The sequence below is a fragment of the Pseudomyrmex gracilis genome, unplaced genomic scaffold (genome assembly GCF_002006095.1).
Source record: "Pseudomyrmex gracilis isolate BER0280 unplaced genomic scaffold, ASM200609v1 scaffold_105, whole genome shotgun sequence".
NCBI classification, from domain to species: Eukaryota; Metazoa; Arthropoda; class Insecta; order Hymenoptera; family Formicidae; genus Pseudomyrmex; species Pseudomyrmex gracilis.
Window position 1 is genome coordinate 191039 of NW_018020689.1, and position 69578 is coordinate 260616.

At 41.6% G+C, this 69578-nt stretch overlaps 8 protein-coding genes across 13 annotated transcripts in view; 4 read left to right on the forward strand and 4 right to left on the reverse strand.

Moving 5' to 3' along the window:
• Positions 1 to 10721: 10721 nt before the first annotated feature.
• On the forward strand, positions 10722 to 15623 carry LOC109856033. The gene is made up of 2 exons (XM_020430851.1): positions 10722 to 10792; positions 15348 to 15623. The coding sequence occupies exons 1-2, from the start codon at positions 10748 to 10750 to the stop codon at positions 15621 to 15623; spliced, it is 321 nt and encodes a 106-aa protein (XP_020286440.1). The 5' UTR covers positions 10722 to 10747.
• Positions 15624 to 17015: 1392 nt separating this feature from the next.
• LOC109856011 (U3 small nucleolar RNA-associated protein 4 homolog) lies at positions 17016 to 21026 on the reverse strand. 2 transcript variants are annotated; one of them, XM_020430800.1, is made up of 5 exons: positions 20944 to 21026; positions 19626 to 19749; positions 17961 to 19503; positions 17249 to 17551; positions 17016 to 17169 (listed from the first exon to the last, which is right to left on the reverse strand). In XM_020430800.1, exons 2-5 carry the CDS (start codon positions 19727 to 19729, stop codon positions 17053 to 17055), a joined length of 2067 nt encoding a protein of 688 aa, XP_020286389.1. In that variant the 5' UTR covers positions 19730 to 19749; positions 20944 to 21026; the 3' UTR covers positions 17016 to 17052. The 2 variants fall into 2 exon arrangements, with proteins under 2 accessions (XP_020286389.1, XP_020286390.1); XM_020430801.1 differs by lacking the exon at positions 20944 to 21026 and adding an exon at positions 19815 to 19830.
• Positions 20981 to 25151, forward strand: LOC109856012 (protein lifeguard 1-like). 3 transcript variants are annotated; one of them, XM_020430802.1, is made up of 6 exons: positions 20981 to 21179; positions 23048 to 23110; positions 23683 to 23787; positions 23883 to 24072; positions 24163 to 24433; positions 24565 to 25151. In XM_020430802.1, exons 2-6 carry the CDS (start codon positions 23062 to 23064, stop codon positions 24922 to 24924), a joined length of 975 nt encoding a protein of 324 aa, XP_020286391.1. In that variant the 5' UTR covers positions 20981 to 21179; positions 23048 to 23061; the 3' UTR covers positions 24925 to 25151. The 3 variants fall into 3 exon arrangements, with proteins under 3 accessions (XP_020286391.1, XP_020286393.1, XP_020286394.1); XM_020430804.1 differs by lacking the exon at positions 20981 to 21179 and adding an exon at positions 21199 to 21659; XM_020430805.1 differs by lacking the exon at positions 20981 to 21179 and adding an exon at positions 21714 to 22030.
• Positions 25152 to 25831: 680 nt separating this feature from the next.
• On the reverse strand, positions 25832 to 28300 carry LOC109856025 (ras-related protein Rab-10). The gene is made up of 5 exons (XM_020430833.1): positions 28038 to 28300; positions 27333 to 27393; positions 27116 to 27254; positions 26945 to 27034; positions 25832 to 26824 (listed from the first exon to the last, which is right to left on the reverse strand). The coding sequence occupies exons 1-5, from the start codon at positions 28162 to 28164 to the stop codon at positions 26639 to 26641; spliced, it is 603 nt and encodes a 200-aa protein (XP_020286422.1). The 5' UTR covers positions 28165 to 28300; the 3' UTR covers positions 25832 to 26638.
• Positions 28301 to 30248: 1948 nt separating this feature from the next.
• Positions 30249 to 33313, forward strand: LOC109856024 (uridine-cytidine kinase-like 1). Its single transcript, XM_020430832.1, has 10 exons — positions 30249 to 30486; positions 30610 to 30740; positions 30999 to 31169; positions 31319 to 31425; positions 31543 to 31713; positions 31781 to 31852; positions 31940 to 32191; positions 32272 to 32481; positions 32605 to 32790; positions 32869 to 33313. Exons 1-10 carry the CDS (start codon positions 30431 to 30433, stop codon positions 33178 to 33180), a joined length of 1668 nt encoding a protein of 555 aa, XP_020286421.1. The 5' UTR covers positions 30249 to 30430; the 3' UTR covers positions 33181 to 33313.
• Positions 33274 to 37308, reverse strand: LOC109856023. The gene is made up of 12 exons (XM_020430830.1): positions 36952 to 37308; positions 36570 to 36647; positions 36371 to 36465; positions 36185 to 36259; positions 35938 to 36084; positions 35594 to 35669; positions 35325 to 35512; positions 35035 to 35179; positions 34652 to 34867; positions 34215 to 34333; positions 33885 to 34023; positions 33274 to 33754 (listed from the first exon to the last, which is right to left on the reverse strand). Exons 1-12 carry the CDS (start codon positions 37270 to 37272, stop codon positions 33437 to 33439), a joined length of 1917 nt encoding a protein of 638 aa, XP_020286419.1. The 5' UTR covers positions 37273 to 37308; the 3' UTR covers positions 33274 to 33436.
• A 3298-nt stretch (positions 37309 to 40606) lies between these two features.
• On the reverse strand, positions 40607 to 56268 carry LOC109856022 (probable Na(+)/H(+) antiporter nhx-9). Of its 3 annotated transcripts, none has more exons than XM_020430827.1 (17): positions 55771 to 56268; positions 53246 to 53509; positions 50283 to 50479; positions 48713 to 48969; positions 47999 to 48216; positions 46629 to 46831; positions 45883 to 45972; positions 45260 to 45330; positions 44630 to 44845; positions 44390 to 44525; positions 43786 to 43926; positions 43624 to 43693; positions 43423 to 43527; positions 43017 to 43118; positions 42480 to 42647; positions 42068 to 42226; positions 40607 to 40905 (listed from the first exon to the last, which is right to left on the reverse strand). In XM_020430827.1, the coding sequence occupies exons 1-17, from the start codon at positions 56249 to 56251 to the stop codon at positions 40646 to 40648; spliced, it is 3138 nt and encodes a 1045-aa protein (XP_020286416.1). In that variant the 5' UTR covers positions 56252 to 56268; the 3' UTR covers positions 40607 to 40645. The 3 variants fall into 3 exon arrangements, with proteins under 3 accessions (XP_020286416.1, XP_020286417.1, XP_020286418.1); XM_020430829.1 differs by having other exon boundaries at positions 40818 to 40905; positions 42043 to 42226; XM_020430828.1 differs by lacking the exon at positions 43017 to 43118.
• An 8910-nt stretch (positions 56269 to 65178) lies between these two features.
• The window catches only part of LOC109856021, a 12763-nt gene continuing 8363 nt past the window's right edge, over positions 65179 to 69578 (forward strand). Inside the window, exon 1 of the mRNA XM_020430826.1 lies at positions 65179 to 65623. Coding sequence (XP_020286415.1) covers positions 65587 to 65623 — 37 coding nt within the window. The 5' untranslated portion in view covers positions 65179 to 65586. The remainder of the gene's footprint in view (positions 65624 to 69578) is intronic.

Below are 69578 nucleotides of genomic sequence, written 5' to 3' on the forward strand. Positions count from 1 at the left end.
ATAACTAGCTCGCAGGGTGCTCGTTGAACGCGCAGTTTGCGCGCACTTCCTTGGTCGCGTTACCGCGCGCGCTCATAGAACATGCGTTCCCATTTCCGTGCTTTTCAATAAGCCCCGGTCGGCCCGTTCCCGTCCATCGATCTTCCGCGCGAACGAACGCAGCAAAAAACGATCTCGCGGATGACGATGCCGCGCCACTCGAAGGCCTTTGCGCGCGCGGTAAAACGCAGGGCAGGGCGCGCGCGTAATAAAAGTAGTAATGCATGACGATCGCGCGCGCACAACTCACCACGGGGGAAAATGGGTTTTTTATCGATTCACTAACCTACGACAACCATCTGGCCCCTGAGCTCTGTGTCGCTGACTGGGGCCAGGCTGCCCGCCGGCGTTACCATTGGCTACGTACATACATAACGGCTCACCTCGATATCAAAGTCAACAGCCGTACTCCCTCTCTCCCTCTCTCTTTTCTCTCTCTCTCTCTCTATCTGACGCTGACACATCGGTGCGTAGTACATACGTATGTGCACGCACGCACGCGGAGACAAAGGCCGCGCGCGCCGTATTCTCGGCGCATATTTAGCGCTTAACGCGCCGCGCGCGCCTCTGCCCGCCTCCGATTCTCCGTCCCGTTGTTGACATTCGACGCGCCTGCGATATTAGTCATACGGCCCCGTACGGTTCAACCAAAACCAGCCGAACTGCGCTAAGTGGATGCGAAAATTTCGGCTAAAGACACGTTTATTTTCGTCCGCGCACTCGTCCGTTAAACACGGCGCCGTAATTTGCATGTTGACTTTGCTATGTTGACATTGACTGTCTTCGCTCGGCCGTGCTAAACAGAAACGGAAATATGAATTTGGTAAAGAATATAGAAAAACATTCGTCTCTGTCTTTCTCTATTTCTCGTTTTATCTTCATTCTCGACGAAGTCTTTTTGTATATCGCTCGATAAATCTTCCCTCGAAATCCTCGAGTCGCATTAATCTTCGCGAAAACGAGCGTACGTGTGGAATTCATTTCAAGTTTATTCCGTATGTTAATTGACGTTGATCGACCGTCACTGACCTTCGTCACGGTGCGGACGAAAGTCTTTCGTACAGTTTGTTGAATCGCGATAACGCCGCTGACTATGCGCGGCTTAGGACCTACCCCAATCAAAAGCGAGACTAACTAAACGAACTGCGCTCTCCGCCAGGGCACGGTAATCGTCTCGAGTCACGCGATGAGAAGAAGGCAAAGTCTGAAAAGCGCAAGGGAGTCTGTCGCGTGCGTTCCACCATTCACTTGGTGGTGGTTCGGCAGACATTAGCGATAATGTGAAATCTTCGTCGAACAAGAAAAGCTTGTACTATGTATAGTACGTAGTCATAGAAAACAATATGAATATTATATAAATATTAAAATTGCAAACTATTATAAAACATTATTAGAGAGAGAGAGAGAGAGAGAGAGAAAAAGTACAGGAAAAAAAGTACATAACAGGTCGCACTAATTCGATGAGTCACAAACATCGAGCCGTCGTAGTTCAAACAAGATCATCCCCTTTCTCGCTCACGCTGACCCGTCTCGCTAACGGGATTAGGACTCCTTTAATGCGCGAGACCATTAAATCACCTCGATCCTATGAAATCGAACGGCTCAGTCATTGTTTTCATGCGTTTCACGGAACTCTCGCACAAGGCTCGCGTCGAGCGGAACTAATTGACATATTTCACAGACGGTTCTCGAACGAAACATCACACGAGAGACGAAAATCTTTTTTTTTTTTTTTTTTTTCAATGGCGAAGGTCGATCAAATTATAATTTATAAGAAGCACTTGATTAACCTTGAGATCGAATGTGAATAATTTATTGTGTTAAATGTTGTTAAATTAGAATACTTGATAACGTGCAGGTATTTTATTATAAAAGAATGTACGAAAATAATGCGTCACACAAATTTGTTATTACTTTTTCACGTGAATTTGTGTTGCATAAGAAGAAGCAATTATTATTTTACATAAATGTCTCCGCGTGAAATCTCTTCCCTGACAAGCACCAAATACAATCTGTCAGTTCGGCGCTTTAGAGAAGCGTGAGCGCACTTAGGGCGAGCGTGAAAAAAAAAAGCGGTCTTCTCCGCGATTCAACGACGGCGGCGATAACGGCGGCGTCTCCATCCCATCGATGAGTTTTCAGCCGGGGGCGGATATAGTTCGCACGAGCCGCACGGCGCGGTGCATCTGGCCGCCCGGTATATAATATAACACGAGAACTATAGTCGCCGGCTAGACTGCACCCCTGCACCCCCGCATGACCGAGGAGAGAAGGCCGGCGCAGAGACTGAGAGAGAGACAGAGAGAGAGAGAGAGAGAAAGAGAGAAAGAGAAAGAGAGGGACAAAGAGACAGAGAGAGGCAGACGGAGAAGCACGGGAACGACGGGTTAGGCAAAGTGGGTGGGCGGGTGGTTGGTCGGGTTGGTTGGTTAGTTGGGTTTCAGGCAGGCCCCGCGAGGGAGAGTGAGCGAAACGTGGGTGCGAACGCGCCCGACGGAGACGATGAGAGAGGCGGCAGGGAAGGCAAAGGGAGAGACAGGGTGACCGAGTGAAAGAGAAAGAGAAAGGACGCAGCGGGGGCGAGAGCTCAGCCGGTTCGAGGTAGGGGGCGCTGGCTAGACACCGCTCAGACGGTCCAGGGGGTCGCAGGGGATAATTTCTACAGTGGCGTCGACGCGCGCCGCGAGACGCATTTGATGACATTTCGATGGAAATTGCCGCCTGAGCATGTGCAACGCGACGCCGACGCCGACCTCCCGGAATTGTCGCCTGCTCGCACCTGCACCGACCTTCGCCGACGCACGTGTCCTGATTAGATATGCATGGCGCAAATGCACGACCGGTGGCATCGGTCTCTACCGTCCAGGTGACTGTCGCGATACTTGACGCGCGTTTAACGCGTTTAAGTCTCTCGAATGATAATACATCAAGAGACCTTGTTTGATGAAATGTAAATCTTATTTGAGAATGTGTGTTCAAACATATATATATATATATATTTTTTTTTTTTTTAATGCATCACGATCTATTAATATTGTCTACGAATATATCTGCTATTTATATGTAATTTATAAATAAAGCAGAGGTCATTATAATACAACATATAATAGTATTTGTAGATACTAAAACACATGATCGATCATACGAGCACTTTTTAAAATAAATATTTGTCAATCCCCCGCTTTCTCTTTTATAAAATCTCAACGCCAACAATTGATGTTTGTATTCTTACAATATCCTGGTGCCATGCGTTAATTTACTTTGATGCATTTAAAATCTCTGTGGCGCGCGCACGCTACGCCATTGCATCGGCATAAACCAGGGATGCGGCGAACTGTTTTTTATCAAGTGACGATAGAGAGTTCGCACTTGGACCGAGTCGGGTCGGTCCAGGTCGAGACGAAGAGGTACTTTAGATGAGGAGACATCTGTCATTTCTATAGTTTTCTCATAAGAATGTCGCGCGGAACCATCGCGTTTTCTTGCCATCGATACTCCTTCACGGGAAAAAGAAAATATATTTCTGTCTTAAAAGTATTTCGATGTTTTTTGACGGTAAATACCATTTTTAGTATCGTACTTGGCAAACAGTTTAAAAAAAGTTTTTCTTACTCTTAGCGCAAAAATGAATCTCTTTTAAAATAGAGACGAAGAAGCAAAGATTTGCTCAATTAAAATATTCATTTCTCACAAATAAATGTTATTGCAACTATATAATAATTGTTTCGTTTAACGAGCTTTTCTCATCGGATATGCACAATATGTTCCAGATCCGTTACGGGATGTATTTCAATCGCGCGAAGTTTCTTTCTGAGAGACGAGATTATTTGCATTTGTCGTGAAAACAAGCAGATACTGAATTTTTTTACAGCCTCACGTTACAACCGGTTGGGAATTTGTTCAGTCATCGCGAGCTAGGTTGTAGTTGAATTAATGCACGTTGAATTAATGCTTAATAACATGCAAATCATATAGCGACGGCTCGCTGTCGCAGCCGCTCGCTACGTTACAAAGTCAAAAGGAAGACGTTGCTATTAAGGTCGCCCGAGATAAAAGCGGGATTTCCTGACGTTGCAAAGTGTTACTCATTCTCTTTGTAATTCCGCTGCTCGCGCGTTGTTCGCACAGTTTAAAAAATACAGAGCTATCGAGATGTGACGAAACTTCTAGCGCGGCGTATGTCATCGATACTTTGTACCACGCGCACTCATCGCAAATTTTTTTTATTCCATTCTGTCTCTCCCTCTCTCTCTCTCTCTCTCTCTCTCTCTCTCTCTCTCTCTCTCTTTCAGCTTTTCTACGTTTTTTATATTTACTAACGTGTGAAATCCATGTATGAATTGAAATTGCAGTAATTACGATGATCGCTGCATGTAATCACTTTGGAACGCGGAATTACTGTAATTCTCTTATAATTGCTCGTAATACAGTAATTGCACGTGGTTAATTGTGGTAGTGCCTCAAATTTACTCGAAGTCCCGCGTAATCAGTGTAATTAATATGTTGATTGTCGATTTATGCCAGATTCGCTGTACAAAATCACCAAAACTGTTACTCCAACTGTAACAGATTCTCGAATCAATTTTTGCTCTGTTGACTCTTCTTGAAAAATTGTGTCATTTTCGAATATATAATTCAAAATAACATCTATTATTATACTTAGCGTCGAGACGCTTACCGCGTCTCTTGATACATCATCAAAGATAAAAACAATGAGATAAACTATGATTTCCTCTTACTAACATCTTCTGAGAAAAGAGACAGTGTTCGAGATTAAAAATCAAAAGAATTGTGATAACGATGCGACGGGTATCGGGGCATTTCGTGTTCGCACGGTTGACGATGTTGTGTCTCGTCGGTATTCTCCCGGAAGCGTGACCAACGTTCTCCCGGAAGCGTGAACACGAGGCGGCGAACGACCGGCCGTTGAGGGCAGGATACGGCGGGGACAGGTGGCTGACCGACGTCCGCAAGTGGACAGGAAGGAGGACATCGGGACTCTGATGCCCCGGAGGGATGACAGAAAGAGAAAGAGAGAGAGAGTAAGGGGGGGGGGGGCGACAGGAGTTACGGTTTCGTGGTCGTTCTGTGCGTGCAACGTAATTTCCCGCAGCGCCGCCGTCTGTCTGTCCATCCGTTCGTCTGTCCGTCCGCGACGACGCGACGCGTCGCGACGCCCCGCGCGCCGCGTCGCACCAGCATACGTGCACACACCGTTTACGCCATTGTTCCGGTGGCTCACCCTCTCTTCGTCCCTTCCTTTTCCTTTCCGCATACGAAATCGAACATTCCCGCGTTTCCTCCGTCGGGATATAACGCGATCTTGCTCGGGCGAGACGGCATCTCCAAGTGGCACGCTCTCCGAGACGTCTAGACGCTTTACATCGCGACGTACAGTATAGCGGGCGTGCTCGTCTCGCCTCGTCTCGTCTTCTCCCCCGTGGATCCCGCCGGTATCGAGATTCCCCGTGTTACGTCTCGACGATAGTTCGGAGGATGAAAAGTCACCCCTATGGTGGCTTTGAATGAACAAGCGCGATCGAAGAAGCTCTCCTCGACATTCATCGCTGCGTTCAATAAAAAGTGTAAATCGTTTGGCTATTATTTTTTTTTTTTTGTGACATCGCAATTCCCATATCAAGTATCTTCTTTAAAAATTCATATTCTCTAAATATCGTAAATTTTATGTATTTTATTTTGCGTTTATATATATTGTTTTTTTTTTTTTTTACTGAAACTTTACATGTTAAAATGGACGACCTGTATTATTACTCAAAGTAGTAATTTTAGCGCTCATTACAATTTAACGCGCCACAATTCCCATGAATTATAAACGAACCCTTTTCTTCGAGACGGTCGCATCGATCCATTTTCGAGAACGAGGCACCTTGGCGGCGACCTTGCAGTCTCGGCGATGAATATATATATATAATTGGATAATGCGATTGCATCTACGGAAGGAAAATATAGAAATACATTCGGTATATTGTATCAACTTGAAAAAAGTAAATAAATCCGCGCAAACTTTGTGAACGCTTTTTTCGATTTCACGCGAAAAAAAATCGAGATGACGAATTTGAAAAACTGTTGCGAGAAACTCGCCTCGATCGCAGAGTCCGATGCTCGACGCACGTGTTACTTCGACGAAGGTACAACGTGAATTGAAAGGTGTGCGTCGCGATGCAGCTGTTACTCGAAAACACGCGCTCGGTAAACGTGGCTTTTCGCATTCCTCTCCCCGGCTCTTTCGACGATCCGAAATCGAACGCACGAGTACTAACGAATTTTCGTGGATCAATTACTGATGAACAATACACACGATGCTCCGGAACTTTTGCGCGCGTATACTTTTCCGTGTAAACAGAAATCTGTCATAATATTGACGTGTCATACAGAAATACATTCGGTATTGTACGATTGTTAATACATTTTTTTTTTTTTTTATAAAACTTTACCTATTGTATAGTTTTTGATCGTCAGTTTTTAATTTTTTTTACAGGTTTTAGTAATTCTATTAATTAATAACATCGGACATTCCGAGAAAGAATAATGAAATTCAGTCATAAGTATGTTGATTAAAAGCGTATAATGCAATATATTGAGTTTCTCTAAAACGAAATATAGCATGTTTTATATAACTTTATGACAATTACTCGTCACAAGTTCTTTATTCAATATCTTATTCTTCTGTTGTCGAAAAATTATTTCTTCTCGAATAATATTCCGCACGCGTCGAGACGAGATAAATACAAAATGTGAGATATTTCGAAAATTCTGTGTTTATATACACATACACAGTATGTCTTTATTTCTGATTTTCAACGCTAGATGGAAAAAACAATATCTACTTTCTCGATAGCGAAATTGTAAACTTAGCAGTATATAAAGGCGAAGCAAAGTAAATATGTATCCAGATACTGATGTGGAGTTACCGTCAATAAAGGCGGTACTCCCGGATATTTTTTGTCTCTTTTCTATCCGCTTATACAAAGACATCATAATTTTTGAATGGGGGGTTAGGTTAGGTTAGGTTAGCAAACCCCCCTTAAGCTAAGACAAACATAAATTGTTACCAATAAGAAGCTGCGAAAGAAGATGTTGCCGGAAAAAAGCAATCTCTGTTTTCCATGAATGCTAGAAGAAACCAGTGATCGTAAACGTTTGATAAATCGATTGATGTTTAAAAAAGTATGCAACTAATGTACTTTGTAATTGATCATTTTATACATTTTTCAAATATGTGTATGTGTGATTTGTGTATAATTTATAAAGTTATTACTGTATATCTAAATGAATTATTTACAAGTATGAATATACATATAGTCATAACTTCTCGATATTTTAGCATCGACGCGTGCGACCGATCAAGTCGTTCTAAATATAAACTTTCAACGTCCGCTGTCAATATTTCACCTTAGAAGATACGTGGAACTCGTAATGATATTCAGAGTATTAAACATTCATACGCTCTTCCTCCCTAATAAAATGGAACGCTTAATGGAGCACTTTCTCAATGACGCAGACAATGGCAGGTTAAAACGTTTATTGAAGGCCAAGAGGACTGCAAGTAGCTAGATAATCAGATGAACCGCGAGGAACCGAGCGAAGAGAGAGAAGAAAAAGAGAAGAAAGAGGAGAACTCGCGGCGAGACAATGCGAGAACGAAGCAACGACGAAACGAGGGACAAAAACATCAACGGTTATAACTGTTGTGGCTGTGACTGCGGCGAGGACGTCTGACGTCTGGCGCGGGTGAATTGCACTTGGGGGGGGGGTTACGGTCGGAAGGGACGGGGGTTACAAGGGGGATGGCGGACGTGATACTCGGAGCGAGCGGGGCGATTCCGTAGGGTGGTTCCGAGGATTTCGGCTTTTATTCGAGTCGTTTCGTCTTCCTTTCGGCGATGGATCCTGCGTCTACTGGGGGTCTGCAGCGGACAGCTCTGCAGCTAGCTCTTCACTTTGATCCGCCTTTTTCTCGGAATTTCACCACGTACGCGCAATGCCGCGTTCCGACAGATAGAATTAAACCACTGCGATTTAAGCGCACTTACGCGCTGAATCGAAAAATCGAAATTTGACAGCGCCGGTAAACGGAGCTTTTGTAAGCGTTTTCACGTGTCGAATATTTGTATAATTGGTTTTAACAATTCGCATATAAATAAAAAATGAGAGAGAAATATGAAAACGATTTTTTCTTTTACATCGCGATATTGTTACTTCAACTCTGACAAGAAAACAAAAATCTCTTTCGGTGTGATTTGTGTATTTTCAGCTTGTTGCAATATATAAATGACACAGCGCAATCGACACAATATAATCTGCGCGTTAAATAGATAATAATACGTGGATGTGCCTATACAAGTGTGTTTTTCGTATCTATTCCGAAGATACGACGCATTTTCAAGAACGTTGATGTCACAAAGCAAAGTCTAGGCGCGTATACATTCGACAAATAAACTTTACGTCGTGATGTCACCTTCATTTGTTTTTTTTTTATTACCAAGACTCTACACATTTATTTATTACGCGTAAGCATAAAGATTGAATCTTACGCTCTCTCATCATCTCACAAATGTGCGCAATATATATGACTGAAGACTTTTTATCGGATGTAAACTTTTGCTATTTTAAAACCTCACGCGATTTCTGTTGTTTTTGCAGACAAGCGACTCGTCATCCCGTCAGACGTCAATCGCGAAGACACTGGGCGATAAAAGTCGCGCTCGTGTGTTGATAAGAGACGATGTTTTCGTTGAATTAAATACGCACGCGACGAGAAAAGAATGAATGATTTTTATTTCCGCACATCGCCTGATTTTGTTATGTCTAATTTGTCTTATCGGGCGTGTGCGCACACGCGCGTAATTCAGAGAGCGAACCATATATTACAAGTTATCTCTTCTTAGAAATTATCTCCGCTCCGCGTTACGAGCAATAAAGTGACTTTCGTGTTACGTCGAATTGCGAAATAACGCGCGTGAGGTTTTACATTATACTTCGTCTCTACAGTTAAGAATAATAATTTATAATGTATCGCGATATTGTAGCTATATTTTATATAAGTTTGTTTTGAAACAATTATTCTCTTGAGTGAGAAAAGAGAGAGAGAGAGAGAACAAATTTTTACACTTATTATTGAATAAATAATATTTTGTAATATGATACAAACACTATGTAGCATAATTTATCTACATATATACGCGCGCGCGTTTTTTACCGAGACAAGAAAATCATCTTCGGACCGTATCTCTTCAAAGACGCTCTTCTGAAGCTTTACGCGTAATTTTTGCAGACGTGATCACGGTCGTCGCGCTGCTTCTCTCCGACCATCGTCGTCGTCGTTGTCGTTGGACCGATGTGTAAGCGCGGCGGCCGGCAGAAGTCGACCGAGAGATAAGATCTCTTCTCGTCGTGTCCCTTAGATTAAGGCGGCCGTAAAGGGAGGCAAACGAGAGGCGGTGTTAACTTCTTGTTTCACGGCCGAGGCACGGAAATAGTGAGTCATTCCGGCGCGCGCTGCGTCGCGCCGAGAGAGAACTTTGCCGGAGGACTACGGTTTTCACGTAATTCGCGACAAAGAGGGAGGGAGTAGGATAGTATTCATCGCGCCTCCGGGGTTTCGCGAGAGGAGGCAGGACGAGAGCCGGACAGTGGCGCGGGGTCGTAAAAAGTTTCTCGCTCGCACGAATGAGATTGGGTCGAGTGTGTGTTCACGACGACACGGCGGCGACAAGAACGACGACGACGACGACGATGACGACGACGACAACGACACCGCGTTGATTTTGTCGCGGCTGCTCGTTAAAACGCGAAAAAAGAAGAAACCGCGATGCAGAAAGATGAGAGAAAGAACGCAACACTATGTGGAAGAGGCAACGCCGGGCGCGCGCGCGTCCTTGCGAGTTATGATTATTGCCGCACGGTCGCGACTTTACAACCGGCTGTGTTACTCGTAGAAGCAATTGCATGCGCGCACCTTTGCATCCCCGGGACATCCTTTCCTTTATTCTCTTATTTTCTCTCAGTGTTATAGAAATTACCGAAGGAATTTATTGTCGAGCGCCAAAAAAAAAACACACGTTTATATTAATTTGTTAACGATCTAAAATGCTAATTTTTCATCAATGCTCTTTTGCGCACCACATATATAATGCACATCGGGGAGAGACAGCGATATATTTGTTACAGATGTTAATACATGTTTTTCACATATGTGACCTTTGTTCTCGACGCGCTTCTTCGTGCAACATTCGCGCGTCGAATTAACGCGCGCACGTCTGTGTGTTGAGCGATTTACGCGGGGAGCAATGAAAACGGCGTATGGGGTCGCAAAAGCGGAGGTATTTTGCTCTCGCGCAACAGTCGCGCGCCCCATTCACCAATCCCCCCTTTATTCTACAGGCTACTGGCATTCGTTGCTCTCTTCGTAAATCGCTCAACACACAGACTACCGAAGCGATACAATATTTCTCGTTGCCGTGTGTCGCGCCGCCGCAACGCGCCGCCGCTGCGCTGGCCGCGAATGACATCGGTCGCTTCGGTGCGATACCAATAAATACGGACTTTGCGAGAACGACGGCGGCGCGACTCGGTCTCGCTGGCGGTATCTCCGAACGGCTTAATGGCGCTGTTAACTGCCGTATTATTTAACGTGGATTTATGCATCGGAGCAGGCCGATTAAAACGCCACTGCGGTTAGCGAAGGATGGCTGCCGCGCTTGAGGGAAACGGTGAGGAGAAGAGAGGAGAGGTATGTAGGGATAAGGATGCACAGACGTTGGTCGCCGTATCTCGTGCTCTTAATCCCTCGTTATAGCTCGCTCTGATAAACAGCCGCTCCCGGTGGCGGCAAAGAGAGTTCGTCGCGCCGACGGTGAAAAATGCGGTAAACGATTACGACGACGTTACCTTCGGCGACGTGTGAACCTCGTCGTGATTCAACTTAACGCGTCGGGGAAGAGGTCCGTCTTTCTTCCTTTTGTCGCGATTGAAGCGTCCCGGTGCGTACAACACGCACCCGCCTTAAACGTCCCCTTTCTTCGGACTTATGAAAAAAGATCGCGAGAAAGTTCATGTGTCGCAAATCTACGACGTAAACGTCGCGTTCTTTGTGTTAATATTTATAAAGAGCTTTCTCTTCTTTTTTATGAAAAGAATAATTGACAAAAAATAAGCTTCTTATAGTCGTCTCGTAAATATAACAATTCGCTCTGCAACGTGAAAGATTGAGCGATGCGTAAATTTTGTATTTCCTGGAGATTGCAACCGTTGCATTCAGCGCGGAAGTGTGCGCGAGAATCGCGCTTAAGTCGGGTCGGGAGCTTTCCAGGACGAAGAAGAGAGAGAAATCCCTGGCACGCGGAGAAACGGAATAATTCTACGCGTTCGCGATGCATACGCGAGTGGCTGTCGACAAGGGTGTTGGGAGGGATAACAAGAGAGAGAGAGAGAGAGAGAAAGAGAGAGAGAGAGAGAGAGAGAGAGAGAGAGAGAGAAAAAGACAGTCGTAGGGAAAATGAGAGGGGAAAGGGAAACGCGGTGGTTGGAGCGGCGGTCTCGTACATCATCCAACGTCACGATCGCTGCCAATGGGATCTTGGATATCAGGTGATGCTATTGGGGATTTGCATCTCCTGGTCGCGCCGAATGCATGAGAGAGGCGAGGTAGCTCTCTCGTCCGTGAGCCGGTTGGCGCGACGAGAACGATGGGAAATCCGGTTGTGCATATATATATATATATATATATATGCGCGAATAAGACGAGGACGCAGACAGTGCGCATATGGGGTGCTTCGAAATTAAGCTGTGTTACATATGGGGTCGAATTCTTTAATAAATTTTCTTTGACAGATTTTCGCCGAGATAGATTCTGTGATATGTATCGAAAAAAACAAACAGAACACGCGCTCCGCGTATTTTGTTACTTTAATTGTACAAAATAATGCAATTATCAACAAGATATACGAGCAAAACAAATTTAATTCGATATTTTATAGATATTGTAAAAAGGTTAAATTTGTTATTTTCAAATGTGTGGGAGAGGTTCGCAACGAAATCTCATCGAAAGCTTGACAAAATTGATGGTGCGTGCCGAGAATTAATATGAGCGATGAGCGAGCAAAATTTTCTTTTGCTGTCAAGAGATCATCTGCAAATTTGTCACAGTAATTCACGGCGTTTGATAGGCATTTAATTCAGGACCACCCTGTAGTTCTCGCGACAAGCACGAGAAAGAGACACAAGTAGATAGCTAGATAGTGGAAACGGGAGAAACGAGGAGAAACGGAACATGGTCGATGTGTCTAGCTAGCGCAACCCGGCTGACTGGCTGGCTGGTTCGAGTAGTAGCTAGCTAGCTGGCTGGCTGGCTGGCTGGCTGGCTGGCTGGCTGGCTGGTTCGGCTGACTGGATCAACCGGGGACCGTCTAGCTCGCGTCTACCCCGCCAGCCCGGCATTATCTATACGTCTAGACACCCCTGCGCCACCGAGAGAAGACCATAGCGGTTTGGCGCTCCGCTTGTAATTTACAGCGCGCTCCGCCGTGTCTCTACACCCACGAACTCTCTCGCTCCTTCATCCCTCTCTCTTTTCCTCCCTCGCCATCATTCTCTCTCTCTCTCTCTCTTTCACTCCTGACGGCAGCTAAGATCGCGCCTCGTATGTACTTTCTCGCACTTGAGTTTTTCCGCGTGCCCTCACCGTTTCCTTCTTTCCTCTTTCCTGCCTCTCCCCATCTGACGCCCCTTCATTTTTCTGCCATCCGATACCGGCTCGAGTGACTTGGGAGATCGGAAGTTCACCGACGCTATCGTAAATCTCGCATCTAAATTGCAAGATCGGTTTTCTTATCATGTAAAACGCGAAACGCAACGAGAACGGGATAATTTAGTGACGTAGCACTCGAATTGTTATTTTAAAATACTCGTAAATTTACGACTATTTATTTGAGAAGTGTAAAATCACAGGCATTTTTAATTAAAAGCGGATAGACAAAGAGTAAGTTACTTGCCAAGTTTACCAGTTAGGAAACATGTGTCTAATTGTAAAGAAAGTTTACAAAAATTCTTCATTTCGGATAATTAAATTTTCAATGTAACGTAATGAATTTCCTTGTCGATTTAAATAACTCGCATAGGAACGTGACGACTGGCGCAAACCTCCATCCGCGATAAAATATAATACACATTTGCGACTCGCTCCCGCCCGTTGATCCATGGACGCTATGTTTGATCAGTTCCGTAACGAAAGGATTAATACGTACTGATACGCGCAAATATATCCGCAAATTGGTAGAATGCTTTGCACGTGATCTCCGTTCGGAATTTTTCCCTTCCGCCGTCAGACTTTTTTTTTATATGACTATTCTATAGCTGTGTTAAAGAGAAAGCTCTGTTAATCCCCCGGGCACTAGATAAAAACAAACTCCACTCGAAGCACGAAATATGCGTCTGCGGGGCCGAGAAGCAAAGCAAAGTTTCAAATCGATTCTCCGCTAAATAAGCGGCGCGGTAAGCGCTTTAATTTAGGATTGTCGGTATCGGCTCGCATTTCGCCGAAACAATCGTGACTCCCGCCGAACTCTGTTGTTTTTCACACGCAGTGCGTTGTTTTTTCAAGATTTTATTCGAACAGATAAATCGATACAAGGTTATCGCTATTTTGACACACAACTCGCGCTACGATGTTTTTTTTTACGGATTTAAACTAAACGAATAATACATCGCGCGAAATGAATCTCGAGCGCGCTACCAAAATACATGTTGTTTTTTTTAACTTAGCAGATTTATTTGTTCAGATTTATAATTCAAAAAACACATCTAAAAAAAAAAAAAAATAATATTCAAAAATTAAACAAAATATTCGAATATGTCACGACGAGTTTTTCATATCACATTTTATTCATTATCCAGATCTCTCTCATTCTAATTCCACGCGAGAATCTTGTCGCTTTGCATTCCTAACATCACTAAAGCGGCGAACTACTCGGATAGTAGTTATGCCAGAATGACAGGTGGATACGGCGACGAACTTTCGAATTTCGAAACGGCGGGTGAGAGACGGAATGGCGCGGGGATTTTCTCAGGAATATTGTAGATCGAGCAGCTATGCAGATTGCGACGAAGATAGATAGATAGATAAACGGGAGCAGACCGAGACACGAAGAGCGCGAAAAGACAGAGAAAGAGAGAGAGAGAGAGAGAGAGAGAGAGAGAGAGAGAGAGAGAGAGAGAGAGAGAGAAAGAGAAAGAGAGAATAGCGACAGTGATGAAGACGCAGACGATGACGTCGAAGTTAGGAGTTGAACGGGCTGACGCTTTAAGCGATGCAAGCTACAGACATTCCAAATAGCAGTGTCGAACGTAGATAGATTAATCGTAATCTGAGTACATTGCACTTTGCAGCGTCTCTCTCTCTCTCTCTCTCTCTCTCTCTTTGTCTCTCTGATACTTTCCTTTGTTCTTTAAAAATGTTTACAATAATCAGTAAATGTTCTTCTCTCCCTTATGTTCTGCACAGTTTTTTTTAATCTAATTATCGACGACCAATGCTGATAAATCTAGATTCCATATATGTATATATGTATATATATATATATTGGATAGATCTTCTGCGATTAATCTTCAATTACTTTACACGTGTTCTCTCTCTCTCAAAAAAAAAAAAAAAAAAAAAAAAAAAAACAGATTTCTCATTCGCCGTGTAATTCGCGAGAGCAATAAAAACATTTCTCGTTTCTTCCGAAGAAATCGAGAAAACTTCATTACTACTTATCATACGTCGCGATAACTATAGTAACAGGTCGAGATTATCGAACAAACCGCGCATAGTACGCTTCTTACGGTCGGCATTCATTATTGAAGATCCTGTTCGCGCGAAAACATATCCACATAATGTCTGACGAAAAACAAGACAAACCGATCATAGTGGTTGATAGATTAGTCCCCGTGAAACTCGGCAAAAGCAAAGTGATCGCCGATAATATTCGGTAATAATAACATTCGATATAAAAAAAGACAGAGTTCGCGTTTTGCGAACATACGATACATTGATGCGAGTAGTTCGTCGATTTTTTTTTTTTTTTAGTAAAGAGGTGAATTTTCTCGAGAATGCATCACGTCGATCGTGGCTGCAAAGGTACCGGTATTTGACCGGACAATTTTTCCACGAGGTAAGGACTCAAAAAATCGCGAACGTGCGCATATACGCACGCGAGTGATGCGGTATAAAAAAAAAAAGAAGAAAGAACGCGCAAACCGCAGACGAATTTTAAATGTGTGTTTTTTGCGGGTGTCACTGACCGTAGGTGTTGGCGGAGGAATGCAGAAAAGCGGGACTTCCGGTGGACACTTTTGAGCGTGACTTGCCGGAAGACGCGGCCGAACGTTCGCCAATTCCTTTGAAACCCTCGCCGACATTCCCGAGAACTACGTCCGCCGAGATCGGCCATCGATCCTCCCGCGCGGAATACAGTCTGGAATTCGCGGGTCGTTTGTACGTCTCGCCAAAGTGGACGATTGAACCCCCCACGGACACTCCGGAATTGCGCGCGACGCAACAGAAATTTCTCTTTCTGGGTTGAAGTCTCTGGGTGATACAAAAAATGGAAAAATATAATAGAGATAAAAAAAAAAAAAAAATGATGCGCGCGTCACATCAGTATCGATGTAGATATTCGTGTGTCGTCGATAGTGTAAATAAATCAGATTTAATAAACGATTTTTATAGACACGTGTTATGTTATTATAAAAATGGCAAGTGTTCTCTACAACATGATGTTCGTCCCGTTCTGTCTATCAATCGCCATTTTTATATTTAGACACATAATTCTTAATGGTCGCCTTATATTTTATTGACTTTTACCTATCAAAGAAATAACAGTGCTTATGTGTATCGATAGCGATAGATCTTATTGTGTATATTTCGCGTAACAAGGCGACGCTGTGTATAGTTGCATATTGACATAATTGAGTGATCCTACTCGAGATAACGTTAATTCGGGGAGAAATTAATTATGTTACAATAAATAATGAATTATTACACGCACGCAATTAATTGCGTGCCAATTATCTATCATCGATATGCAGTTGTCAATAATTGAGTTGTTAATAATTTACCTTTTGTATCTTCGACGCACTTGGCTGAGAAAATAATACAAGATGTGCGATGATTTGAATCGATAGATCAGAGCGGTGGATGATCACAAATATTGTAAACACTGACACTACACACATTATCGTGGTTTACGATAAACCAACGCAATTTCGCAAAGAAAAACATTGACGACACATAGTTTTATCCGCGGAATTTACTTTCGGATAGTGACAATATTGCGAAAAATAATGTGAACAAATTCAAAGCGACTCCGCAGTCGCTGCGACGCGTGCATAACTAAAATGGCTGCCGCAAGTCACTGATACGTCAGAATCGCATTATCGAAGAAAGCGATATATATCGATATTGCGATATATCGGAGTATCGAGAAACTGTTGTGACTATAGCGGCGTCCACAATCCATTTTATCTAAAATTAACATTAAAAATTACTTTATCGAACAAATACAAAAAGTAAAAAAATCGATGTTATCGATTATTAATCCGCTTAATTATTATCGACAAACATATTTATACATAAATATACTTTTAACGATTGTCAATTTATTGCACTTTTTACGCAGTTTTTATGAGAAGAAATATAACTGAAAATATGGCACAAATTCCATCGATTGTAGAAAGTCTATTTTACAACTAGAACATTATTTACAAGAGAAACTCGCACAATAAATATTACAATATTATAAAGACCACGGATTTTAAAATTAAAATTATCGTTGTATGCTAGAAGTATGAAGAACACTAATAGAAATAATTATTTAAATGTATAAATAAATCTAGAAAATATAGAAATAAGTTTAGAAAAAAGTATAAAATCTAGAATAAAGTATAAAAATTTATTTATTTTTTCATTACTTTTACTAGTATCTCGTGTTTGCAATTATATATACATAATATTTATATACCAAAGACCTTTTGCTTTAGCGTCGGTGGCAATTTCTCCGACAATGAGGTTGGATTCACCTCAATTGCAACCAACTCCTCGTTATTCAACCAATTCAAATAGACAAGATGCTGCAAATAATAAATTCATATTTCGTCATTTTTATCAGTAATTGCTTAAAAAGAAATGTGTTTAAATCGACAATTTTACCTTGTACTTCTTGACAATTTGAAATGCGAACTGAGATTGTGAGCTTGAAAGTGAGTTGCTGTCTTCTGTAACTTCTCCATTTTCACGTTTCGGAATCTTTGCTTCCTTTTCTGGCACTTCGCCGGTTTTGTTGATAACGTATATACTTGAATCGTCTTGCATGATTATAATGTTTTCATTACTAGGATCGAATAAGATGTTTGTTACCGGGAACGGACGTGCCCACCATTGTTTCGGCAGCCGACTTAGGAAATTCTTGGAAAATTCTGTGTACTGTCTATTTGGTATGTTATATTCGACAATCTGGAAAAAAAATCAATCTTTTTTAAATTATTTATATTAATTTGCTGTTTTTAATTATCTCAATTTACAGAACCTATGTTTATTCGTTTACTATTATGTGCATATGTGTGTGTGTCTTATAAGTTTATCTTACTTAGATAACTGAAGGCTTCATAAAGTCCATATGAACGGATAACTCAAAATAACGGGCTTATAGAAGCAATTACGTCTAATATCACGATATAAAAATAAAGTCGTAAGAATACGGTTGTACAGATTCATTACGAATTTTTACTGCCGCAGGTCATTAATGTACTTTATGACGACATATTATATTTTTACCGGTTATTATGTTAATGCTTGTGTATAACGTACGGAAGAGCTACGTATTACGCAATTTAAAATCACATATAGCACGTCATTCGTTTACCTTATGATCGGAATACACTATGACGAGATTTAGCGTGTCCTTTTGCACGGCCATAGCTGTCGGCGGACAACTGTATTTGGGTAATTTCCATGCTTTGATCGATTCCGGTGTGATACCTTCTCCAATAAAATACGTAGCAATTATGGACTCCCGATCCGCGAGTACAAGATATCTGTTGTCTGGAGAGAAACACACGAGACTGACGTTTCTGATGGATTCTTTTGTCGTCTGGAACGAGCCGATCAAGTTCAAACTCAATTTGTAGACCTTGAACAGCGTCACAGTGTTCTCTTTTCCGTCGTTGTTGATAGTGGCGAATAACTTGCCGTTTGTGCTGAACAGCATCTTCTGTATTCGGTTCATGGATAAATCGGTATCGTTTCTGAGCGTCAGTTGAGCGTCTCCTTCTACCACATCAAAATTAAAGACTCTAATGTGAGTGTCAGTTGAGTACGCGATTGTTTTGGAGTTCTTGTTGATTGCGTAGGAGATGATGCTTTCGTCACCCTTCGTCTTTAACTGAAGTAATTTTATGGGTTCTTCATCCAACTGATGCAGCATAGAATTGCCTATTAATTCTGGAGGATCTTTCGTGATTGTACCGAGTCTCCACAATTCCAGATAATTGGTGTACCGTAACAATATACATCGAGATTTTGGACAAATTGTGGCGTAAGGCGATTGAAGTAACGGAGGATATTTTACTAGATTTTTGGGTGGATAAGACGATACCGCTAGATATCCGTCTACTCCAGCTGAATAAAGCTTTCCGTTCGCTTCCACCAGAGCTCTGACATCATGAATATGCAATCTTCTTTCGATTCCTTTTACCCATTGCGACTTACCGCTTGATTTTAGAACTACCTTGCTGAAACTTCTTACAACCGGGTCCACACCCGCACAATACACCATATTCTTTTCATATGACAAGGTAACGGATAATATATCGGCTGTATGACTCTCATGGGATTCGATCAGTACTCCCATATGTGGATCCCAGAAGCACAGAAACCCCTGAGAGTCGCCAGATATGATTACATTGTCATCGGTGACAGCAAGGCACCAAATTATCGTGGCTTTTCTAACTTTAGTTCTTGTAGTAACCATTTTATGTATTGCGTGTCCAGATACAACATTCCATACTCTGATAGTATCTGGGGAACCGGTATAAATCATTTCGCCTGTATTATCCCATTTAATACACAAAATTCTTCCAATTTGTTTGTCAAATATTCTATTGTGAATTAATTTATCTTGTTGCACAGAAAAAATGTTAATATATCCATCTTCTGTGCCCACAGCCAAATACGTGTTCTCATGATTTACATCCATGCACCAGGCTGCACCTCCTATTACAGTGATTTCATACTTGATTCCTAATGTTGTTAAATCATACTCTACCACAGCACCATCGAGACCAGTCGAAAACAGTCTGGTACCGATCCAGAGTATGCTTTCCACCGAGTTTTCGGCGTGACCAGCGATAGTGCACTCAACAAACGGAGCACATCTGACGTTCCAGATTTCAATAGTATTGTCGCTTCTATAAAACAAAGAAAGATTAAATAAGTCATGTATAAAACGTATTATTACAATAAATAACTTTGTTGCAAGTTTATTATATAATACTAAAAAAATGCATCGTGACAAGTTCTTGAAACTAACCTCGCAAGAGCCAATTTTTCCGTTTTCGGTTCATGACTTAAACAAGTCACGGATTTTGGTTCAAGATTATAAAATCTGATATTGTGTATGCGATACGGAGCCATAGGTTAGATTTTTCTTATGTCTGTATTATTAAATACATGTAATTGCAAACAATTACAAATATATGTAATTTTATGTAAATCTTACCATGTGTAAAAGAGTACATAACTAGGTTTGGTTTGGTGCATATATGGCTCAAAGGACCGTTTCAAGCTAGTCCATACGCCATTCTAAGTCTTTAAAAATCGTGACACAGGTCCTAAACCGTGGTTTGGGTACAAGCCACGGAGTTGTACGTTCGTTAAAATTAATGATAAACCGAAAAAGTCGGTGTAAAAACACCGAGAATTGTCCAAAAATATCTAAGCGTAACTACGCACATCCAACCGGTATGGCTGATGCAACACTTCTTTTCTCTATATATAACACTACTGTGTGCACTGCCCACAGACTTCGGAGTACATAACTATACACAAGCAACATAACCAAAACTCACACACGTGACAAAAGCGGCGTTTTGTTGAAAATCGTAAGCCTAGCACACAAGAAAGAACTTATTTCTGATTGGTTGATCTTTTTATTACTTAAATATGTGTTCCTGGCTTTAGCGTATAACGTGAACTATAGATTTTCAATAATGCACAGGTTTTGGAATGTCAAAATGCAAGTTTTCTCTCTAAATTAGAACATTTGTATTATAGTTTATTGAACTTTAATTGTTAAATTTCAATATATACACTTAAGTTGTAACATAACTGCTTAATAACAGTCTATAAGCTATAATATCCGTCACTATAAAAAAATACTTGAATGTTTACAGCAATTAAACAATTTTTTATATATATAATCTAATATCGCTTTTATAGTTACTCCAATTTTTTACACAATATCGCACTTACTTAAAAAAAAAACTTTTTCTTCTGTTAAGTGATAAATTTTATTGCATTTAATTTTTTTCTTCTTTTTTACAATTTAAAATTCAAAAACTAAGAGTTCTAACTTAGAACTATAGAAAATTAGACGGAGACAAAAGAGTTCGATCGTTTTAGAAATTTTGAGGCATCGGAGTTGGCGGTATTGCGCGCGATACACTCGTTGTGAAATTTTTCCGCTTTCGCGATTATCATCAGAGATGTTGTTTCTCGAAATGTAGAACGAGAAAGGATCAGTCAAGAATTTTCAACGCATATGAAAAATAGGTCACGCAGCGTGGGCGAATAAAAAATAAAATATAACGCGCAAGCGCTACAACAACGCCTTAGGTCGGTCTACTAACTTCAAGTCGGTCTACTTCATATCGCTCGGATTCAGCGGCGTACTTCGGTTGAAACGCCGGCGCGTGGTTATCGAATGTTCCACGCAAAGTGTATATATAGTGTGGTACAGTACGTGTGATTGCGTCGTCCGGATTAATGTTCAAGTAAACACCAGCGAACACGGTTGGTCGTCTTATTGCGCTGTGCGTGCATCAACTTCCGCAAAAAAAAAACCAAAACATCTTCGAGTAACGAGGTAAACACACATCCGCATCGCAAATATTCGGAGAGCCGCACACGGACACAAACACGATTATCGATTGCGACTATTTCAAGAGTGCACACAGCAGTGACGCATCAAGATTGACGTGTGATATTTGTTTTCGCGTTCGGTATAAGATGTACAATCATTTCTTCGTTTTCGCGTTCGATGTTTACCCATCTTCGCAAACTGCGAATATGCTGCTTATTGTTTCAACACGCGGAAAGTAGAGCAACGCGGTAATAAGAGACTTTCGTGACGTCTTCGTGCACTTGACATCGCGTGCAATTTACGGAGACCACTAGAAAGCGCCATTGCCGCGGACTATATAATCACGATAGATTTTTCTCCGGTTCGATAATATACGAGCGCGGGGCTCTAACACGATCGAAGTTGATTTTGAAGGACAGTGCACACGGAGAATTGTGCACATCGAGAAACATTCGAATAATATTTGAATATTCATATTTCCCGGTGCGTACTTCGTCTTTTTTATATTTTGCGCGGAATGACATTATCGCGTTTTGTTGGAAAAACTCGAAACTTTATCTCTTATTGATTCAACCAAATTATATGTATGTGTCACATGTATGTTTTTACAAGTTTATCCAAGATAAAAAAAATGTATATGTGTAAGAGTCGTGTTAAGTATGACGTGTGTATATACACAAACCACACACATACGCGACATATTTGCATTAGATTTTTCCGGGAAAACTTCCTACAATCATGTACTGTCATTTAATCTCTCGCACAAACACATACAGACGTGATTATCACGCAATATCGCGTAATGAAAAATTCGTTATCGTGACAAAACTGCGAGTATCGAAAAGAAATATTTGGTAATTAGTGCACATCTTGTTCCGCCTCGCTGCGTACTATCGTCGAATTTTCGCGGATATTTCCGTCTTTGCTTGCATCATCGTTTACAAAACTACTGCGTGCTCCAAAATTGTGATACTCGAGTCATGCAATATAATACATGTTTATTGTTATAATACAGAATGGTTGTTTTTTGTTTTTAATAGATAGCGCGTGTGAGATAAGAATGCATTCGTGTGTAATAGCAACACATTGTACACAAAACTACACAATGTATTCTATACGTAATTACATGTGTGAATAATACGTGCTTGATACTAAAAAAACAGGACCTTTACGTAAACTAATGCTTTTTCAAACTAATTTTTATAATAGTTTAAATCTTTCTGAATAAAATAATCTGGATTATCTATTACAATTTATAAGCGTTTTAGTCAGATAGCTGGAAGAGTTCTATCTCTTATTGCTTATCTATTTAACATTAATAAAAGCATGAATCAGAGACCTTAGTGGAATGTATATGTATATATAAGTTTTTCCAGGTGTTTGCCCATGACTTTATGAACAAACGCATGAGACGTTATTTATGTCTTTATATGTATATATATATATATACTTCCTTAATTTGTATAAATTGCTATATCGTTACATAACTCTTTAACATATTTTATATGTCTGTCTGTATCTTGTTCTCATTGCATCTATATGTTTAAACATCTATTTACAAGAACTTTAACGATCAGAAAAATGAATTATGTACACATATTACTTTTCAAAAAATTATAAAAAAGAGAAACATATTTTTTAACATAGTTGTACACTTATTATTACAACGTGTGTCAACGTGTATTATTTAAAAGTTTCTTCTTTTATTAACAATTACACTATATATACAAATGCAATGTAACTCTGAGATGTAATATCTGCAGTAATTGTATATGTATTAAAAAGTTGCTGATTTAATTGTGAATTGCAGTTCTCTTAAATGTTTTTTTCCCTAATAGAAGCCTAGTTTATAATAATAGGTTCTTTTTCAGCTAAAAACCAAAAGATGACAACTTGGCAAGCACCTGGTGCGGGGTTCTATCCAGGGCAACAAGGTTCTGATCTATTTCTTTCCGTTTTTAATATCTTTCTTTACTTTATATTTTTTCCATTTTTTAATTATTTTATTGTTATATTCAAAGTTCACTTCAGCAGATTATTCAGTCAGCAACTATTGTCATATCGCTGGCATAAACACATATATACATTAAATACATTATTTCACACTTTCGATCATTATTTATGTATATATGATGACTTTTATTGCCATTAGAAAAATAAAACCCATTAAGATAAGTTAATATATATTCAGATATCAATTTTAGTTGTGTGGTGAAGAAGGTATGATTAAGAAATGCCATTAATAAGATAGACTCGTATATTTCAATACACTCACGCAATACATATCGCAACAAGCTGTATCAAGTGTAATTAACATATTCAAGATGCCAATTTTATTGCACAGTCATGGTAAAATTTAATTTTACAGAAACATAAAACACTCATTATATACGTACTTAGTTGGCTGCTGTTAGTGCACAGAGTTCTACAAGATGCTTATGATCCAGGTCGCATATACAATGTGTTGTAATGTTGATATCTATGTTTCCCAATTTTGACTGTGCAGGTCCGTATCCCCAGCAGAATCCCGGATATCCGCCACCAGAAGGTTATCCATATCCTCAAGGTCCTCCGGGATATCCTCCACCATATCCTGGTGCAAATCCACCAGGTATGTATATGTATATATAACTCACACTAATACTTTAAGAATTAAAAAACTGTTATAGCTGTTTATTCATGTATTATTCATTCGCATGTGAATAGGTCCAGGATTTATACCTCCAGGTGCTCCACCATACGGAGAAGCGCCACCACCAGTCAATCCAGAATACGGTGGAATACCACCAACAGGTCATCCAGGAATGTACGGGACGGGTTACGGGGAAGATCCTTTGCAGGATGAGGTCAAAGGTTTCGAATTCAACGATAAAACTATTAGGAATGGCTTCATTCGGTGAATATCATGGCCCTTTAAATTTAGTATTGTCTTTACGTGATAAATACATATACAAGACGGACATAAATGTATATTCTTCTTTTATAGGAAAGTGTATAGCATCTTGATGTGTCAGTTGGTTATCACACTTGGAATGATTAGTTTGTTCCTCTATCATGAACCTACAAAAAAATGGGTCAGAGGCCACACAGAATTGTTCTGGGTTGCCTTCGCCGTAACTATCGTTTTGCTTATATGCATGACCTGCTGCACCAACGTCAGACGTAAATCCCCGATGAATTTCATATTCTTGTTCATATTCACATTCGCGGAGGCTTTCTTGCTAGCTACAGCTGCATCGACTTACGACTCACAGGAAGTAAGTCATCTGAGAATTCTCTGAATTTTAATTTCGAGTATTGCAATGTATAAGTGCTGCATTACATTGTATATTTTTTTACTTTTATAAAAAATCTTCATGTACCTATCTATATAAAAATATTTTTGCAGGTCATGCTAGCTGTTGGAATTACGGCAGCGGTCTGTCTAGGATTGACCATTTTTGCATTTCAGACGAAGATCGATTTTACCGGACTTCACAGCTTTCTATTTGTTGCTACACTTATTTTACTTCTTTTCGGCCTGATCGCAATGTTCTGGCACGGCAAAATTATAACGCTGGTTTATGCTGCGCTTGGTGCACTAGTGTTTTCTGTATATCTAATTTATGACACGCAAATGATGATTGGCGGCAAGCACAAGTATTCCATCTCTCCAGAGGAATACATTTTTGCCGCGTTGAGTCTATACTTAGATGTTATCAATATTTTCATTTACATCTTAACTATTATTGGCGCTTCGCGAGATTAATTTCTGTCAATTCGAATATTTGACTTTTGTCCTAACGAAACAACCACTACAAAGTACACAGCCAGCTTTTACTTATTGCCGTCCTGCTCTGACTCTCTGTAGAATTGTCACACTGAGAGCGCAATGTAGGCGAGCAAACAATAAAAAGCATTGGTAATACTTCAATTTTTACGAAGGAATGTAACTTTTACAAATTTTCAAACATACTTATGTACGCAAACACAAACCTGGATGCGAAGTCTCTTTTTATCTTTAAATGAATATAAATCCGTATATATAATTAATAGAATACAGCTTAATAGCATACCTATATATTGTTATATTATTTGTATTATAAAAATATCATATTTATATAGTTTTACTGTTATTTTGATTAATATACGTATTTGTGTCACTTAAGATTGTTTTTTTCTTTGAAAAAAATAAGCAATTTGGTATCTTCTATTTTGTATTTCTTTGAAAAGACTCCAATATTAATGTGATTGATAAATGTATTAAAATGTGTCTAATTAAATATAAAGTTAGTATAATTAACGTAATGGTCATAAATATATATGTCAATATATAACACTCAACAATCTAGTTTATAGTATATTATATGACTGAAATCCCAGACAATCTTCAAAGATGCTTTGGATTGTCCATATAATGTGTTTAGCAACTTGAGATTGTATTCCTCTTCGTTCATGTTTGAATAATAAAATGTAATTTATCCTCTCTACTCCCTTCATATAATTTTCTCTTTTTCCGAATCTGAATAGTAATAAAAAAAAAAGAAAAAAAAAATATATATATACATAAAATTGTTTTCCCAGCTTTGTTCTCTCAATCTATATATGTACGTGCGATATGATATGTATGTGTGTATATCGTCTAGGAAACATAAGAAAACCAGTTTTTTTCGAAATTGTGAATATTTATATTTATAGTAAATCGGCCGTACACAAAACGGTAGAAGCTTTTAGTTTTAAGCTTTCTCACCTTAACTTAACGTACAAATACATAAGCATGTGTGGTGCGATTATCCACATAGGAAAGCGTTCAATATCCAAAAAGATTATAAAGATCAAAAGCTGACACTCATACTCACATCACTCAACATTGGTAACAAATTGCAGCCTCATAACAAACAATACGTCCTAGTTGTTTTGTTTTTTTTGTTCGTACAACAATGCGATCTTATTTTCATGTAGAAACATGAGGATTCATCCAGTGAAACTTATCTATTTATGTAACTTATATAAATAAAATTATACAAATTTATATAAGTTACATAATTGTATAAATTACATAGGTTTATGTAAATGTTTGCATTATGAACTACTGAAACTTTAGTTTGTCTATATGTTTGTTATAGATACACATGTATGAATTAGGAGTTGTAAGTTTATAAACACAATGACATTGCAATTGTTTTATGCGAGAGAAACTATTGAGAAACTTAATTTTTAGCTATCAAGAATCCGTTGTTTTTGGGATCTTTTGAATGTCTTTCTATGGAGCCCGATCTTTCGATTGAAGCATAGAAAATTTGTATTTTTTTATCAAAACAAAAAAGTGAGATTGAGTTACATCTGATCAGGCAGTGTCGTGAAGTGTTTATATTATGCTTTAAATTATGCACTAAGATCTATCGAGGACTCTATCCCAAGTGGCACGAGCTGATATATGTATAGTTCGTTTTATGCGCCGTTAAAATAAATAATATATAAAATTAGCAGCACCGATTCGAACTTCTTTCTACCCTTCGATCAACTGTCACTCTGTCGGGCGCATCTTGTGGTTCCTTGCCGTGCGTTTTGTCCAATATTGCTTCAGCTAGCTCGCTAAATGCTCGATCAATATTAATATTTGCTTTTGCAGATGTTTCCATAAATCTAATGCCATGTTCTCTCGCTATCTACAGATAAGAAACAAAATCTTGTTTACAAAAATATGTATCTTTGTACGTGTGTGACAAATTTATTTTTTATATGCTGAAAAATTTTTAAATGCTTGTATAACATAGTTGAATACTTACTGCCTCTCCCTTTTCTGTGCTAACAACACGTTTCTCCTCCATATCACTTTTATTTCCTAATATCATTTTTTCCACATCTTCATTTGCATGCTAGAAAAATATTCACAGAAAAAAAAAAACTAAGTAATATATATAAACTTGTATAAATTTACATGTAAGTATTATACATACTTCATCGATATTTCTCAACCATTTTACAATATTCTCAAATGTCTTTTCATTAGTAATATCATAAACAAGCATAATTCCCATAGCACCTCTGTAATATGATGTTGTAATAGTGTGAAATCTTTCTTGCCCAGCTGTATCCCTACAAATATAAAAATGATATAACATTAAAAATGCAAAGTTAAAATTTAATAATTATATGTGCCCATCTGCCACTTACCATATCTGTAATTTGATTTTCTTGCCTCTCAATTCCACTGTCTTGATTTTGAAATCAATACCTGAGAAAACAGTTCGCGTTTTTTTTATTAACAAAAGAAAAATCATTTTGTCAAACTTACAACAAACTGTATATAATTGTTGTTACTTTGCAATAATAAAAAGATACAGTATTAATTTGTATACATTTCATTTTTTTACTTTTTGAATTATAAGCCCATGAATACGTCACATATACCTTATGTACATATTATTTTCATAAAATAAGAGCTCATAAAATATCTGCAGCATGTATTAAATGCATATATTCATCGAAGACAAAGCAATTACGAACAGGTGAAACCTCGCAAAAGCAAAGTACAACGATTATTTCTTTCCCGAGAAAACACGATCGTAATTGCATCCTGGTCGACGTATACGTGTGTGTGTGTGTGTGTATTGTACGTGTGTGCGTCCGCACGCGCGTTCCGTGTCCATGAACTTTTGCACACGGAAACGATCGGCGACGCGCGATCGGCTTGTATTGAATAGAACTTTATAGAACACGAAGCGGACGTTTTTCTTTCATCGACGAGAAAATGTCGCGATGTTTCTAACCTAATTGTCGAGAAGAAAACGCAAGCTTGTAATCGTCATTAAAACAGTGATTCCCGGTATTTCCGTCTTCTTCTATATCTGTCTCTCTCTCTCTCTCTCTCTTTCTCACCTATCGTAGAAATAAACGTGGTGGAGAAGGCATCGTCCGAAAAACGGAACAATATACAGGTTTTGCCGACACCGGAGTCGCCGATGAGCAACAGCTTGAACAGCAGGTCGTACGTCTTCTTCGCCATTTCACCGCCGAGGCTTGTTCGTGTACACGAGAGATAGGCGCCGTCAAAGAAGTAAACAAGTATGAGGACGTGCGCGCGGACAAGTACTTGCAGTAATCCCGCGTTGGTTGACTCGTCACGATCGGTAGGAGCAGCAGCAGCAGCGGCGGCGGCGACGACGATTCTCCGCGACGCGCCGATGCTCCGTACATGAACGTTACGGCACCGGTTATAGTCGGCTCAAGGTCGAACGAGGGCGCGTCTCCCGACGAGCTGCGATGTATGTATTGTACCGGGTGAACCGGTCGCGGAGAGGCGGTGGACTATTAAAAGACGGCGCGACGTCACGCGACGGCCAAGTCAACACGACGCAGAAGCCATCGGGAGGTAAAAACGTGGGGTAACTTTTATTATAACTCGCTCGCGCGCTCGCTCTCTTCTTTACGTGTGTGTTTCACTATGTTACACCGCACTCGTGTAGGCCGCGAACCAGCGAGATCGAACGGCTGAGTCGTGTTACCGGCTGAATGAGTGCGCGATTCGCCGCGGCGCGACGCGATACAAAACGCGATGTAAAACGCGGCGCCGCGCGTCACACGCGACGTCGTCGACGCGGTGGAGTCTCCACCGTGGAGATTCGTGGAGGCCGTATCTGAAACTGCGCCGATAACTTCCTCCTCGCCCGATATCGCGGTGGCATACCGCGATAAAGGATCGCTTATCTTTATCAAAAGTTCTCACACATATTTTACATTTTTCGTGAGGAAAAGAATATTGATATACATAATTTTTATATATTTTTATATGATATTACTTTTTTCACATTTTTTATCCTTAAAATTTGATATCTAGCAATATTTTATCGCACGACAAGTTGTTATATGTTTAACAGAAAATAATACTATTTCATTTGTGAAAATATGTTAAGATTTGAAAATTTGGCAAATATATAAAAATATATTTGTAATATTAATTTTTTTTATTTTATATTAAAATATCGTTGCATGAGCATGTAATACACAAGAGTTGTGATTATTTAATTTCTAATTTCTATCAATATGACACCCTGATGAAGTAATGATCGAAATACAATCGCAACACGTGCATTAGTCTGATAAGACACATCTTTACACAAGTGAAAGCTGACGCACGCGTTTCTTTTTTTTTCCAGAGTGTCTTGACATTTGAAACATACATTCCGCCTGTTGACTTTCAACAAAGACACACGTGCTAAAGATAGACGACTTAGATGTGTGCGTCAGTCACGTAGGCAGAAAGTTCTCCTTCCACTATTGTTGATGATATTGCTCGTCTATAATGACATATCAATTTTTTAACATGTTCGTAAGTATGTATGTATTTTGAAGGGGAGTAGAAATGGAAAATTTTGATCAGATATAAACAAGAATACGTATAAATAAAAAACAAACTTGGCAACCAGAAAGAGAGAAAAAATTAATACTTTTTTTTTAAGCAAAAAAAAACTAAATAAGATTTAAAGAATAATATGCGTTAAATGTCAGAACTAAAACACATGTTCTCAGAAAAATTTCACACACACAATAGCGTAAGCAACTGTATGAATTTATAATCCCTAACGGGACTCTTGACGAGTCGATGTCGATTAAAAATTGGCCCATGTTACCGATATGATACGATCGATATTCCACGAGATTCTCAATTTACGCGTAGTATTTCATTCTCTACATGCATTTTACTCCTTCATTTCCCAAAGTTAAACGATGTAAAAAACAAAAACAAAAAAAACTAATACACAAAAATTTATTAAATAACTCAATGTACCAAAAAAAACTAATTTTAACAATTACAAAGAAAAACATGTAGTCATGATTGTAGTAAAATAATTTGATCGGTGCATCCGGAAAGAAAGACAGAGTACAAAAATTTTTTGTACTCTGACAGATGATCAAGAAAATGTCTCGCGTGTTTAAAGCACGCATCTTTAATGACTACGCAAAGGTATAGTCACGTGGTCGGCTATACGTATATATTGACATATCCGTACGTACGTACACATACATATACAGAAGTAGTAAGAACCGTCGGCCGAAAGGTGGGGCTTTTCCCACGCTTCGAGAACACTGACCGCGTGGCTCGCACTCGCACTCGACTGCATTCGAGACGCTACTGTGCTCAAGTGTGCGTCGTGCGGGCATGAACGGTACGTATGCGCTTCGGTGATTTTAGTACGGCGTAGAAGCGAATTATTTCTGACGTGCGCGTCGTCAGTTAGTGACAGTTTGAATCAGCGAAATCGCACCTGAGTATGGCAGCTAAGATGCAGCATCCGTTCGAACCGCCTAGCTCGGCAAGCTCGGAAAGGTAAGCGCAAAAAAATCGTTTTGATTCACTAGTACGATTTTTATTTAAAGCGCGCGTTGAACACAAAAAAAAAAAAAAAACAATTACGTATCTTATATACGCGCAAGTTTTTGGCGGTTTTAGCGACGATGGCGATGTGTGTCTGGACGACCGCGAGATTTTTCTCGCCGACGAGCTGTGCGAAGATGCCGAGCATTACAAATGTTCCGACGTCGGTACGCCGACGCCGCAGTCTCCGAGGCCACCGTCCACAGGTAATCCGTTTATTGTTAAATCTTGTACGGCTTCGAAGACTCGTTTTCACAATTCCGAAGAGCGACTATATCTTTCCGATATTTAATTATATTCAATTCTACATGTAAAGTAGCATTTGTTTTTTAACTTGTTGTAAAAATTTAAAGATAAGATTATATCGATGTATGTAGATGATGTTATTTCATGTAACATTCTACAAATAAATATTGATCAATAAATGAAGAAGAAAAAGAAGGTATATTATATAATTACAAAAGGTTCACAAAAATCTCCACGATCACGAAGACAGCGTACCACCAGCATGTCCCAATCAAGCAAGAAAACATCCGCAGAATCCATCCTCAGGAGCAAGACTCGAACCATTTACACAGCTGGTAGACCTCCCTGGTACAATTCAGCTGGTCAGCAAGTAGAACCTTTCGTAATTGGTCAGTAATAGCTCTGTTGTTAAGTTTTTATCAAAAAGACATTAAAAATAGTTTGGTATATTGCAAAGTTTTATGTAATTTACAAAAAAAAAAAAATATACTTAAACATTGAAGAACGATATTACTACAAAAGAACATATTTGCAACAGGTATTTGTGGAGGCAGTGCTTCGGGAAAAACAACAGTTGCAACTAAAATCATAGAATCTCTAGATGTACCATGGGTGACTCTTCTAAGCATGGATTCTTTTTATAAAGTACGTTAATTTCATCGATAAATTGTTTAATAAAAGTGTGTTTTCTCTCGTACGCTTGTATCACATTGATATGATGAAGAATATCTCTTCTGTAAACACGAATAATTTAACTTACAGGTGTTAAACGAGAAGCAACACGAGATGGCTGCTTGTAATGAGTATAATTTTGATCATCCTGACGCCTTTGATTTCGAACTTCTCAAGATCACGTTGCAACGTTTGAAAGAAGGACGAATGGTAGAAGTTCCTATTTACAATTTTGTGACACATCGCAGAGAAAGCAGAACGGTGAGTTAGCGTTGCGATGAAAATGAACGCAAGATTTGTACAATTTTTTTCTCCTTTTTTTCGAAAGAAAACCATGTATGGCGCCAATGTCATTATCTTTGAGGGAATACTTACCTTCTACAATGTCGACGTGTTGAAGGTGAGCTGAAAGTTAAATCAACTCGATTGTTCTCTTGTGTTTTATCATTAAAAACTTATGTGTTTATAAAGTCAATGTTTTATCAAGATGTGTGACATGAAAGTGTTCGTCGATACCGATGCGGACGTTAGGCTGGCTAGACGTTTACGGAGAGACATATCGCAAAGGGGCAGAGATTTAGAGGGCGTACTGAAACAGTACAGTCAGCACGTGCAGCCGGCTTTCTATTATTACATTGCGCCTCTTATGGTTCATGCGGATATTATCGTGCCGCGCGGTGGAGATAACGAAGTGGCAATAGAACTTATTGTGCAACATGTTCACACTCAACTTCAGCTGGTAAATCGTCACAGCTTCTATTTGCTAGTTAAATATAATAGAATTATTATCGAAACGCGATCGATTTATTTCGCTTTTAGAGAGGCTTCAAGTTAAGAGAAAAACTGGCTCACTCTTCCATTGGTCAGCCACTGCCTTCGTCATTGTACTTACTTCCCGATACTCCACAGATAAAGGGCCTGCACACATTTATACGCAACAAGGATACTTACAGAGATGAATTTATTTTTTACTCCAAAAGATTGATCCGTCTAGTCATTGAATATGCTTTGTCTCTTCTACCGTTTGAAGCAAGTATAATACATCATATAATTTATATAATAAGTAACATGTAACATAAATTATAAAAATCGCTGTTCTAAAAGAAAGTTTCGTGATCAAACATTAGACAATATACCGTTTTTTGTGTGTAGAAAGTAACAGTTGAAACGCCGCAAGGAGTTTTGTACAACGGTAAACGGGGTGCAACGGATAAAATATGTGGCGTGTCGATTTTACGGGCTGGTGAAACCATGGAGCAGGCTGTTCGAGATGTGTGTAAGGACATACGCATAGGAAAAATTCTTATCCAAACCAATCAACAGACTGGGGAACCCGAAGTAAGAACTCGTACTTTTGTGTTTGTTGCGATCATAAGTGGAAATCGATAATTTGCGCATTTCTTTTTTTGTGCATAGCTGTATTATCTTCGATTACCAAAGGATATAAAAGATTATAAAGTAATATTGATGGACGCCACCGTTGCGACCGGCGCAGCCGCTATTATGGCGATCAGGGTTCTTCTCGATCACGACGTTGCTGAGGAAAACGTGTTGCTGGTGTCGCTATTAATGGCGGAATCTGGCGTGCACTCGATCGCGTACGCTTTTCCGCGAGTGAAAATTGTCACTTCCGCGGTAGATCCCGAGATAAACGAGAAATTTTACGTATTACCTGGCATCGGCAATTTTGGTGATAGATACTTCGGCACCGAGCCGTCTGATGATTGAGGCAGCTCATCAATATATTATCTATTAGTACTTATATTTATAATATTATTACACACAATATTGTGTCCATTGTGATATGAAAAATGATAAAAATATATCTATTGTATCTTTAATAAAAATTGAATTACATTGACATTTTTATCACAGAATTTTATTTTACAGAATTTCTTGATTTCGAAATTCAAGGTCTGCTATTATATTGTTATTTTCATATACAATATTTGCTATTCTCTGAATGTCAACGTGTGGTGACGGCTCAAAGAGGCGTCGTGCCAACATCGCCGGTTTCCGCAACATCGGCGGCGGTCCCACGTAACTGTCTATAACCTCGTGAGCTAGCTCGAAGCGATCGTCTCCACGTATCCAAATTATTACCACCAGTGGAATTACTTGGCTGGCTCAAAAGGTACGTCATTAGTCTGTCCAATGCGGCCAGATCCTCGTTTGTATTGCCAAAATTTAAACCTTTGTGCGATCGCAGATCTCCATTTACTGTTTCTTCAACGTTTTTCTTTTCCTTTGCGTTATCTCTCTCAGAAGTTCCTCGACCGTGAAGACCAAACCTGGATCCGATCTACAATATTTTTACATATACATTAGAGACTTTGTACAAAGAAAAAAGCGGTCATAAAATAAAACGTAATAATCAAGGTAAGGTCATTGTTGCAACATTTGCGATGTGTATTTTATAATTTGAAAAATACCTCATCCGATGGTCCATGTTGTCCGTAACTAAGTCGTTGCACATTTCTGAAAGTCTCATCGTTCATCGCCTCTCTAACTGCTTCATTTAGCGTGCGCTCCAACGCTCGTTGTTTAGTTTTACTCAGTCCGTCGTAGTAACTAATGCAAAATTATAAGTATTTTCGTTATTTTTATCATCGCATCTCTGCTTAAAATTTGACACACTTTGAAACATTTCTAATATATACGTATAGTGCACATGTAGAAGAAGAAAAAACTCAATCATACTGTTTTGCGTAGTTACATACTCGCGAGTATTTTGCGTATTACGCGCAATTATTTTTCTTTACCTTGAATCAAGAGAGCTGTTATCTCTGGAGATATTCTTATCGCGAACCAGACGGATGTCGTGTTCCCAGAATCGGCGCAGTTCCGGTGTGGATGTGTACGGCGCGGCCACTTCTTTAATCTGCGGTTGAATGAATGATTACGATAGAGAAAACAACGTCGGCACGCGATAAAAGTAAATCATTGCATTTGATCTATACGTCGTGTGACTTATCGATGTGTTGCGAGATAATGTAATGACGCTTTATCGATATAATTTTATGTAACTTAATGATGAAATTCTTAGCATTGTGATGCCCACGTACGCGCGCACTCACACGTGCACGCGCGCGCGCAATTTTACCGCATACAATACGAACTCAAAGCGGGTTGCAGCTGCAATTTGCGATCGTATTCTCTCCGCTATTACCAACTTACATTGCGTGCTAACTTTAATTACCTTCAGAACTATTATCGCCGTAATAAAGATGCACATTACATTGATAAACGTCAGGCACGCGCTAATAATGCCGTTGCAGAAAAATTCTACGGGCAAGTAATCGCTGTAGATGTACGTGTACGCGGTAGTAAAGTTCGTATAAGATTCCCCTTTGATATGAGGCATCTTTATGGGTCGGTATATGAGCCATATACATCCCAGAGCCCAAAATAAACCCTGCGAATAAAAATCCATTTTTCAATTGGAACAAATTAATTGTTGACAATTAATCTGTGTGTTCATAACAAGAAACGATATCGACGAACACTTTTTTACAATCGAGATTAACGATTTACATCACGGAGTTTATTTTACAACAGAGTTGTAATATATCGTTTACTTACGCAATTAACAACTGGCGGCAGTAATGAAGCAGATATGGCGACGCCAATTAGTGGTCCATTGCTACCTTGAAGCAAAGCGACCGCAACACCTGTGCCAGACGGAAGAGCCCAGAGAACGCCCATCCAGAGCGACCTGTAGTTGCCTCTACAACGCGAACATCATTGTATCACAATACACAAGATGTAATTAATAATAATTGATTCTATTATATTATAAAAAAAGTAATACACAATTTAATATATCGGCAATTATACGCGCGTCTACGATGTCGTTTGGCAAATGTACATACCTGCCTTTCATCTCATCGGTCGGCCAATCGTTGTATCCCCAAGGCATTTCGGTTGTTCCGAGAATGAGGCCGAATATGAAGCCGAAAAGTATCGATAGAAAAATACCGAGCATCAGACTCTTCAGGCCGACTAATTGCAGATTTCTGTCGGCTATTATAGTTCCGAAAGTCAGAGACATTACAGGTCCCTTTGATCAAACGAGATCGATAAAACAAAAACCCAAAGTAGTAAAAACAGAAATATCAATGTTATTTTAAAAGATTTTTACCATGAGAGGAGAAACCAACATAGCGGCAACGACGTTGGTTGCACTGTTCTCGACAAGACCGAGTGCGGCGAGACAGCTGTAAGAATGCGACTCTTGCCAAGTAGTTTTTGATTATTAAAACGACGGTCGGCAATATATATATACAAAAAACAATTGCCAACACAGACGAGTTATTGCAAGATTAGGTAGAGAGAGAGAGATAATTTTTTAATACTTGATTTATCACAGCGACAAACAACTTACCAGAAGTTACTTGATTCAATGTTTTAATTATCTACAAATCTAAGAAGTATCACCCGCACACATTGCGAGAGTGTGTGACATGATTACTTTTGGTTTCTTACTCAGCGGTCAGTACCAGCAGCACGTAGTCGAAGGTGAGATCGCCACCGCTGCGAACGCCATCGACTACCTGCTTCACCGTCAATTTCGATCTGATCGAGTCTACGAAACCGTCCCAGGCGTTCTTACGTTCTTCCGATTCCTTCCGTCTAAACGTGCACAAAATGCAAATGAGATATCACAGCGCCAAGTGAAAGTCCACTTTTTATATATTCGTTTCATTAAAAACGGAATCGATCAGTGTGAAACCTGCGAATCACATCCTTGATAGCCGCCGATCCCGTAGGGTTCACTCCGCTGTAGGTGCACTGCGTCGGGATCACACTAAAAAAAAAGTCGACCGATTCGTCGATCAGTGTCATTCTGAACACGCGAAAACTCGCTCACTCGCGAGTTCCGTTTTCCTTCAGTTTCACAAAATTCTCGTAAAATCACCTTACTATCGAGTTCATTTTAACGCCGATACCCATTTCGGTGAGGCAGTGTATGCAGTTCTCGCAAGGCTCGCCGGCGGGAACCGGAAATATCACCTTTCACCGGAAAAGTTTTATTTGTGCACATTATTTTATATTGGAAAAACAAAATCTCCATATATAAATTAGAAAAAGAAAAAACGATGCAATTGTTGCTGTACCTCGTAATACATGTCTTCTTTGTCCTTGCACCATACAACGTGCTCTACCTTCAGCTTTTTCAGAAGTTCCTCCAACACCTGCGTAAGTTGAACGATACGACGCAATTGAACACAATTGCACTTGAACTTTTAACTTGCGAATAGATTGATCTTGATTAAAGCAAGAAAGATTGAGAACTCCCAGAGAGACTCGGTTTTAAAATGTGATTTAATTAAAAATAAATTAACTGACTGAATCAAGACTGAATTAGAAAGTTTAAAATTTCAAATAAGATTATAATATAAAGCAGTTTTACAAACAAGAAGAAATAGAAGGTTTATAATTTAAATAAGATTTTAATAATAATAAGTTTAAACACATTATGTAATATTTTTTCCCTACCGTTTCCATCGACACGAAGACCGGCGTGTTCGATCGCGTGTATCCGCGAGAACGCTGCCTGGAGTCGATCCCGACGTCGACGCCAACGTCGTTGTTTTCGTCGTTGTCGTCAATGTAACCGTTGTTGTAATCATTGTTGATTGTGAGCAGCTGCGTACGCGTCTTCGCTTCCTTGAGACGCAGATCCACCTTCAGTGGCGCAACCAGTTTGCTCTTGTTCCTCTCGATCCTCTTGGATCGTTTCAGAGGCACGCCGAACACAAGTTCGTGCTCGTAGCTCAGGGTGGGAATGCAGACCAGAAAAACAACACCCCCGGGCATGTTTGGTCACTCGGTACAATCGATAACTTTTTAGAAAATCACTCACACGATCAGCATCGCGCAATTGCCAAAGCTGTTCTGTCCGGTATCTTCGACCATGCTTTAGCACATCGAAAGCGTCAAATTTCATTAGCTGATGATAATTGCTTTATTACCCGCCTCGTAATTCTGTTCTGTTGTTAGTGACGACGACTTCGACGCTGTCTTCAAATAGTCGTGACATTGAAGCGTATGAGGTTCAATTCGAGTGGAAATGATCGAGGAATTAAAAATAGCAAAAGACCACTTGTGTCTGTGCGTTTCCATGTATAAGTTTTTATTCTCACTCAAAAGGAAGATAAATACGAAAAGAGGAAAAAAAGAACAGACAAATGGCACATATTCAAGTACAATTGTTTTCGCGTGGATAATCTCGAGATTATTGCGGTACATGGTCAGAGATTGGAAGACAAAACGCAGGTGAGCGATGCGCGAAATAAGAAATCTGTGTCTTTTAAGAAATAAACATTTATTTTCTCTTTTAACAAATCAATAGCGTAAAGACTAGCGTCTAGAGACTAGTCCGACGGTTTTTTCTGTTTTTTTTTGTTTTTTTTGTTTTGTTTTTTATTTTCATCCGATCTAAACAACTAAAGGCCGCGAGGAATATTCCATGCGAGGGGAACTTCCAAATCCGTGCGAAAAATCATTGCTATCTATCGTTGCAAAAAACTTTCTCTTTTTCTCTTTTTTTCCGTGACGTTTTTTTTTTTTTTTTTTTTTTAAAATAAAGCAAACTTATACCCTGTCATCCTTGTAATAGATGCGAAAGTGGTTTGTGTGTAGAGCTCGTATGCTAAACTTAAGTACTAGAAGAAAGTACAAGCGTATATAAAAGTGTCACTGTGGGTCCCCGAGTCAATCATGGGATATAATGGTTAAGGATCTGAAAGACTGTGTTCTTCTCTTTTTTATTAAAAATCTAAACTAATTTTTGTATGGCATTAATAAAATTGACATTCATTTCAGTCGCTATAAGGAAATAAAAAAAAAAAAAAAAGATTTGCGCGTACAATTTTCGGGACACTCCGATGACAAGGTTCCATATTGATTTGAACTCTTGCGATGATTCCGTAATTGCAGTTTTTCCTCGCGTTTTTTTTTTTTTTTTTTTTTTTGACAATCGAAATTTAAGTTTCCGATTATATATTGAAGAATTCTCGTCGATGTTCCCCTCAAAAAAAAAAAAAAAAACTAGCGGAGCTTGAAAGTTATTTTTCCGCTTTTTGCCTGCGCCGAGCGATGGCTATAATCGTATTATTGATTATTAGTAATAGAACTAGTATAGTTTTTACATACTAGCGACAGTAACAAGAGTAACAATTATAACTAGAATGCCGAATGCTTTCTAGCAGTAATGTCGCACTCCGTCTTTCTCTCTCTCTTTCTTTCTCTCTTTCTCTCTCTCTCTCTCGCGTTCTCTCTTTCTCTCTATATAATAGACGAAAAAATAATACTAAAACGATAACAAAAATAATGAGAATGCTGTTGAAAATGACAACAATGTGGATGCCGACAATTCTCTAGCGTATCTTTTTTCTCTAAGAAAAACTGTATGTACATGCTGCGGCTAAGTACTGGCCAAGCGGTGACGCGGGCGATATTAACAATTTATTGTACATATACATCACACACCGTATTTACTCACGAGCATATATAAATACCGGAAAAAAGAAAAATATTTAAGGCCATACTCGAGGGGAGAAACGTCTGCACGTCTGCGCGCGCGCGCGTTTCTCTCTCATCTGATTTCGCATAATATTGCATCGTCCAACGTCGCACAACCGTGTATTTGCTTGGAGAAATTTTCTAAATTCTGGGGATTCGTCGCTATGTGATGTGATCTACGTACATCACCGCGACGTGCTGCGTTGCATTTCACAACGGGGTTACTAACGACATATGACGCACCTAGAAATGACGCATCTAGACTGTCATCTGCGAGATCAAGCTTGCTTGATCCATCGGTAAAGAATGCAATGTTTTTTTTTTTTTTTTCAATAATTTATTTTTCAGATCTCATTTGAGAGAGGAATAAAAATATCCCGTGTCGAAGCAGTGTAAAAGCAGTGTAAGTATTTAAATATCTTGGTGGAAATTGTAACACCGTGTTAGCACCTCATTAGCAAGTTAAAAACTGATTTGAATGTGGAATTTTACTATAAAGAAAAAGTTGAAATGTATGTAAAATGTATGTAAAAGTTAAAATTTATGCAAATATTGCATTTTGATTTTTAACGGCTTAACCTGACCTCGCACATGAACTTCCTATCACACGTTGATAGTCTGACCGCAGTCTAAGCCGCGAAGCAAACAGCAGCAATAGTCGGTCGATGTGGTCGTGGCGCGAGTTCAATGTTAAAACAACATTGTTGCTCCGAGAGAGAAAAAAAAAAGGTACTCGTAGTATGTAAATCTTTCGGGGCACGCCGGCCACACTAATTGCGGGCGTCCCGCAACGCGATCTCTACAAGACTTTTTAGCGATAGCACCGACAACAGTGAATTTTGCCGACAACATTGGGCGTTGAAAGTCGTCAGCATAATACAATTATTTTTTCCACAGTTCCTTAAGGCCACAATTCCAAGACGTCTTTAAGACGGATTTTAGAGATAAGCCCTTGCTCGACAAGCGCCTTCGTTCGCGCAATGCGACAAATAAGAAACAAAACAAGAAGAGAGTAACAGTGAATTCGAAATCTATAAATCGTATACCAATCTTTTGCCTTTCGCCCGCGAGTGTGTCTCTCGCGCGATCGGAATATCGAACTCGCAAGCGGGAGGAGAATTCTCCGCTTTAAACAACGTTCGTCATTTTTTTTTCATCACGTTGTCTCTCACACGCGGAAAAAACTCATTACAAATACTTGACTTTAGAAAAATATCTTTTTTTTTTTTGCACGTAATCGCGTTTCTCCTAATCTCTTTCTAATTCAAATTTTCGCATTTTTCTAAATATTTCCTCTCGTACACGCACATACACGAAGTCCAATCAAAATGATTGACGCATTTTGCTACAATCTTTCGTGGCACGTTATCCATCCTCTCTTTCTCTCTCTCTCTCTTTTATCGTGCCTCGATTTTGTCTCGTGACGAGCCAAAGCGCGTCAATGAGACTCACGCTCGTTCTCACTCGAATCTTCACACGGTTGCTGGTCCTCCTCAAAAGATTGAAGGCGGCTTGTCAAGGGCAGGTATTCTCAAACGGGCGCGCTCGGGCGTCGCAGGAGCGAAGAGAGCAACGACGGTCGCGGCGGCCGCCGGAAGGGCCGACGCCGACGGTGCTCAGAATCCGCTAACGCGGACGACCACTCCTCGGCGACGGCCCTTAAGGGTCAAGCCTTCTCCTCCTCCTCGTCTTCCACGTCCTCCGACGAATCCGAGGTGGAAGAGGTGATCAGGGCAGTTGACAGGCTCGGCATCTGGACGGACGAGCAGGCGAGCGAGTTAAGGCGTCGTCTCTGGGCACTCCAGCAATCTGGCAAGGAGTGAGAACCGTCGTCCACCGCCCTGTCCACTGACAGCGAGTGTGTCCGGTCGGCAAAGCCGAGTTCCATCATCGACACCCTCCTCGCGGGCAACCTCCTCGGGTTTCCTGGAAAAAGGAAAACCGACCGATTCCGTCTTATTCGAGAAATTTGCAGGTTTTGGAAAAGCAACTTGATTAGTTAGTGATAATCGACGCTATTTAACAATTGCTATCTATACTACGAACAATTGTTTAAAAAGTAATACATGCGCTAATAAAACTTTTAATATTGCTATTATTTTCAGTTTCCAACGGTAATACACAGTTACTTATTTATTTTTTATGATTTTGTTTATTCTTTTATGTATCATTTAAGATGTAAATAGACTTTTTTCTGGTTTATGCGCTTTTTTTTATGTTTGATAAAAAAGCAGAAAGCTGATAAATTTGATGCATATAATAAAAATTTATCTATACTAATCTAAGCAGAAAGCTGTTTTAAGAGTGTAATAAATTTATTTATTGCAGATAGTTCGCTGCGGCGCTAAGGGAGAAAAATATCGCAGCGGACAGCGCAGAAACATCGCAGAAGAAACTATCTAAGTCTATCGAGACAGAATAATAACTAAGAACAAAAACGTTAAGAAGTTCACTTCTTCAAATAGTTTGCTACGTGTGTAACGATGTCTATAAAAAAAACCAATCTCTAGAAGAATTTGTAATGAAGAAATACAACTTTTAGAAAAAGAATAAGATTTATTAACACATGCAATTCATTGTCGAAACAAAATATTTGTTGACGATTAGAAGTTAACACGTTGCGGGCGATTTGTTGTTGCGTGTCGATGCTAGTTTTGCAATTGCTTGCAAAAATAGCCACGAACGTACATACATGTAACGTGTGAGTGACACCCGTCAGAGAACGCACTAAAAAATAGCTTGTGTCAGAGGTTCTCAATGTTTTGCATGTGTTTGTGTACTAATTTGAGCGTTTCTAAGCGTTTCGAGCGTTTCAGAGTTTATATAAATTTTATACTTATATTATATTCGCATAAAATCTGAGAATACACTCGAGAATTTCGAGATACGCAATCTTTACGCATCGATAATCCCGGATATGTAATCTCGGATCAGTAGAACGTTTTATTTTTTGTGGCAGGATGGATCGATCGGCCCCTCGTTTGAAACGTAATGTATACCGTAATACACGTGGAAATGAAGGAACGAGAAAAAACGAAAAAATAAAAAAGAGAACACACGTACCCTCCTTCTGCTTTGCGTCACGTACCCTTGGTTTTCGCGGGGGAATCCATTTCCGCGGGGGTGTATTCGTCCGTCTCGTCTGCCTCTTCGACCGTCTCTTGACAATCGATAGTGTCGGGCGTGCACGTACTCTCGCGTCGAAATAGGCCAATCACGGATTGGACTTTCGGCTGTTCGATCCCACCTGAAAAGCGGAAAGACAATGGACACACGTTTTAGTGGAGATGAGAATAGGCGATCTAAAAAAAAAAAAAAAATCGAAGACTCGACTAAATAAAATATTAAAGAATTTTTTTTTTAATATATATAAAACACGAAAATTATTAAATTTTTCATAAAATCGATCCTTCTGCCGGTCGCTTGTCTTTTAAAATTGAACGAAATTTATTATTAAGCGGCTAATTTGACGCTGCCTTTGTTGAATGTTTTCATTTTACCTAAGAAAGTGGCGGAAGGCGAGCTATAAGCGAGGTATTCCTTATTGGAGCACCAAGCTGGGAATTCGTTCTGCTTGATTGGATGACCTGACTCGTAATCGTCCTCACGTTTCCACGGTAACATAGTTTCCGTGGCCGTAGGGGTAGTTACCCTGAAGCTTTCCGCGCCTGTGGGTCAAATACCACAGATGCACAAGACAATTGCAAAAGAAATTACGAAACGGAGATTGAAACCGTTATGATTCCGACGAGTGCAATTTTCTGTGCTGTATATACAAGTACAAAAAGTCTGAAATCACCGAAATTATGCCGGTTTCGATCTCTTTTAGCGAAACAGACGAGCACAGTGGAAAAAAAAAAAAAAAATTATAAACTAGCTAGCGATATAAAATGGGAAGAAACAAAAACAAAGTGTTCGACACAAAATTATCGCTTGATTTCAGCACACAATATAAAAAATACGCAAAACAAAACGGTTCAGGTTCAACACAAGATCATCACTTGGCTCCTTTCCTTTCTCTGTGAAAGAAAACATACCGTCGCGTCCTATTTTCAAGTCTCCCTCGTCCGAATTTATCGTATCCATCGACGTAGTAGCGGTGGTAGCGTGTTGATTGTCCGCGTTTACATTGGGCGAATCTTGTTTGTTTAGACATTTTAAGATTTATTAGAGTTAACGTTGTGATTAAGCGATTATTCAAGTACTGGCACGCGTGCATATATTTTTTATACATTTTTTATACATTTTAAATTAAATTTATAATCCTGATTATAAAGAAACAAAGAAGAGAAAAAGATCGAGAGACAGCCTCTTCGTTTTCTAGTCGCCGTGTATTCGCCAACATGCTTTGATCTATATAATTCTCTAAATTGTTTGAAATCTATATAATTTAATTAAAAAAAATAAAAAAATAAAAAAAACGAAAGAAAAAGGTTTTCTTACCAGACGTTCGTGCGGTGAATGTAATCGCCGAATCCCAATCCTCTTTGCTTGAGGGCTTCGAGGTTTCTCCGTTTTCTAACTCGTACAGCACGCCATTAATGTAATCTGTATGTATAAGATAATGAGCTTTTTTATTTCATAAAAAGCTAACGAAAAATTGAAGTACGAAGATTAAAAACACACTAATCGCGATCTACGTACCTTGCGTAAATAATTTGGTCGAGCCGTTTTGTTGAAATTCGGGGAAACTAACGTGATTTTGTTTGCCGTCCTACATAATCGCAATCAATAAGTGACGTGAAAAGAGGGAAGAAAAAAAATTAAAGCGAAGGTGAGATCGCACACACGTTAAGTGGTTCTTACTTTGACAAACTTCTTGCTGCGTTTGTGACGATGTTTGTGCTCTCCCATCATCCGCCGGATGTTCATGTGCATTTTGTAATTGACTTGCGTCGAGAGATCGCGATCGTTCACCGCGTGTCGGCTGTAGCTCAAACGCCGATGCTGAATGAATAATTATACATGAATAAATAATTATAAATGGTTGTGCATATTCTTGCACGCACATTAGATATAGATGATTTTGTTTCAGTTAATTTTCAGTCAAAAACAGAATCAAAATAATAAATCTCTCGAATAGAAGGATTTTAATACCCGGATCAGTTTCAATATGTGCGATATTTTTGAATGTGTTAAATAAATAACAAGATTTAAATATCGAAAGACTATAATTAAATTAAAATTTAGTTAAAATTGGAAAAAAAACGATAAGTATAATACAGTTAATAAATATCTTTTTCTGATGCGGGATATATAATAAAATAAAAAAGTGTTATAAAAAAAGATTCATTACAGAATCTATTTAACTTCTAACACAGGTCATAAATCACGAGCAGACGTCGAAAGAAATTCTAGATTTGATGTAATTGAGGAAAAAATCCAGATTTCACCATAATGTATCTCTTACCCTTTTGTAGGGCTTACAAAGCTCCTCGGCGAGCAGATGGTGAATTCTCGCGTCCGTCAGATCCTTTTTGGAAGGATTGTACTCGAGTTCCTGCAGATCGATATTCCATCCCGACTCGAGCTGGCTGCAGCTGGGACTGAAACAGAGAAGAATATGATTAAATTCCCCCCGTTGCGCTTTCATTTTATTACCATACGACATTGTCATCAGGTTACGAAACAGGAGTAAAATTTTCCGCACCTCCCATTGAACTGTCCGGTATTGCTGTAATTACGGAAAATCGCCGACATGCTTTCGGTCCCGCTAATGTTACCGATGGTGGAGGCGTTTCTTCTTATGTAATCCAACGCGTCCTTCATCGCCAGCTTCGAGTAAGTTTCCAGAATCTTCGGCTCGGCGCCACAGTGATGTCTCACGAGATAGGGTCGGATAAATTTGTTGTCAAATCGCTTGAATCTGTGCGGAAAAGGCAAACAAAATAATATAATACTCTCTGTCATCCGAAGAATTGTGGGAAATAACGTGTTCCGCGAACGTGATTAGTCAACGCGATGTTGTTACTCGATAAGATACGACAATAGTTCTCAGCAAAGATTGTCACAATATAATTATTGTACTGCAAAACTGTGCATTGTCATGTAAACAAAACTTCCTTATCACATTTTTTTTTTTATTAGACTAAAGAAGCTTATTACGATGTTTTCCCGAGTAGAATAAATGGATTTGTTTTTAATGCCGCACTTTGCTTTCGTTTACTTTGCGTAAATTGTATTTCGTTTTCACTTTAACAACTTCAACGTATAGAATCCTCCTGCGCGATCGATCTCAAACATCGTTGACGTGAATAAACAAGATTATCTAAAGTCTTACTTATCCCGCACGTGGTAGTTGCCGTGTTTTCCCAAAATGTCCTCGATACCCGCCATGGTATGATCCATTATCTGAGGATTAAGAAACACGTCATTTATTTGTTGATACTCGACACAACCGTGTACATAAGCGTAGCGAAAATTACGAAGATTTGATGTACGCGAGCGAAATTGAAACGGCAAGCAAACCGCAGTGCATCAAAGTACCGCGATATAAAAATTGCGTTACACATACATTCTGTTATAAACCGCGGCTTGACAATGACGAACGTTATCCCATTTCACAATTCGACCCTATTCTTCATATCGATCGCGAGCTCGCGCGCGCCAAACCCGCCCGCCCGGCGCTTTCGTCATTTCGTTAAAGAGAAAATACGTCCCGTAACCGGGACACTTCGAAGTATAAATCGAACTCGTTCAGACAGTGATTCTCTTGAAATTATCTTATCGAACTTCCACGTAAGTACGTTTCTGCATCAGCATTGATTGCCTTCGCGAAATGAATCTCCTTCCGTTTCGTCCCTCGCGCGCGCGCCGATGATGACCTCAATTTCCGCGAGTTAGCGCGAGCGCGATCGCAAAAAATTCTTCGGTAACGCGATTCATTACAGAACACACACGTACCCTTTCGTGGATCCTCTCGTTCATCGTCGGCTTCCTCTTCTCGGCTCTTTTGACATTGAGGAATTTCACCAGAGGTTTGATGGTGATCCCCTGAAAACGCGAGAGAGCGTGTGTTACACACATGGGCGCGTCATCGCAAAAACATGCTCGTTCGTGACGCGAGCGGATTATCGTCGTTAGTGGTTGGCGCCAAAGCGAAGAAGAGCAGCACGCGGCTGATAAAACGCTCGACGCAAAGGTGTACATATAAACAAGTGTGTGCAACTCACACACACACACACATACATATCGGACGATATTAAATTTCCGATCGATCGCGCAACAAAGACACACGTGCAGAGAGTTTTTTTTTTGCGATTAACTCTTTATCGTACTCGCTCTGCTCATTAATCGTCGATCAAACGATTCAGCCGCGACGCTGCGAAGCTCTTCTTTTCTCTCAGTTTCTTCGTTCCGACAAAACAAACTTGTCAGAGAAACGCTCTCTCGAAATGCGCACATCTCCCGTGTGTGTCACCTTTGCTCGCAATCTCAAAATAGTCACATCTCTTCCGTGAAAGACACACGTATTATCGAGTCGATTCGGTTTAACTCGAACAAGATCTATATCTTGCACCCGCTCCATGAAGAAAGAAACGCATGCGTCTCTCGTTACGCAACTCACCTCCCGCTCGAATTTGCGTCTGTAGCTATTCGCGTATTGATCGCGATCATACGGTACGCACACATCAGCCGTGATCTTATACCTGAACAAACACGGTGAAGTAGATGACAGCGATAGTGGTGGTGACAAACATGGGCTGTAGAGGCACGTGTCTGGGATCAATGAGAAGCACCAGAGCGAACGCTACGGCGCCACGTAAACCGCCATAGGACATGACGAATTTTTCAACCTTGTCGAGTTTGTGAAGCCGGAACTGATTCGCCAGCGCCGTGAGCACTATCACGCCTGTAAAAACAAAACACGGAAGTCGAACGTAATTTTATATCACTTGTAGCGCGTCCAAAATTTGCAGCGATAAATTCTCAACAACTAAACAGAGAGTTTCGTTCGGAAAATCCGTTTATAGAAATCACATGTTTTACGTTCGATTATTTTATCGCTCTTAGAAGTAGATAGACATTAAGTTCGATTTAGGAGTAATGCTTTTGTATAGAAGGTTCGATTGAAGCGTGTGAGATGCCCAATCAGTTATATTGTCTCGATCGTACACGAAATATCCATTAAGTCGATCTGACAGATCCAATCATCGGAATGAGAATGTACCGTCTAATCTCCCATAGGCGTCTCCCACTATAAATTTTCCGCACGATCGAGCGACAAATTGTCCGGTTAAGTCCGGTTCGGACAAGAAGCCATAAGACGGTGAAACATGTCGTTCGCGTTAAGCCGCGTGACGTAAGGTACTCGTGTAAGCAGGAGTCAATTGTCTTAAGTCCCATTATGATTTCATCGTTTAACCATATCGCTTTACACGCCGTTTTATCAGCAAAAACGATGCTCTTTCTAACGCCCCCGGGCTGGTCCGGTCAAGGCCCGCGGCGTCTCGTGTAAAAATTCTCGGACACGAATCCGTTATTCACATCACGCCATCATTTTCCCATTTCTTTTCTCAATAACGTTCTCGCACGCATTGTAAAATCTCTCGTCAAGAGAACTTTACCGGCCAATATTATATCACATACGTATATTTTAAGACGACCTTCTATTTTTCTCAAAGTTATTTGAATTTAGAGGCGTAGTTTTCTTTAAACTTTTAAATATTCTCAATTTATAGATAAAACAATTACATTTTTCTATATATATTCTAACTTTTTAAATATTTATTTGTCAATATATTTTAAACAAACGGACGCGTCATATTTATTATATTTATATAAAAGTGAGGAATTAACAATTGCTTTAAAAAAAGATGCAATGAAGCATCGTATTTAAAAAAAATATTATTCTAAAGCTGTAAATTTTTTTATATGTCCGACGTAAAAGCTATTTAAATGTAAGATTACAACATTCGGATATTTTCGAGAAATATCCTTCTCTCTCCCATTTCGGTCGACGACGAACGATTGCGTCGCGCGCGTTCGAGTAAAATTAGAAAATCTGTCTTTTACTTGCCTACAACGCGATAGACAGAGCAGAAGACTATCGTCATAATGATGAACCACGTATTCCAGTCATGAGTATTGTTCACCGTGGCGACGCCGAGGAACATGAAAATGATGGTCTCCGAGCTACTCGACAGCATCTTCATTGTGTACTTGACGGTCGTGTGGGACTTGTGTGATATATTTGCCTCGACGTAATTCTTCATCGTAATGCCACAGAAGGTTATACTAGAATAAAGGGATTGCTAATTAGGCGAACGAATAGCGCGGAAACCATTTCTATTTCGGCAAAATGATGAAACTGCGTGAAGCGCGAGTCTCGATACTGCGAGCGCGTGTAATTACAACGCGCCGCAACTGTATAAATGGAAACTCTACTATTTCGAATGTTTCAATATTCAATGCTGTTCAATATTTATTTTGAATTATTGATTACTAATTAAATACTCTACTACTGTGTTTTTGTGTTTTTTGTTTGTTTGCAAAGAATTGACAGATTCTACAATTGATAGATTTTTGATATTTAAGAATATATATTTCTGTGATTCCAGAAATAACTAAGTAAAATACAAAGAAGTAAAATAATATAAACAATTTATATCTTACAACGAGGACGCGAAATATCGAGCTCTCTTTTTCTTAATTTAGCGATTACTCGCCGCGAGACGTATCTCGAGGGGCTGGAGATGCCAATGCAATAGATCGTAGCCGATGATTTACTCACGCCAATATGCCGGACAAGTGGAAGATCTCCGCGCTGAGGTATGCCAAGTACGCCATCACAAATATGAAGATCGGCTCTATCACGCGCACTTGATAAGTAAACCTGGTCACGAAGCCAGTGGCGAAACCCCAAACTATACCTATTAGAGTACCGCCGATTGCCACCACCAAGAACGAGGCTAGTCCGGCTAGCACGTCCGTGTATATGATCCTGGAAGGTCCCATCTCGCTGTACGTCTCGAACATGTGATAGAGCACCTGCGTATTTGCAAATTAAAACAATCGTTTACTCGCGATCGTCGCAATAAACACAACCGTCTCGACACTTTCCTCCGTTCCGCAACAAATCTATAAATTCTAATTAGACGATCGTTATCGACGCGATCTTTTTATTTGCACGATCGTATTTTTGGCACAACTCGACTTTTGCGTCAGAGGTGAACATTTTTTCCGGACAACTCGAGACCGCGCAAATAGCACAAACAAGTTTATAAAAAGCAGCGCAGCGGGGACACTGGCCCATTTGCGGAAATATTCAATCTTGGAACGAATAAAAATGGAACGAGAAACGAATAAAATAATTTTGCTCGAATCGACGCGGCTACTTTTTATTTTTAGTTGGACGGTACGGAAATATTTTTTGAAAGTTCTCTGTTTGCGCTATTAATATTAATCGCGTTCCCGAATGCATCGCGGCGACTCGTTTATTGAAGTCGTTGCGACAAAATCGCGTGTTTGCATTATGTTCGTTTTGTTTTATTCAAGTGAAATATCACGGTCATCGCAGACATATGGCTCCAAGCAAATATCATATCAATTTTTGAAGCGGCGCGTGTGTATATATATATATATATATATATATGTATATATATGTGTGTGTGTATTTGGTACTCAACTCGCGCGCTTATGAACGACGGAACGATCGATAACACATATATCGATCGCTTGACCGGCGCCGAAGTGCTTGTCGTTTTGTAAAATCACGTGCAGGTTTACCTTTACTTTCTCCGCGTTCGCCTATACTTATCAGGTATTCTAATGAACGCGTTTGACGGAATATTAATCAACGTCAGGTTTTCAGGGACAAAAGCCTCGGCAGGTGGAAGAACGGCAAGAGATTTCTATTTAAAGCAATCGTAAGCGCAATTGTTTTTATCATCTTATGCGTATTAATCGCGCGATGATCATTTCGCGTCGTCATCGCACGAGTGAAACACAGGTGAAAATTAATCCGTTCGCAAACATCCGTTCTTGTTTATCGTTGCCCTTGTGTGTTTATCAATTTAATTGCAATTTTTTTGGTTTATTTTGTCTTCTCTCCGATTCAATATTTATTTTTATCTTTTAATTTTGATGTTTATTGTGCACGCGCGGAGATTTTCTGCTCAGGTACATAAGCGCGATCGGGATCGATCGGCTTTAACTTGACCGCGTCCACGTCGAAGGACTTCAACGGTTAGCGACAAAAAGGCATCGGCTTTGAGAGCTCTCGTCGCTTAGTTCTGCCTACGCATAGAAATTCCCCGATTGCACGGGAACGTGTGTAATATAAATAATGCGATAATACTCACGACAGTGACCGCGTCGTTCAACAAACTTTCCCCGAACACAACGATGTAGAGTATCTCGTTCACGTGTATCTCCTCGAAGACGGCCAGCACCGCGACGGGATCGACTGCGCTGATCAACGCCGAGAACAGGAACATGTCGAGGATAGGCGTTTCGCAGCCGAAGATGCCGCTCTTCCCCAACAACCACAGCGACACGCCTGTGTGCACGAAAATAAAGCGCGATATGTAAGATATAATTTTTGAAAAAAAAAAAAAAAAAAAAATACAAAAGCCGTTTTTCTCTCTTCTCTTCCTCTCGTTGATACCGCGAATTTTCTTTAAATTCGCGATTATCGTCGCGTTGATTTCGCTCGTTCGAACGAAAATTGACAATTTATCCCGATTATTATCATCTCATCAATTCACGAAGTCAAAATGAAAACGTTACTCGTGACAAGAGAGAGGAAGATTAACGTCGCCGAAAATAGAAATTTGTATTATCGGAACCTCGCCCACGCGTTATATTCGCGCTCTCATCAAGACTCTCGCTCTCTTTTCCCGATGCGAGAGAGAGAACGCTTTCTTTTATATTAAGCCCTTCGTAAATTCGCAACGATTACGGAAGTTGTTTTTAATCTTCTCTCTCTCTTTCTGGTCGTACATTAATTAAGATCGTGCTGTAATTTCGTGTTATCGATTCCTCGTCGTAAGCCGTTACGCTTATCACTCGGACGTTTACTGTTTTATACGCGTAATACGCTTCTGAAACAACACAAGGAGGTCTTTATTTCCGCACGCGCGCGCGCGCGTTGCGAGCTTCTTTAAAAGATCAATTCGAAGTTAATTGAATACCTCGTAAAAAATACAGATCTCATCGCGCGATAATTACAGTCGTTACGGACAATTAAATATATAAATGATATCGCGATCGCTTTTCACATTTTTATCGCGCCTCACGCGTCGCGATGTAGAGAGACAATATTGAGATTTATCTCGCGCGCGAACACACTTGCGAACACGTCTCCTGACACCTGAATTTATGTTCGCGCATTTACGTTCGCTCTAATTAAGATTGTATCGAGGCTCGGATATTCAACCGATGTCACGAATGTGATAAAAACCAAGAATTTTATTTAACTAATTGCAGCTGTAATAGCATTCAATTTTCTTTCCGAGCGCTCCGTGCGTTGTAAATGAGAATCGATGATTGTTACATGTCAGAAGTGAGAGAGATAATGAAACTCTTAATAAACGAAAGAGAAACCACACACGCATATAAACACACATATATGAAAATCAAGTCCGAAAGCCTCAGAAAAAAAAACTCTACGTTTGTAATATTTTGTATATTTATAAAAAAAAGAGTAACAAAATGATTTTTAATATTCATTCTATGCGCCTCGTAAAACGCTATAAATAACGACTACGATATTTTACAATGCTATTGACCTTGGCACTCGGTCTTGGCGTCTTTGGCTCTTTGCAACGAAAAGATACAGTATGAAAATATGACAGTGACAACCTTTTACCAGTGTCACACAAGTCCTTTATACCAATCGATAATTGGTATAACCGCGTCGTTTGCATTCAACCTATATAATGCACTTTTTTTCCATATTTTAATATTTTTAACGAGATTTTTATCGAAAATTAAATTTATTCAAACGCTCAAACGTTTTGCCCCAGATTTGTTTTTTACTGCTCCCGGTAACGATAAGTTTTTGTTCGCACTTTGCGGTTATCGCGGAGTCACGATCGAATCGCGCACTATCATTACCACGATAGCGGTATTGTCGGAATGACAGTTGCCGCACGCGCCGTGTTCGCGTTTGTGTGTCGTCCGTGCTTACACACGACATACACGTGCTGCGCGCGTCGTCGTTGTCGTCGTCGTCGTGTTGTCGCGTCGTTGTCGTTGTTGTCGTCACGACGTCCGTTTCAACGCTCTATTTTCGCGCGCGTTCTCAGATCCCGCTTTTCCTCTGTGTTTTTAAGACAAACATCTCGTCCTTTCGCTAGACTGCGCACAGACTGCGCGAGCAAAAATCAAGAATGGGATTTTATCATTCGCGAAATGATCGGTGCTCCCTTTATGCGCTTATTCGCGCACGAACTCTCTCTTGTTTATGGGAATTTTTATACAAACTTCAAATCGAATTTTTAGAGCATGTTTTTTCTTTCTATATTAGCGCACGTTCGTCGTTTCCCAAAAAAGAAAGAAATTGTTTCGGTTGTATGAAAAATTGAGACGGCAATCGATCCGCGGCAAAAACTCATTACTACGAGCATCTTACATTAGCAAACCAAACCTTGAACCAAGCTGAACTTCGTTCGTGAGTTAATCGCGCGTTTACACATCGCGAAGTCAATTACCGCGACTAAAGCTTCTTCGTCGGAAAACATAGGTATTTTATTAAACGGGCACTTTCTAATCCGTTATTTCTGTAAATTATATACGGTGACGTCTAAAAAATCTCAAAAGTCTTCCGAATAATATCCAATTTTTGTATAAAAAAAAAAAAAATCGACAACAGTGTTAAAAATTAAATCTAAAATCATTGCGTGTCGTGCCATTATTTTTTGTGTCATTATTTTACGCCTTTCTTTTTACGAACAACATGATGTATGATCCAAGAAGAACATATATATATTATACATATTTTCCCGTTATGTACGCGGCCCATATCTACGTTCACGTGACATTTCATGCTCGGAATCATTTGGATAACACACATGCCGAGCTCTCCGAGCGCTCGGTCTGGCATCTTGAGATCCTCGAGATTGAGTATGTACCCTTGTTTTTTCACCGACAACCAGGTTTTATGGGATTGTTACGTGGGTGGTGAAGCGGCCGGACCGACCGGCGCGTCGAGGAAAAAGAGAGAAAATAATTCGAGTCGAAAATTTTTTCGTCCGATGTGCGTGGCGCTCGATCGGGCGCGCCAAAGAATATCGGTCGCGTCTCGCCGCCGCCTTTTACTGACCTATCGACATCGTATTAAATATAGTCCCAAGGACGGCAAACAGGAGTATCGTCCCGAGATGATCAAAGAACAGTCGATTCGGCATGAAGTAGCCGGCGTCCAGAATAATGGGCGGCAGCATGTACAGGAAGAACGTGTCCGGCGTCAACGGCGACACGTGGACGCTCGTCGCCTGGAACAGCAAGAGGCCGACGATCACGCCGACGGCGATCAGCAAGCAGGACTCCGGGAAGATCTTGCTGAGCTTCGGCGTCATGTGGAAGCCTGGACATCAAAACGGAGAGACGTATCATCTTGATTAAATGTGTCGTCTATTGCTTCAAAAAAAAAAAAAAAAAAAAAAATCGGAAACTATTCCGATGAACTCGACGATGCGAAAGTGCAAATGTAGAACAGTGTTCCAGTGTCGTTTAAAAATAAATATATCGTCGCTTAGTTCTTTTTTTTTTCATCCTACAAAAGCCGAGCTCATCGAAATTATGTCGATTCTCTGCTGAGAATCACTGCTAACCGGTATGTGCCGTGCTGCCGCAGCGAAGATTCCAACGAGTTGGAGCAGGTGCAAGGTGTCGCGTGCGCCCCGCAGTTTTTTTTTTTCACACACGACAAAACTCGCGTGCGCGAACCCGAGCTCTATCGTGTGCGCACCATTCGAGAATGTGCCAGATATTCTCGTGTATAAAATACTATACATCGCTTGATGAGACCACACTGCGCCGGAACCTTCGCCACGACCGTGCGCACAACTCGAATGCGACAAATGAGCCAGAAAATTGTTGAATGAAATGAAAAAGATGATGTCGGTGGTCATGGCAGTTGGCCGGTGCCAAAATTTCGGTCTCGTAAAATCTCAAAAGATTCACGATCGTTTTTATTCGCGTGTTCGACTATTTTAATTCTTAATTTTAATCGATTTATTATTTCATTTTTTTTTTTTTATACATATTCGCGCATCTTTTATCATTCTTTTATCACATAACAGACGTTTACACACTTTTGCGCTCTTATTTATTATTTTATTCTCACTGGTTTTGCCCATGACTCGACACTCCGTACGAACGACAGAAATATCAACGGCACGGTTTATTTTTCTCCGACTAGCGCACCGTGTCCCGCAGCTGTGCGTAACGCGCTCGCGTATATGCAGAGTGAGTGAAATTACACGAATTAGAAAGAAAAATTGCAATTCATTGAGCATCACATATACTTGCGGCGAGAGTAATTAAATGCTCGCGCACGTGTTATTCGTGCAAACATCCTTATATTGTGCGCCGCACAAGATAAGATGAATGTGTGCGTTTTTATGAGATACTACAATTCTTGATCTCTTTAAGTGTCGGAGCATCATCATTTATATCAATATGCGAAACACAGTGGCTTTTCTATTATTATCGCGCAATCTTTCACAATTTTCATACTCGTTACGTTCTTTATGTTCGTTGTACAATTCATTTGAAATAAATTGCGGTTGTAGTGGTTAAAAAAGTGAATTTTTAGTGTGAGATAATTTTTGAAATAATAGGCTCTTTGTGCATATTAAGCGCCGCATATATTTGTAATGATAAATTATGAGAAAACAATTATATAAAGTTTATTTCGACAAAAAACTAATACGCGAAAAACTTTATTTTTAACATAACAAATATTGCACGTTGTTTTGAATGACATTTACTACGCTTTGTTTGTTATATAAGCAAATGAAAGAATATGATATATACGCTAATATGTTCATCGAAAAACATCGCTACCATAAAAAATTGACACAATTCGATGTGCACAGATGAATAAAATTGCGGCCAGATGTTTTCCATCATATACAACACAATGAATGTAAAATGTGTTCAACAATTTTGAAATAAAATGTTATTTACCAGGGCTTGAAGTTATCATAATGCACACATACGTAATTGTTTCTAATTTTGTCACGTAGATCGTTATGACCCAAAAATGCGAGGTGCCGCTTGCGGATATTAAGACTTTTAATTTAATTTTTAAATAACTTCTATAGAGAAACATAGAGAATTATATTAATTTATGTTTTTATGCTTGCATTATTTTACTTCTATTATTTTCCTCTAAAACACTTTTGAAAAAGTCAAACTAAAGGTATGACTGTAGATTATGATTGTCCTTGATATGACAAAGTACAGTTGTGAAAAGTAAACACGAATCTAAAGAACACGATTCTTAAATGTTGGCAAATATTTATCAATGCAAACGTCACAGAAAGAAAATATACAGCCACGAAATGTCTGCTTCTTTTAAATTAAAATCACTTGATTTACAAAAATATTCTATTAATTTTTAACAGATATTCCTTTCTTTCAACAATTCTTTCAAATCCGTTCGTAAATATTGAAAACGTCTGATGTTTATATTGTATTAATAAACGAGATGTTCCAAAGAGGTTTACACGCCTGCAAATCTTTTCTACCAAACATACAAAAACACACACACACATATCTCAAGAAAAGAAAAATAAATTCTACCATCTTCTTCTTCAAATTTGCGCCAAAATCACTTACCGATTTTTGCGATGCTGGCGAAGAAGATCCATATGCCGATGATAAAGGGCGTCTCTACGCGATGAAATTCGACGCTGATGACATGATACTCCGGTTTCTCGTTGCTGTGCGAGGAGTCGTCGGCGATCGCGGCGTCGTCGCCGGAGCCCTGGGCGGTGAGTTGCTGCGAGTTTTCCTGAGGACGATGTTGTTCGTCGCCAGCGGCCGACGAGAGGCTGCGCAGAGTGGCGCTATTCGGCAGCGCCGAGCGCACGACCGGACCCATGGGACCGAAGTTCATACCGGGATAAGCGCCGTAGGGATCACCTGAGAAATCAGCGGTGTCGATCTGCGGCTCGGTGTGCTTCTCCGCCGAGGTGTCGTGCTCCGCGAAGGGATCGAACGTCTTGTCGTGAAGACGCGCGGAAATGCCGGCGCGACCGCATCCCGGACAGTGCAGAACGACGGCGAAGATGAGCACGATCATCGGTGTGATTCCCATGGCGGCGACGCGACGACCACGCGTCGACGACGTCGACGACGCGGGTGCTCCTGGCGACGTGATAGACGACGATTCGCGTCGTCGTCCGCACTCGTCCGTCGCCGGTGAGTCACTACCACTATCCGCAGTAGTACCATGAGAAGAGAACGCCGCCACGACGTACGTTCGCACGCTCACACACTCGCGAAGTTTCCCCGCGATTGACCGACGAGACTCCCCTTTTGATCAGCGTGCAGCAACGGCCAGGTGCGGGCAAGGGCGGTTTACTGCGATCAGGAGAGAGCTACTCTCCGAGTGCAATCACACACCGCTCTACCTCGTCGCCCCGCACTCCGCGCGTCCACTCCAGCAGCGTGCTCGCCCTCTGGGTCACGCTATGCAGCACGCCGACTCGACTTGTAAACTGTAGATTTCGGAAGTCGTCCGCCCGGAACGCATCAACCAAGTTCTTCTTCGATTCGATCTGCTTCTTACGTGTTTTCTCTCGATAATAAATAATTTCCGTAACTTCGCTCCGAAGTTAATTAATATATGGCGTAGCTTTACTTAGTAATCTCGGACAAGAGTGTATTACAGAAAAAAATAAACTGTCAAACTGTCTATCTGTGATGACACGCGTTTGATCGCTTTGACAGGAATCGCAGTTCCAAGTACCGAGAATCGCGGTACAACAAATATCACGGCTGTAAATCGCTAAAGCGTCAGACTCGCAATAATTAAACGTGACTCACACGACGCTGCTGCTGGCTGTTCATGTTTCTGCGTGGAACCGACATCGTTGGAACATCACTGTTGTTGTCTTAGAAGTACTCGCAATCGCTCCGAGATTGAATGAAAATTCGACGATGTGCGATCGCATCGGAAGCTGAGAGAAAACTCCTTCTTCTCTTTTTATTTTTATTGTTTCTTTCACTCCTTTGGGAAGATAGCGAATTGTGGACTGTTCTCACACTTCGGCTCGGTCCGCGCGAACGAGCCTAAGTAAACGCGGGTGAGAAAATCTCTGGCTTTCGTGGCTCTCGATCTCGGATTTTGTTTAGATACCGATCACCGCGTCTCGATCTTCGTAAACGATGATGACGGGAAATGTTACACGTCGTGCGAAGCTACTCGGTTTACGCACCGCTCGCGAATACCGCGACGCTCTCAAGTCTTTATAGCGTCGCCCGGCAGTGAGCGCGAGGTCTGATCGACGCGCGACCGCGGCGGCCCGAAGACGACGACGACGGCGACGTGGTGGGACAGGAAGCGACGTGACGGTGATAACGGGCGCGCCGCATCATAAAGTACAGGCGGGCGACTCATCGAAGAGCTGAACGTGTGTCGCACCTTCGCCGGCGTGTCTCTATCGACCGACCGAACGACCGACCGACCGAGAGAAAAACCGTCACGGCAGCACTGCACAGTCGCGTTACTACTGACGCGCACAATTGCTCGTTGTCGACGACGACGACGACGACGACGACGACGCCGACGACGACGACGACGAGAACCGAGCGAGAAGAAGCGCTGCCAAAAAACGTGCGTAGGCGCCGTCAGCACTGCCCTCGTCGTCGATGGCGATAGTTATAATATATAAGTGCGCGTCGTTGTAGGCTCTCTAAGAGACTGTCTCTCTCTCTCTCTCTCTTTCTTTCCTTTTTCTCCCCGTTTCTTGTTCTATTCGCCTTCTTTCTTCTCTCGTCGTCCCTTCACGTCGCTTTCCTCGTGAGTCTCTTTCTTTCTCTCTCTCTTTCGCTCCCTCACTCGACGGAGTCGCCTCGAGCCAGCTGATCGTCGATGAAACCCGCGCAAGCGTCGCGACGCCCCGATATAGCTATCCCTCGACTGCGGCGACGCTCGCAGCGGCGTCGAAAGCTACACCGCTTTCGTATGTTTCGCGCCGCGACGACGCTCGCCACGTTACGCCGATGCGTCGTTTTCTCGTCCAGAGAAGTTCGGCTAGAAGTACTTTAACTGACGTCTCTCTGTCGGACGTTACCTTGGCTCGTTTGCGGTCGGGTTTACGGATCGCATAACGCTGTCTCAAAGGGAGAATGAGGTTTTCAATTGAGGATCTGCTTCGCGCGTCATTGCGAGCTTGTAACCATTGAAAGGGTAGTTTCTCGTGGTTCTGCGTTACGCGGCAATTCGACGGCGTAAAACAAAGTTTCACCGTTGTACAAAGATGTTTTTATTTAATATTAAGCGATTTTTATTCTCAAAGAACGCTCCTCCGTTTCGCGATGTCGACGTCCGCGAGCGCGCCAAGCCCTGACTGATCGAGTAATGAGAACAGCCGGCTTTAAGCCGCAGAAGAGACGCTTGACGTCGGCTGGCCGGAGATGCACATACATGCACACTACCGTCACTTCGGCCTTGACCTTGCTCGGCGGATGCATCGCTCGATATGCCGCGCGATTTCGGCGCTCCGCGGAATTTCGGCGTGTGCGCCGAACGACTGTTCGCGAAGACGCGTGTCAATCATTGTGGATCCTCGCGGCAACGCACAACAATCTAACCGACGGCAGAAACAAGATCGTTTGTATTAGCGTCTAATTAATAACGCGAGTGTTGCAATCTAAATCAAGACCGGAAACGATCTTGTGGCGCGACGTGAATTGCGCGATAGGTAATGCGGTTAAGATAAGAATTTATTGCGGCCGGTTTGCGTAGCAAAAAATTTATCAGGGTCTTGAGTGTAGCTTCTGTCTGACAAACGATCCGCGTAAAGCGGATCGTCTGTTTGCGGAACAATAGAAAGAGAAAAAGAGGGAGAGAGAGAGAGAGAACTTGCTTACTCAAGCCATCTTTTCCTTTTGCGCTTATCTCTCGTGCCTCTCACAACCGTCCGACGTGCATCAAGATCTCGCGGCTTACCCCTAGACATTGTACGTTGTCGCACGGCGCAAATCCGCTCGGATATAAAAATTGTTGGCCCGAGCATTGCATTTGCGTGCGCCATAACTTGCATTCGACAATGCTCTTACGGATAAATTTTTCTCCCACATTTGTTTCTGACAATCTAAAATTAATGAAATAATTTTTTATTTAGAGTTTGCAGAACTGGGACACTTCTGCCCGTTGATGTGAGTTTGCTTCGTCGATAGAGAACATAAATAATTGAACGAAGGGATACATACACATATACACATACACATTTGAAATCTAGTTGATTATATTAAAATGTGTGTGTATGCGTCACACGAGAAATCATGTATATTTACGTAACGATAAGGTACGGTGAAACGATAAGAAACGATCTGCCCATCTCCTCGTAAGTAATAAACTAGTCCCTGACTGTTTGATGAAAGAACTCCATTATCGCACTATTCAAAACATCGGAGCAAATAGGCGATGAGATAAGAAAAATCACTCTCGAAAAAATTACTCTCCATATCTGTATTTTTTTTACACGTTATTCTTCTACAGTTGTTATGATTATACACTCGTAATGTGACAACAAAAAAAAATAAAAGAAGTGAATGGATTTTTTCTTGATAAAAATATATTTGTCAGATTATTTCCTGAAGGTCTACAGCACACTTAATGTCAAGTATCATTAAACACACTTGTATTACACGTTGAACGAGATAATAAAGACGTGAGATTTGGTCGTCTCCTTTATTTGTCACACATTTATTCATTCTGCACGCGCGTGCGCGCTCGCAATTTTTTTAGATTGTATTCTGGAATTTTTTCTCGCGAGATTAAATTTTCAGAAAATAAATTTTTCAAACTCGCCGCAAAATCGAGGAACAACGATAATAGCGAGCCACAACCTCGTTATATATATATTTTCCTGCCGCCTCCCTTTGTGTGAGAGCTCTCTCTCTCTCTCTTCCTCTCTTTCCCGTCTCACTTCTCCGCTAAACTCGCTGTTCGTGTCCAGGCGCGGGTATCGATTTTACGTTACGCCACGTGCAACCTTGGATTGTCGCGTTTTTCGACACCTGCGACGGGATGATAATCGCGAGATCGTTTCCGCGTTTGCATCGACGTGGCGACTCATCCCTATGGAGAAAGGCACGGGGACGTGAAAGTGACACAGGAACGCGGTGAAGTCTGACATTACTCGCTTCGCGAGTAATTACGCGATTCAACTATACTACGCGCACGTATGAGTGATCGATATCGCAATTACAACATCGAGTCTGTAATTCCGTCGTCATTAATATTCGTGGCGAACAAACGTCGGCCGAATGGCGCTTTAATGAAGGAGGCAACATTGATCCGAGTCAGCCGCGCCGCGCCGGCCGGCCAGACGCCGCGGGACCGTACACGCGGCTCGGATTCCGAATTCACTCCTCCACGCCCGCCGCCGGCTGCGTGACGATTGTACGCGGCATTACCGCGGGCTTTATTCTGTGGAAATTAGCCTGCCGAGTATCATTCTCCGTACGGCGTTATATTATTCCCGCCTACGCGAGAAGTCGCGTATAGGGAGAAAGGGTTGTTCACGCGCTCTACGGGAGCAACCCTTGCCGAGCGTAGCTTGTAGCGAGGCACGCAATCGTATAACGTACGACATTTCCCGTACTCCATAATTTAAAGGCCATTCTGAATTACTCGCGTCGACGGACACCGTGGACTTTTCATCAGATTAGCTTGGTACGTGTATATCAACGGCGCTTTCTCTCTGTCCTGATGCGAAAGAAAATCGAAAATTTATTTAAAGAAGAAGCTTTTTTTTTCGATTTTGACGCTCGGAATTATTTCAATAGATCGTCAAAATCCGCATAATTCACAGAGATCCTGCAATATATCAAAGAGATAGAAAAGAATCGCAAAGACGAGTACACCCTTGCGCGCGGTAATACTTACGTAGAGTGACAAGTTTCCGTTTCGCGGCGAATCCTCTTCGAATGTATATTGACAAATGTACGCGCCGTGTGTCTAGCTTTATTTCGCGCGAATATCAAGATAAACGCATTTCCTGATAAAATCAGATACGCGATTGTAAAACCCATTACTTTACTACATTTCTGAGAGAACCACCGGGCGGATGGTTTCGCCTCCCGATGATCAACTTTTCTTCAAGCCTGATATATTCTTTTTGATTATCTCAAAGAACGCGAGAGAGTCAATAAAGGTACACGCGAATTCGAATTATCTTATTTCCTTGTCTCTACTACCAGCAAGATCGGAGAAGTGGAGAACGTTTATCACACCGGCGAACAACGTTGCGGCGCGTTATACCCTTCTTACGTTATTTACAAGATATACCGCGCGCACATAACGATGTCTCTGTGCATCGCTCGATGATTCGAAAGAAGTAACAACCCGGTCGACTCAACGAGAGTTTGCGTTAACGGAGCCCCGTTTCGTCGCCCCCGTTTTCCGTTCCCCTCGATATAAACGCGACGAGGGTGCGCGAGGATTCCACGGGAGTGGCGTGGAAACGGCGAGGGGAAATATGACGGGAGACGGAAGGGAAAAGAGGAGAGCGCTGAAAGTAACGATACTTACGGAAATGTTCACGTTTTCTTTTTGGCGTTGAAACGACGACGACGACGTTGACACGTCGCGGAATTTTCGCTTATCGATGATATTCGACGTTTTGACGTCGAACGATGAAATAATACTTCCCGCTCCTCTTCTGCCTCTCTTTCTTTCATTGCATAATAAATGTGTCTTTGGACGTAAGCGCCATTTATATGTAACAGTAACGATCTTGACGTTCCCGTCAGAGAAATGGAGAAAACGGCTCAGACATAAAAGACTATCTTCGCTTTATTTATATTTAACGACGTTCTCTCGAGTTCGTTAACTCATTCAATCAAAAGTACCCGTTTCCCTTCTAATTGGAATTTATTCCCGGCAGTAGCCCGCCCTAAGTCACGTATTAGGGTTTATATTGAGACGTTCTGGGATATATAAGAGAGAAAGGAACGTTTGTGAATGTGTTCTCGCTATTCGGTATCTTTCACGTTCGTAATAATACGCGCGCGTCGCAGATAAGCGCGTCGCGCTAAATTCGCGCGATTACATCGGGCAATTTTTGGATTTTCCCCGTTTCCCCGGGAAACATCGGCACCGCGCGCGATATCGCGACTAAAATGATTATTGCGACGTGGCGTCCGTTGGCGACAATCAGCTGAAAACCAAACGCGGGGATCGATCGCATCGAGATTTTACGATAAATTTATGATCCGCCGCGACACGGTCGGCGCGCTGCGATAACTCGCAGCGAATATTCCCGAATGGATCGTAATTAAGATGTTAAACAAATGCCGAGCGCCGATGGGTTATTAATTAGCCGCTATTCATTCGCGCGATCGCGTTCCCATGAATTCGAAATGAGATCGCGTCTCGTTGTCCTCTTCCTCCTTCTACCATCCTCTCTCACCTCCGCCCTCCTGCTTGCGAATTCCAAGTTGCGGAATTCTACGGTATAATACGGCCGGATGCGGCCGCATCTGACGAATGCAAAGGCAGCGCCGCACTGACGAATGAAAGGAGAAATTGACCGGGCGCGGACGAGTCCGCGAACTTCTCTCGATTAACTGCTCTCTTCTCTCTCTCTCTCTCTCTCTTGCTCTTTTTTCCCCGTCCTTTGATGAGATTTCTTTTGCGCGGTACAATCAGGTGCATTTCAGCGCCGACCGATCTGCTGCCTGAAACGCATCGATCTTGTCGCGTTTCTCACCCCCAGAGACCTTTCAGATTTATTGTAGCGTAAACAGGAAAGGATCATTTACCCCTACGAAAGGATCATTTACTCATACACGCGCGCGCACATTGTCAAAGGCACACGCGCGTACATATATCCACTTTTGCCGTTCGCGTTCACGCGCGACGTGCGTGTCGGTCGTTCGTGAGATTTACTTACAACGCGAATATTTGTCAGTCGCGAGACCAACTGGAAATTCACCGCCGGCTCGTGCCGGCGCCGCATCGCATCGGTAATTCGATCAGGGAACGAAGCGCGCGCGGTACACGCAATTAGTTTATTCGGGAAACACGGTACAACATGTGCAAAATGCGTTCGGCATTTGAATTTAAATTCCGCACGACATATAAACGCGGCCGCATAACGCGCCGCCGACGCCCCCCTCCTCGATAAAACGACAGAGGTACACTCGTTTGCCGATGGTATTTAATGGACACACGCGGCTAACGTAGACGCAATAATGATGCAAGTTATTTATATTCGTGACGAGAAATCCGAGTTCTAAATTAGAACGCGGCGAACGCGACAAGGATTTACGGTCGAGTTCGTCGCGCGTAGGATGACGCGTGTGTATACGTGTGTATATATATATATATATATATATATATATATACACACATATACAATAACGCGACGAAATATAACCGACAAAATCGCCGAAACACCGCGGAGTCTTCGCGATTATTGCGTATCAGGTTTAAATCGTCGTAATGGGCGCGACGAAGTCCGCGATGAAAGCAGGAACGGGGGATTCGGGTTTAATTAAAATTGATAATCTCGGGGGATATTACGTAAAGAGCCGGGGAGGAAAGAGAGAGAGAGAGAGAGCTGCATTGAGAATCGAACAACCCCCCTTTGGTAGTTACTCGGAGAATTGCGAGGAACGCCCAGTCTGCAGTCGAGTTTTCTATCCGGCATGCGATCGACGTGCAACCAACGCACGGCCAACGCAACGTCGACTGATAACGCCAACGCACTTACGCAATCACGTTTTCCTTTACACAACACACGCGATCCTGTTCACATTCTACTATCTTATATAATATTATACAGGCGACCGTGGACGACAGCAGCGATAAATAATCAAGGATATCCGTACTTTCTCTCTCTTTCTCTTTCTCTCCCTCTCTCTCCCTCCCCTCCCGTACATGATACCCACTCTCATATAAGTTATGCTCACACATATATCTGGAGGATAAAAGCTGAACAATATCCATGCTGCAGACAACTCGTGTCCATTGTGCTTCAGTGTGTTATGTTAACCGCTGCAAAAAGTATTGTCTTTTCTCCGCTAGGAAGTAGGACAAAGAGAGACAATACTTTTAAGCAAACAGATGAGCAAACATCCTGAGTGATCGGCCCTTTTATTAAAAATTTTTATTCTTGTTGTCTTATTATGTAGCGCACATGCGTGCACATCAAGGTATTTGCGTGCAAACATAAATATTTGAAAAACCAACAAGGCGAGATTAAAGTACGTGCAAGAACTTATTTGCAATTAATTATCGGATACTGCGGAAGTAGTTAGTCATTATCAATCAAAGTCCAAAAAAAAAGAAAGAAATTTGACAGATATATATATATCTCGAATAGGAAAAATCGGAGCGCAATATTGTCTACCATCGCGAATGGGTATTTTCCAAGTGAAGCACAACGGATAACAACGAACGACGAGACGTACAAACAGACAAACGAATAGCCAGATAGGTGGTCTGATAGAATATCGATAGCGGCATCTCTCGAAAAAGAAGGAAGGAAATACATCGGCGACAAGACCGCCCGTCACGTAGCAGAAGTGCGTTCATCCCTGCGAATGCGTACACACGCACACACGCGGAAAGGGAGGAACAACGTCGCGACGCAGAGGGGCGACGTCGTCTAAGGGGGAGACGACGAGGGTACCGGCCTATCGGGGCCGACTCGGGGTTGTTCGGAATCTATCGGTGGACCAGATTTTACTCGTGTGTGCACGCACATTCACCCCCGCGACGCGGCGTCGCGCCGAGTGGGTGCGTGTCGTTTTCGTTGTGTGCGCACGTACGCTTTTACATGTGTGTGCAGTGCGGACGTGCGTGTGTCTTTCGCGTGCGTACGTGCATCCCGTGCACACAAGACACACTTAAAAACGACGCCGGGAAACGCAGGCGCGGTCTCGCGTTCTCGTGCTCGCGCATTCGCGACGCGCGGCGCCGCGCGCGCGTCTCCGGCGCCGTCGTCGTTGCTTCGCGAGGAAATTGATTCTGCGCGAAGCGCAACGAGGGGGTTCCAGCAACGACGGAGCCGACCGTGCACCACCAGAGAGAAGCCGGGCTCGGCGGGTCGCGCATATCGCTTGGCGAAGCAAAAATCGGACCGGGTCTTGATCGAGTTCGCGTTCGCGTAACAACGGGCCGACGTTGACGACCTCGATCGCAGAGCGTATTATGTAAAGGGGGATGTTGCTCTCGTCGTCGTTTCCCTACATCGTTACGATATACGCGCGCCGTGTTGGTTGTCGCTGCTGCTGCCGCTGCTGCTGCTGCTGAAGTACCGCACACAGGAGAGAGGCCGCGCGGAGAGGTGTCTCTCCGACGACGATGCGAAGAGACGCGTCTGACGAGACGACAACGGACGACGAGCGAGGATCGCAGACGATTCCGGTGAGACACATAGACGAGCACGACGAGCACCGACAGAAGCATCCATGGAACTAAAAATCTTGCTGTGGATTCACATCGTAGGTGAGTTTGTCATCTTGACGCAACGCCTTTTCTTCCTCCGCGCTTTCTCTCCCTCTGTGTCCACACTGCAAACAACCCTCTTGTTATATACACACGTCGTCGGCACGCGCGTAGCACGGAGAATTTCCCTCCGACCGCTCACGTCCGGTGCTCACAATGGTGCTCTCGTGCTCGTGTCATCGACGGCATGCATGCAACCCTCGCGTCATTCTCCGCGCGCTTCCGTGTCTCAAATCGCGTGTCTTCCCGCTATGCAACCCCGCTATGCTGCCTGGCCTCTCTTTACACGTTCATTGCCCCGATAGACGGTGTATCCGGTATAGATCCATCCTTGCAATCGTTCCTTGTCGGCCGTGTGTGTGCCGAAGTGGTGTTGCTGCGCCCGATGATTATCGGGTAAATGTGAACAGGTCGCGCGTAGAACAGCCGTTTCACTCCCGCTATCGCGGAATGGACCAATTTCGCGTGATCAACGGCGTCTCGTGAGTTTGATCATTGCGAAACAACATTTTGTTTTCCCGAGAAATTCGTGACTCGTGTGGTACAACTTGAGAAACGGAAAAACTTTTACCTCGCGCGCGGTGTCTCGACTGTGTTTTCGACTCCCGCGTTTCTTGTCTCTCCCTCGTTGCCCGCAACTTCTACGTCTTACAGGTGAGGTAGACAACAAATACCGATATATTACCCGAATCTATTACCCGAGATCTCGTTGTTTCTGAATCTTCGGATCGAAACGACGACTAGCTAACGATCGCGACGTTAATTGAACGATCAAACAGGAAAATATAAACGTTGTCTCTCATCGTGAGACAAAATTTGCGGCAGATTTTCTCAATCTTTTCTCTCGAACGTAATTTTGATTCAAACGTCGTTACATTAATATGACCGAGTAAAACGCAGATGTAACTTTTACATGTTACAAATGTATGTATGAATTTTATATCACATGTAAAAAGATTAGTCGTCCCTCTTTCTCTCTCTCTCTCTCTGTCTGTCTGTTTGGCTGATTTTTCGCAGAAATATGCGCGTTAAATCATCACACTAAATGTAACCTATTTATTACAAGCGAATTGAATTAAACCGCCGATGTTGAACGTGATTAAATTATTATGTATAATTTATTAAAACACTCACGCGCGCGCGCGCGCGCGCGTGTGTGTATGTACACGCCGGTGAGGAATAAAAACATCGACTTACACAGGGCGCGACTGTGCATCTCCGTCATTAATTTAGTTGTCTCGTAAAATGTATACTCAAGCGCTTCCGCCGCGGCCGGAGCCTTTTTCGCGGTATCAGAAACTTCATCCATTAGAGATATTAGCGTAAAGCACATGCATATACACGGCGAGGGTTGCGCTGAAACTGCACGACGGCGGCGGCGGCGGCGGCAAGCGAACATAACGCGCGCGGAGGCACACACGTCGCCGTAGAGAACATCGGGGGCGTCTGTCGGATTGTCGGGATTTCCTGGCGCGGAGAAATGGATTTTCGTCCCGACGTATAAAACGGCGAAAGGCGTTGCTTAGCGAAGGGAACAAAAGGAACAAAAACTGTTAAGCGGACGACACATACGTTTCTCTCGGCGTCCCGGAGACAAGAGATCCTTTTCGCCGCGAGCGTTGAATCAACGGGAGATAGAAAGAGATACCCGGCCGCGGACGCACGAGATAACGGCGGACGACGTTGATGACGTTGGGTCGTTGCCCGTTCGCGCCGTAAAACGCGCGGGCGTTCCCCGTATAATAGGGCACATTAACGAATTTGACGAATTCCCGCCTCGGGAACGGCACACTCGCGTTAATGACGGCGATTGCGAGTTTACGACACGCGAGGCGGCGAGTCTTCTCTTCTTGCGCCAGTCGTCGCTTCTCCACACGCTGCTCGGACAATTTGGCCTAACGTCGTCCGGTGCGAGCAATCTAATTACTCGATCATCGCTAGAGAAATTGTTGCGGCGCAATTCAAAGACGCAATAACGATGACGACTCTTTCTGCAAAAGAGAAATCGCTTTGCCACCATCGTTGCACAAAGAGTATCTCTTTTGCTTTTTTCTTTATTTAAAAATAAAAAACACATCTGGCATTAATAGGCGCAGCTCTTTGAAATTAATCTTCTTACGCAAAAATCACTTTAACGCGCGAATGTGTCCTTGATATCTAATTTGTATCACAACAGCATCGAGAGAAAATGCCGCGTTGATTTCTTCTTCGTCGTTTCGTTGCATTTGCGTCACATAAGGTTATCAATCAGTCACGAGATCATATATCCGAGAATACTGATAAGAAGCTTATCCCGCTCGGTGCGTAATCGAAACCGCCGGATTAAAACCAGCGATTTTAGATTCAATATTTTAGACTCAAAGAGACGCGCGCGATTTTCGATGATTTTGTTCTCTCGTTGCTGTGAACGCAATATACATATATATATATATATATAATATGTAATCCATTTGTTGCCGCATATCCACGTAGCGTGGAAAAAAATAAACGAAAACGGAGAATTGTAGCAGTTTTGAATCCTCGCAACAAATAATAAAGCGTTTTGATAAATGAGGTGTGGAATAAACTCCACGCGACCGTTTACGTCATGAAAAGCTGCGGCGACTGTGACGTCAACAAACATCTCGCTCCAAAGAGAACTTCGAACTAATCATTGAATGGACATGAAATCGGATATATTTTAAAGCAAAATGTGTGTGTGTGTGTTTTTTTTTCGCTCGTCGTTAGCTCCAAAATGATTAACGATAGGTACCATTTTATTCGCGCGGAATCTCTTCGCGCGAAGATATCTTTTCCCTGTGAGAGCTGGCGAATTACACGAGAGATAAATTTTTTTTTTCTTCCATTCAGAAGAAAAGACAGAACTTCCCTGTTATCATCGTGAACCATTTGTAATGCAGATAACTATGCGCCGCGCGCGTCCAAAAATTGTTCCCTCACATATTTCGCTGTTTCGCTTTTATCGGCCGCATCGAAAATAGCGAGAAAATCAAATAACGTTTCGAAATCGCAAATCAAAGTCTCGCAAGATCGACGGCACGTTGCACCTCTCGCCGCGGTGATTTCGTTCGATTGTGCAGAAAAGTCACAAAAGACAAGTCCTTTATTGGAGTACACACGAGAAGTGCGAAGTGTCGAAGCGCATAGCGATACGGGCTTCTCTCTTCTATCTATCTATTCATATATCTATCTATCTCTCTCTTTATCTCTGTGCAAATGCGATTCATCGCGCCGCTTCGCTCAGCAGCTAATTAAGCCGATCGCTCTACCGAACGTCATATCCGTTCTGCGGATCCGTTCGCGCGATTGTCCGATCGGGTGAAATCGCATTCACTTGCGCGAGAGCTGTCCGTTAAACCGAGCGTATCGTCATTAGTGTAAGCGAATTAAGCCGAGCTCGCTTCGATACCATATATCGGCATCGAATATTCCGAATCGAGCGGCCGTCCTCTCGAAGAGACTGATATTATCCACTTCATCGTTGAGAGTATATTCACGTCAAAAATGAAAATGACAAACTGTTTGCGTATCGTGTTACACTCTCATTTTTTTCTTCCTATTCTCCCTAACAAGGGACTAATAATGCGACGTTTTAATGTGCTCGTATGCCTTTCCTGTGCAAAAAAAAAAACAAAAAAGTCCCGTAATCCCGAAAAGGGCGACTCCATGAGAATTCCACTCGTTAACGTCGCACGGCCGCCCTCGTAATCGTCGCCCATCCCACGAGTGCGTCTCTTTGTGCATGCTTATCTGTTCCTTTCGCGCGACAGCACGTTCGTCACTTTCAGTCGTCGACACGACGACGATAGACTCCCCGAATGCCGGGCGTCTCGAGCGAGAGACGCGGGGACCGTCAATTTAAACTCCCGTTTTCTTCTTTCACCTCTCTCGTCCGATGGCGGCTTGTCGCGAATCCACTTTTTACTAACGACTAACGACCAACCACGTCACGAGA

Excerpts from the sequence above, each read along its gene's own strand:
- LOC109856023 (XM_020430830.1), bottom strand. The coding sequence starts at position 37,272 with ATGCCCGGGGGTGTTGTTTTTCTGGTCTGCATTCCCACCCTGAGCTAC. Across the intron at positions 34,334-34,651 it reads CGGCGATAATAGTTCTGAAG|ATTAAAGAAGTGGCCGCGCC; the intron begins GTAATTAAAGTT and ends ATTCAACCGCAG. Across the intron at positions 34,024-34,214 it reads AACAGCTCTCTTGATTCAAG|TTACTACGACGGACTGAGTA; the intron begins GTAAAGAAAAAT and ends ATTTTGCATTAG.
- LOC109856011 (XM_020430800.1), bottom strand. The coding sequence starts at position 19,729 with ATGGCTCCGTATCGCATACACAATATCAGATTTTATAATCTTGAACCA. Across the intron at positions 19,504-19,625 it reads GAAAAATTGGCTCTTGCGAG|AAGCGACAATACTATTGAAA; the intron begins GTTAGTTTCAAG and ends TTTGTTTTATAG. Across the intron at positions 17,170-17,248 it reads AAATTGTCAAGAAGTACAAG|CATCTTGTCTATTTGAATTG; the intron begins GTAAAATTGTCG and ends TATTATTTGCAG.
- LOC109856025 (XM_020430833.1), bottom strand. The coding sequence starts at position 28,164 with ATGGCGAAGAAGACGTACGACCTGCTGTTCAAGCTGTTGCTCATCGGC. Across the intron at positions 27,255-27,332 it reads AAAATCAAATTACAGATATG|GGATACAGCTGGGCAAGAAA; the intron begins GTAAGTGGCAGA and ends TTATATTTGTAG. Across the intron at positions 27,035-27,115 it reads GGTTGAGAAATATCGATGAA|CATGCAAATGAAGATGTGGA; the intron begins GTATGTATAATA and ends ATATTTTTCTAG.
- LOC109856012 (XM_020430802.1), top strand. The coding sequence starts at position 23,062 with ATGACAACTTGGCAAGCACCTGGTGCGGGGTTCTATCCAGGGCAACAA. Across the intron at positions 23,111-23,682 it reads GTTCTATCCAGGGCAACAAG|GTCCGTATCCCCAGCAGAAT; the intron begins GTTCTGATCTAT and ends TTGACTGTGCAG. Across the intron at positions 24,073-24,162 it reads ATTAGGAATGGCTTCATTCG|GAAAGTGTATAGCATCTTGA; the intron begins GTGAATATCATG and ends CTTCTTTTATAG.
- LOC109856022 (XM_020430827.1), bottom strand. The coding sequence starts at position 56,251 with ATGGGAATCACACCGATGATCGTGCTCATCTTCGCCGTCGTTCTGCAC. Across the intron at positions 46,832-47,998 it reads CTCTGTCTATCGCGTTGTAG|GCGTGATAGTGCTCACGGCG; the intron begins GCAAGTAAAAGA and ends TTGTTTTTACAG. Across the intron at positions 43,119-43,422 it reads ATTCACCGCACGAACGTCTG|ATTCGCCCAATGTAAACGCG; the intron begins GTAAGAAAACCT and ends TAAACAAACAAG.
- LOC109856024 (XM_020430832.1), top strand. The coding sequence starts at position 30,431 with ATGGCAGCTAAGATGCAGCATCCGTTCGAACCGCCTAGCTCGGCAAGC. Across the intron at positions 30,487-30,609 it reads AGCTCGGCAAGCTCGGAAAG|CGACGATGGCGATGTGTGTC; the intron begins GTAAGCGCAAAA and ends TGGCGGTTTTAG. Across the intron at positions 31,853-31,939 it reads ACAATGTCGACGTGTTGAAG|ATGTGTGACATGAAAGTGTT; the intron begins GTGAGCTGAAAG and ends TGTTTTATCAAG.
- LOC109856033 (XM_020430851.1), top strand. The coding sequence starts at position 10,748 with ATGGCTGCCGCGCTTGAGGGAAACGGTGAGGAGAAGAGAGGAGAG. Across the intron at positions 10,793-15,347 it reads GTGAGGAGAAGAGAGGAGAG|GTGTTGGCGGAGGAATGCAG; the intron begins GTATGTAGGGAT and ends CACTGACCGTAG.